The sequence below is a fragment of the Somniosus microcephalus genome, chromosome 16, assembly GCF_052327205.1.
Source record: "Somniosus microcephalus isolate GS21.2 chromosome 16, FLI_Smic_1.0, whole genome shotgun sequence".
In the NCBI taxonomy this organism is placed as follows: Eukaryota; Metazoa; Chordata; class Chondrichthyes; order Squaliformes; family Somniosidae; genus Somniosus; species Somniosus microcephalus.
In genome coordinates, this window is record NC_141002.1 from 8,514,866 (window position 1) to 8,586,954 (window position 72,089).

The following is a 72,089-nucleotide window of genomic DNA, read 5'->3' on the forward strand; positions in this document are numbered from 1 at the left end:
GGAGAGGGAGAGCGGGGGGAGGGAGAGCGGGGGAGAGGGAGAGCGGGGGGAGGGAGAGCGGGGGGAGGGAGAGCAGGGGGGGAGAGCGGGGGGGAGGGAGAGCGGGGGGGAGAGGGAGAGCGGGGGGAGAGGGAGAGCGGGGGGAGGGAGAGCGGGGGGGAGAGGGAGAGCGGGGGGAGAGGGAGAGCGGGGGGAGGGAGAGCGGGGGGAGGGAGAGCGAGGGAGAGCGGGGGGGGAGAGCGGTGGGGGGGCGGAGAGCGAGGGGAGGGAGAGCAGGGCGGGGATGGAGTGTGAAGGTGTGGATGGAGAGCGGGCTCGGATCACTCAGTCAAACACTTGAAATTTTATTAATGGTTAAATGAACCATAATATACTCACAGCAAATCATCGAGATAATATCGGCCGTGGAAGTTGCACACATTACTCCTGTACCCTCGAGATGTCTTCCTTTTTCGTCTCCCAACTCAGTGCAATGTTTTTGCTTTTAAGCTTAGCTAAACATCCATTACATCACCTCCTCTATAACCCTTACCCACTCTCAATCCCCATTCAGGTATCTTACGGTCTTGAGTTGTACAGAAAAACATCAGGGGTTTAGGGTCAGCATGATACAAAAGGAACCATGCCACCAAAACGACGATAACGGGCAGCATCATGGGATGGGGAGGAGTGTTCGATTTCAACAGGGATGCCTGATTATCATTTTACTTCCAGGATTCATGTCTCCACTGCATGTGAGCAGGCGTAATGTGGAACCGCATGACGTAATTTCCCCTTGACTAAGCAACAACAACAACTTGCATTTCTATCGAACATTTAATGTAGTAAAACATCCCAAGGCATCTCACAGGAGCAATTATCAGACAAAATTTGACACCAAGTCACATAAGGAGATATTGGGACAGGTGACCAAAAACTTAGGAGTGTCAATGGAGGAGAGAGAGATAGAGAGGCAGAGAGGTTTAGAGAGGAAAGTCCAGAGCTTCGGGACCAGGCAGCTGAAGGCACGGTCACCAATGGTGGAGCAATTAAAATTGGGGATGCTCAAGAGGCCAGATCTTGGAGGGTTGTAGGGCTGGTGGAGGCGACAGAGGTGGGGAGGGGCGAGGCCATGGAAAGCCCACGGAGCTGGAAGAGGAGGCTCTGGCATTAAGCGGCATCTCTGCCTCTTTCAAAGAACCAGCACAGGTACGATGGACCAAATGGCCTTCTTCTGTGCTGTATCATTCTATGATTCTAGGAGGTTAGTAGCTTGTATTATCGTGGGTTGGAAGGATAACGATAGCCCAGCAGGTGAGCAGCTCCTTCACCATGAGGTTCTGGATCCAGTGCTGCAAACATTTCAATGACCTGACCAGGAAAGGTGAGCAAAGTTACAGATACACCTACATTCTGTAGCGCAACCCCTCTCACTGTCTTGTCAATCGTACTCCATTCACATCACTCCTCACACCCACTTCACTTTCATCAGCACCCATTGGTCCGTTTCAATGCACATCCTCCCATCCGCACTCCCCTCACATCCTCACCTCCCCTCACATCCTCACCTCCCTCTTCCTCCATCCACCACTGCCACTCACTCCAATCCTCATGTAATCTGATATCACCTCAGTCAACTCCCCAATTCTCAGCACAAGTCCTGAAATGGCACCGTCAACACATTCCTCAAATGCATTCCAGTGCCACTCATGATGCATCTGCCTGATAGTCACCCTCACCGAATACACTGCATTCATCAGATGCACACATGCCTCAGAGCCACTCATAGGTCTGTCGTGGCCCCTTGCAGGAGAAGAGAGCACAGAATGCCAGGGAGAGGGCAAGGATCAGAGGTGAATGCTTTCCCAATCGTAGAACTTTACCCGGCGGAGGAGGAGGCTCTAGAAATAAGCAGCATCTCTAAATCCCTCAGCATCAGAGATGGCAAGATTGGTTGTTCTTTGGAGTAGGGTGACAACATTAATCTCTCAGACCCAGGTTTCCTACAAGACAAAGTCATCTTGAAATGACTTCAGCACTTTATCAAATGTGATCGTTTTAAGCATGTGCATTTCAACATTTGTAAAGTTCCATGACTAAATCTTATCTCTCTTCTCTCCTCCAGGGCTATCACGCGAAGAACAGCAGCCCCTGCCCGGTAAGGATGAAGACTCCTCAGATGAGCCCATCCCTGCTCAGGGCACACCATCACAGAAGACTAAGGGAATCTGGGGATTGGGCGGGAAAGTGGACTTGAGGTCGGAGATCAGCCATGATCTTACTGAATGGCAGAGCAGGCTCGAGGGGCCGTATGGCCTACTCCTGCTCCTATTTCTTATTTTCTTAGGTGTTGCAGCACAGCACAGATACTAGGGCCTGTAAGAAAGTTAGGTGGTATGTCACCTGGTGATTGGCAGCCTTGCAAACTATGGCCAATTTCTACCAGCTTCCACATGTGGCAGAAAGATTAGATGTGGGCTTACAAGGCGTCGCTGATCTCCTCCAGGCTGCTCTCCTACAGAGACCTGAGATCCAAACATAAAAGGAGGCAGCCATGCTGGACAAACTCGACCAATCAACAGAATTACAGGGGGATCACATCTTGTTTAGTTGCATTTGTACGGGGTTCAACTTCTTAGGCAAGCTCGTGGGCCACTGGCAGAGAGGGAGGATGGTGAGGAAGAGACAGGAAAGTACGCACTCTTCTCAAAGTGTTTGCACGCTTCACCCGTTGCCACCCTCCCCTCAACCAGTACCCGACATGCTGCCTCCTCTCCCACTGGCCCAGTCTGCTCCTCTGTCATCGTTACTTTTTATTTTAGTCGCAACCTTTACCTTTGTCTGTTCTATGTCTGTTATCTGTTGTTTTCCTTAGCAGTAGACAAAAGTCTGTGGTTTGTAGTTAACTTACAGGCTGGGTTTTCCATTAGCCAAAGAGTCAAAAATTCATGGCATTTAAATGACCCCAAAACAATCCTGTATCCTACAAGCGGCTTGTTCCTCCTCCACCTCTAGCCCTCACTGCTGCACTATGTTGTGCAGAACACAGCACACCACAATTATCCTGGAGACCCTCACTGGTGAGTACTGAAGGGCGACTCTCGAACTGTCCAGGCACCTGAAGCGCAACTTGAGCATGCTGATGGCTTGCTCGATGACACATGTGGTTGTCATATGGCTGAAGTTATACTGCTCTTGGTGTTAATCAGTGGGGTTCCTCAGAAGTGTCATCAGCCAGGTTTGAAGGGGGTATCCTTTGTCACCAAGCAGCCACTCTTTAAGGTTTGTTCCAGGTCAGAACATGTTTGGGATCTTGGACTGCCGCAGTATGAAAACGTCATGGCAGCTCCCAGGAAATCTGGTGCAGACTCGCATGAACCTTTTTTTGTGGTTGCACACCTTCTGAACATTGATCAAATAGAATCCCTTGAAGTTGACGTATGCTCCTGGTTGATCAAGGAGTGTTCAGATTGTCATGTGTCTGCACCTGTGGGAAGCCAGCCAGTTGGCTGAAGCCAGAGGGAGTAGACTTCTGGGCACGGAGGACAGGAAATCCCATTGGAGGGTGGTGCAGGTTGTCTGGCAAGATGTGGCAGAGGCAGTCATTGCTACCTCCACCATCCCAAGAATTGCCACACAGATTCCATGGCCTCAAGGGTGGCCAAGGTAATTCCAGGCAATGGTGCCAATCCACATCATAGGACCTTCACCCACCTCCTTTCCTCAAGTACTCTTTCTCTCTCAGCATCTGGGTTGCAGGGGAACTCCCTTTGCTGTTCCTGTGAACACCCAAGCACCTTCTTTACACAAAACCAGTCTGGCCACTCACTGCCTCCCACAAGAGCTATTGTTAGTCTTCAAGGATGCTTCCTTTAAAGAGGCAATGCACCTGCACCTCTCACCACCATGGGATGTATGCTCTCATATGGGGGAAAGAGTCCATGCTACACTAACATTGTCGTCTCTCTCTCTCCAAAGGAAAAGTTGGCCTACAACCAGCAATGATGGAGGAGCAGCAGCATTGAAATCCCTGAGAGCACATGAAGAGGAGGTGCTGCACATCATGGGCGGACAGAAGCGAGAACCTATGGGAGAGGCCCAGGCTGGTGGCGAGGTGGCAACTGAAGGGTGGTGAAAGCTGAGAAATGCACTCATCATACATAATAGAAAGGAGGATTTGCATTTCTATAGCGCCTTTTACGACCTCGGGACATCTCAAAGCGTTTTACAGTCAATTAAGTACTTTTGAAGTAGGAAATGCAGCAGCCCAATTTGCACACAGCAATGTCCCACAAACATCAGTGAGATAATGACCACGTAATCTGTTTTTGGTGTGGTTGAGGGATAAATATTGGCCTGGACACCTCTGCTCTTTGTTGAATAATGGTCATGGGATCTTTTATGTCTAACTGATTGGGCAGATGGGGCCTCGGTTTAATGTCTCATCCAAAAGACGGCACCTCTGACAGTGCAGCGCTCCCTCAGTACTAGCACTGAAGTGTCAGCCTGGATTTTGTGCTCAAGTCTCTGGAGTGGGACCTGAGCCCATGGTCTTCTGACTCAGAAGCCAGAGTGCTACCACTGAGTCCTGGCTGATTCTCTCAAAGTATTGCAACGGCCTTACACTCGGCAACTGTTTCTTCAAGGGGGAATGTTATTGTATACACAGCCAAACAAGCTCTTCCGTGTTTCATATTATAGCAGGTGCTTTGCAGGATGAGGCTTGCCATGACAATAACCACCCAGGCACTTCCACTGGGGAATTAGCTGCCAGACCCACAGCCTCCACTGGTGCCACATCCTCACCAACTCTGTCATGGCATCTTACTTGTGTAAGCAGCAGCACACAGGCACCCACTCAGAAGGATGTACTTAGTCAGAAAGGTTGTCACTGGGTAATGCACTGATCACTAGTGAGAATGAGGACCTGGGATTGGAAGAGGGAGAGTGCCATTCCTCCACTAGCCCCTGCCCCTAATCTACTTACTCCTATGAAGCGCACCTCGAGTGGGATGAGATTGAGTGGTGGGTGGCTGGGAATGTTCCCCTGGAGCCTCAAGAAACTGAAGGTGACTCTTGTCTTAGCGGGACCAGCTGCAGGCAGACTTTCTATTGCAGGGGTAAGGGGAGAGATTAGGAGGGTGGCAAAATGACTGCCCTTGTCCGAGGAGCCTCGGGATCCAGTCGCAAGGGACCAGTCTTCAAAAGAGCTATGAATAGGGAGCATCGAACTCACGTGCAGGCAGTGGAGGTGGTCTCCGCACACATGGTTGAAATATCGGAGTGCAGGAATGGTCAAATTCCTATCTGGAGATTGAGTTCGACACAGGCAATCAATCAAAAAGGTTTTTAATGTCAAACTAACGAGTTTAAACAGATTGATGCAAGAGAACTATGAACACAGGTCTTAACAGGTCGGAGGCTCCACGAGGACTGCCTGGGCCGTCCCGTGAATGGCGTCATGACGTCATCACGTTTTCCCACGTTTGGGTGATCACATGATTAGCGGCATGACGTCATCGCGTTTGCCCGCACTCTTAAAGGGACCGCGCACTGTACATGCAAACAGTATATACAATGGTACAGATTTAGTCTGTAGCTAACACATCGTTAAAGGGAATTATGTACAGTTGTTCAGAGTCCCTCAGTGGCTCTGCCACATGCGCCCCCCCCCCAGAATTGTCTTTAACGGAAAAAGTCAAACGGTGAGGGGGTCTGACAAGCCGGTCAGAACGACTCCTGTATTCCCGAAGCGGAAGCTGTTGGACGGCGGGCGGTCTGGCGGGTGGTTGCACTTGTTCTGGCGTGACGACGATGGGCGGCCGACCTCGTCTCGGTGGCTGTGCGGTCTCGACGGGACGGTCAAGGTCCAGGTGTGCTGGCTTCAAACAGTCAACCGAAATGTGGTCCGGTTTAACACCGACATCCACCTTGAAGGTTTTGTCTCCTGCCTCTAACACGTGGAAAGGACCAGTGTATGGGGCCTTGAGCGGATCCCGGTGAGCATCGTGGCGGATGAACATGTAGTCGGCTTGTTTCAGCTCTGCTGGAACGTGAGAGCCCTGAAACCCGTGATGCGATGTGGGAACCGGCGCGAAACATCTGGCTGCTTCCTGGTGACTGATAAGCTGGCGTGAGGTGGACCATGGCTCCGTTGGTGTTGGCAGGAAATCCCCTGGCACTCGCAGCGGCTGACCATAAACGAGCTCTGCCGCGGAAGAGTGAAAATCTTCCTTGGGGGCCATGCGAAGGCCCAACATGACCCACGGCAGCTTGTCTGCCCATCCAGCGTCTTGGAGGCTGGCCCTCAGTGCGGCCTTAAGCGATCGGTTAAAACATTCGCACAGACCGTTCGCTTGTGGGTGGTAGGCTGTGGTGCGGTGTAACTTGACACCGAGTCGTTGAGCCACCGCAGTTCAGAGTTTGGAGGAAAACTGCAGTCCCCGGTCCGAAGAGATGTCAGCAGGCACTCCAAAACGGGCGACCCATGAAGAGATGAACGCCCTGGCCACGTCCGCCGAAGTAGTAGATGACAGGGGAACCGCCTCCGGCCATCTGGTGGTGCGATCTACTATGGTCTGGATGTGCGAAAACCATGGGAAGGTGGAAGTGGTCCTACCAGGTCCACATTAACGTGGTCAAACCGTCGCTCAGGAACTGCAAAGGTGGCCAATGGAGCCTTGATGTGGCGCTGTACCTTGGCCTTTTGGCAGACCATGCAGGTGTTGGCCCAGTCGCGGACATCTTTATGCATGCCCCACCAAACGAACTTAGATGACATTAGCTTCTGAGAAGCCTTCATTCCTGGGTGTGACAACCCATGTATGGCGTCAAACACCTTGCGGCGCCAGGCGACCGGCACAACAGGGCGAGGGTCCCGAACGGAGACGTCACACAGCAACGTGGTACCAGCTGCTGGAATGGAACCTGACGTCGGCCAACTGGAGGCTAGTGGTGTTGGTGCGGTAAGCCTGCACTTCAGGGTCTGAGACTTCGTCTGCTGCCATGAGGGCGTAGTCAATGCTCAGCTGGACCGCATGCATGGTCGCGCGGGAGGCAATCTGCCACCAGGTTGTCTTTACCGGCCATGTGCTGAATATCTGTGGTAAATTCGGAGATGTATGTCAGCTGACGTTGTCGAGATGACCACGGTTCGGCGGTCTTGGCCATGGCAAAAGTCAGTGGCTTATGATCGACGAAAGCGGTGAAAGGACGTCCTTCCAACAAGAACCGGAAATGGCGGATGGCCAGAAAAAGAGCTAGTAACTCCGTCGAAAGTACTGTACGCCCGCTCGTTACGCCGCAGTTGACAGCTGAAGAATGCCAACGGCTGCCACGTCCCGTTCACCCACTGCTCCTGAATGGCGCCAATTGCGTAATCTGACGCGTCGGTGGTGAGGGCAATGGTGGCTCCTGGTAGCGGCTGCGCCAGCATGGTCACGTTGGCTAAGGCGCTCTTGGTGTCGGTGAATGCCCGGTCCATGTCAACCATCCAGCCCACCGGATCCTTGCCAGACTTGCCCTTGAGGGCCTCATACAGGGGCTGCATGAGCAGTGCTGCCTTAGGCACGAAACGGTGGTAAAAGTTTACCATCCTGAGGAACTCCTGCAGGGCCTTTATGTTCTGCGGGCATGGAAAGGATATCACTGCCTCTACCTTCGCTTGCAAAGGAACCGCTCCCTCTGAGGTAATGCGATGTCCCAGGAAATCAATTTGGTGCAGACCAAACTGACACTTGGCTGGGTTGATAATCAGGCCATGTTGGCTGAGGCGTCGAAAGAGGGTGCGGAGGTGAGAGATGTGTTCCTCCTTTTTAGGACTGGCGATGAGGATATCGTCTAAGTAGACGAAAAGAAACTTGAGGTCCCGCAGCACGGAGTCCATGAGGCGCTCGAAAGCCTGGGCGGCGTTCTTCAACCCAAACGGCATCCTTAAAAATTCGAAGAGACCGAAAGGGGTGATGACTGCGGTCTTCTGGACGTCTTGCGGGTGCACCGGGACCTGGTGGTAGCCTCGGACAAGGTCAACCTTGGAAAACACGGTGTTTCCTGCCAAATGGGCAGAGAAATCCTGGATGTGGGGGATCGGGTATCGATCAGGAGTGGTGGCGTCATTTAGGTGCTGATAGTCACCGCAGGGCCGCCATCCGCCGCCAGGATTCGGTACGATGTGAAGAGGCGAAGACCAGGGACTATTTGACCTGCGAATAATCCCTAAGCGTTCCATTGTCGCAAACTCCGCCTTCGCGACCGCAAGCTTGCCAGGTTCGAGGCACCGGGCCCGCGCATGGACCGGGGGGCCGGCAGTGGTGATGTGGTGTTCCACACCATGCTTCGTGGCCGTGGAGGAGAACGTGGGCCTGGTCAGGTCTGGAAATTCGCCTAGCATGCGAGCGAACTCATTCGGAGTCGGGAAAGCGCAGGAGACGGTGCGCGACATGGTGTTACTACGGTGGCAAGGGATAGAGTGAAACGTGGCCGCTTTGATCAGCCGCCGGTTCCTTACATCGACCAGGAGGCCGTTGGCATGCAGCAAATTACCCAGCTTTCAGGAGAACAGCGACCACGACACCACACAACCCTGCCACGGCAACCTCTGCAAGACATGCCAGATCATCAGCACAGATACCATCATCACACGTGAGGACACCACCCACCAGGTACATGGTACATACTCATGTGACTCGGCCAACGTTGTCTACCTCATACGTTGCAGGAAAGGATGCCCCGGAGCATGGTACATCGGTGAGACCATGCAGACACTGCGACAACGGATGAACAGACACCGCGCAACAATCGCTTGGCAGGAGTGTTCCCTCCCAGTCGGGGAACACTTCAGCAGTCAAGGACATTCAGCCTCCGATCTTCGGGTAAGCATTCTCCAAGGCAGCCTTCGAGACACACAACGCAAAATCGTCGAGCAGAAACTGATAGCCAAGTTCCGCACTCATGAGAACGGCCTCAACCGCGATCTTGGGTTCATGTCACGCTACATGTAACCCCACCTGACATAGGGTCACCCAGACTCGAGTCGTCGTTGGCTTGTTCTCTCTACACAGATGCAGCCGGACCTGCTCTGATTTCCAGCAAAAAAAAAAATGTCTTTTTGTCTGTTTTTTGTTTTTCATACAGACCCCAGCATCTGCAACATTTGACCCCTTGTGACCCCACCTCATTGTTCTTTGATGTAATGTTTTCCTGACTGACCTGTTTGGACACCATTCACACCTTTGATTGCTGTGATTATCTCTCTGCCGAGGTGTGATAAATGTCAGTTAGAAAGATTACCTGTAATCATCTGGCTTTATTCTCTGACAATATAAGCTGTGTCTTTATGCATCTGTCCACTTCACCTGATGAAGGAGCAGCGCTCCGAAAGCTGGTGATTTCAAATAAAACTGTTGGACTATAACCTGGTGTTGTGTGACTTCTTACATTTGTCCACCCCAGTCCAACTCCGGCATCTCCACACGGTGGATTGTCACATCATGGCAGCTTCCTGGGTACCTGGCATTCATATGCAGGATAAGGTGACTGGTATCACACACTAGCTGCATTTTAATCGAATTAAAGCCTTTTAGACTCATAAAATTAGGCGAGCTATATGAGACTGTAAGTGGCGCATGCATTCCATCCGTTGCTCCTTGCACCGATGGAAACCCTGCCAGTCTATAGAACTGATAACTCTCTGTCTGCTTTTATTGGGAAGGATATGAATTGCACAGCCCTCCTGAATAGGGCATCAGTGACCTTCTTGATGCAATGGTGAGCAGCTGCTTGACTAACGTGGGAAAGGTCACCTGATGCTGTCTGGAAAGATCAGTGGTGGCCTTGACTGGTACAGACAATGCTAATCTACTGGTGGAAGTAGGCAGCAGGTCTTCAGCCAAATATGGCCAATTACCTCTGAGAAGAGACACAATCTTTGGGAGCATGGAGTCAGGAAAGTCTCGGTTTGTAAAGCCTGGTGAGTGGGTATGAGCATGTTGGAAACAAATACCTTCTGTGATGCCTCACTCTGAGAGCCTCCAGTCTAGACTCTTTCATGCCCTTATCGTTCGACTGGTTTTTCAGCTTTGTTGGTTGCTGCTAGTTGCTGTTGTTTCTCTGATGCCTTTGACACGGTTGACCACTCCATCTTTCTCCAACGCCTCTCCACCGTCGTCCAGTTGGGTGAGACTGCACTCGCCTGGTTCCATTCTTATCCATCTAATCGTAACCAGAGAATCACCTGCAATGGCTTCTCTTCCCGCTCCCGCATCGTTACTTCTGGTGTCCCCCAAGGATCTATCCTTGGCCCCCTCCTATTTCTCATCTACATGTTGCCCCTCGGCGACATCATCCGAAAACACAGCGTCAGTTTCCACATGTACGCTGACGACACCGAGCTCTACCTCACAACCTCTTCTCTCAACCCCTCCACGGTGTCTACATTGTCAGATTGCTTGTCCGACATCCAGTTCTGGATGAGCAAAAAATTTCGCCAATTAAATATTGGGAAGACCGAAGCCATTGTTTTCGGTCCCCGCCACGAACTCCGTTCGCAACCTTGGTGTCATATTTGACCCTGAAATGAGCTTCCGACCACATATCCGCAGCATAACAAAGACCGCCTACTTCCACCTCCGTAACACCGCCCGTCTCCGCCCTTGCCTCAGCTCATCCGCTGCGGAAACCCTCATCCATGCCTTTGTTACCTCTAGACTTGACTATTCAACGCACTCCTGGCTGGCCTCCCACATTCCACCCTACGTAAACTTGGGCAGCCGAGTTTTGGATCACCTCATGTCCTAACTCGCACCAAGTCCTGTTCGCCCATCTCCCCTATGCTCGCTGACCTACATTGGCTCCCGGTTAAGCAGCACCTCGATTTCAAAATTCTCATCCTTGTTTTCAAATCCTCCCATGGCCTCGCCCCTTCCTATCTCTGTAATCTCCTTCAGCCCCACAACCCCGCCCCCCTGCCCCCCGAGATATCTGCGCTCCTCTAATTCTGCCCTCTTGAGCATCCCTGATTATAATCGCTCAACCTTTGGTGGCCGAGCCTTCTGTTGCCTAGGCCCTAAGCTCTGGAATTCCCTGCCTAAACCTGTCTGCCTCGCTACCTCTCTTTCCTCCTTTAAGACGCTCCTTAAAACTTACCTCTTTGACCAAGCTTTTGGTGATCTGCCCTAATTTATCCTTATGTGGATCGTTGTCAAATTTTTTGTCTTATAATACTCCTGTGCAGCATCGTGGGACATTTTACTACGTTAAAGGCGCTATATAAATACAAGTTGTTGTTGAGTTATGAGGAAAGATTTAAGAAATTTGTGCTTTTCTGGCGGCATCTGAGATAGTTTTTTTTAATTCATTCACGGGATGTGGGCGTCGCTGGCAAGGCCGGCATTTATTGCCCATCCCTAATTGCCCTTGAGAAGGTGGTGGTGAGCCTCCTTCTTGATCTGCTGCACTGTGTGGTGAATGTACTCCCTGTGCTGTTAGGGAGGGAGTTCCAGGATTTTGACCCAGCGATGATGGAGGAACAGCGATATATTTCCAAGTCAGGATGGTGTGTGACTTGGAGGGAACTTGCAGGTGGTGGTGTTCCCATGCGCCTGCTGCCCTTGTCCTTCTAGGTGGTAGAGGTTGCGGGTTTGGGAGGTGCTGTTGAAGAAACCTTGGCGATTACTAGGATTGCTGAGGCATCGCCTTGGGGGAGTGGCAGTGGCTCCATGGAGCACAAATAGTAGCATAGTGGTAATTTTACTGGACTAGTAATCCAGAGGCCTGGACTAATGATCCAGAGACGTGAGTTCAAATCCCACTGCGGTAAATGGGGAATTTAAATTCAGTTAATAAATTAACCTGAAATAAAAAGCTAGTATCAGTAACGGTGACCATGTAACTACCGGATTAGCGTAAAAACCCAGCTGTTTAACTAATGTCCTTTAGGGAAGGAAATCTGCCGTCCTTACTCGGTCTGGCCTATTTATGACTTCAGACGCACAGCGAAGTGGTTGACTCTTAACTGGCCTCTGAAATGGCAAGCCACTCAGTTAAAGGCAATTAGGGATGGGCAATAAATGCTGGCCATGCCAGCGACGCCCACATCCCGTGAATGAATACATTTTAAAAAAAAGATCCCGCTGTCCTCTCTCAGAATGACAGTATTCATACTCCCACCACTGCCACTCCGCCAGTGCCCTTGATGTTGCCTGTCAGCCAGCCCAGACTGCTGCCACCCATGCCGAGGTGGTGCAGCCCGCAGCCGAGCCTACTAGGCCCAGAGCTGCTCGAGGTCGTCCTCCAAGGCCATCTGCAATCTCCCCCGCTGAAAGCCAGCAGCCTTCGACCAGCCATGCTGCAGCCACTGGGGTAGCACTTCGTAGGAGCGCGAGGACAGGCAAAGACACACAGAAGACAGCCACGAAAGGAATGCACAAGGGTGATTAGTTGACTTTGCTATGTAATATTGGACTGATTGATCTATAAATGTGGTTTGGAATTTTTTTTGTGGTGGCTTTCATTTCAGCATTGTGGCAAAGAGGACACTTGATGTTCCGTGACATAGGGATGGTAAGGTGGGGAAGTGTTGGGTATCGGGGCTCTGGGGTTTCATTCAGGGGAACCAGAGTCTGATGATGCACTCATGGACAGCCCGTCCAGAATGTGGATGTGCAGGTTGCCTCCTCCTCCTAAGGTGGTCGTGGAACCCATGGTGGCAAGAGCTGCACCCTCATGATGGCCAAGTTCAGGCACCCGCTCCAGCGAGTACTGGAGGCCTCCTCCCGAGCAGTCAACAGAGCGGAACTGTTTGTTCAGGACCCCAATGGTCTCCTCGATGATGTTCCTCGTAGCAACATGGCTTTCATTATATGAGTGCTGGCTCCGTGTGATGGGGTTGCGGAGGGGAGTCATCAGCCACGTGTAGAGCAGATAGCAGTTGTCACTGAGCAGCCACCCTCGGGTTCAACGTGGTGGCTGGAAGATTGCTGGCACAGCGGACTGGCACAGGATTAAGGCATCATGACTGCTGCCAGGATACCGGGCATTCACCAGCATAATGTGCTGGGCCTGGTCGCGCACCAACTGCACATTAAGTGAGTGGAACCCTTTACGGTTATGGAACATCTCATCATTGACAGGCGACGCCCGCAAAGCCACATGTGTGCAGTTGATGGCACCCTGCACTATGGGGAAGCCCGAGATCCTGTCAAAGCCACATGCGCGCTCCTGCTTCTCTCTGTTTAGAGAGAAGACAATGAAGTCCCCTCTCCTCGTATACAGAGCCCTCTGCGAGATGTTTGTTATGTCGCCTGTTCCAACCTGGAAGGATCCGCTGGTGAAAAATTGAGGGCCACGTCCACCTTGAGGGCCACTGGCAGTGCCGTCGTCGCTCTGCTCTGAGGCTGCAGGTCTGGTTCCAAGAGGTGGCAGAGTTTTGTGACCACCTCCTTGGTGAAGCGGAGCCACCGAACACACTGCTCCTAGCTTAGGTGCAGGTAGGAGAAATGCTCCCAGAAGACCCTAGCTGAGCGCCCTCCTCCCAATGCTCCTCCTCCCTCTGCGAGCAGCTTGTCGAGGTCCCTCTTGCAGCTGATCACACACACAGCTGTGTGTTTAGGAGACGACGTTGAATGGAGCGGCGACGTTGAAAGTGGCAGGTTGTGCGTTGCACGATTTGCCTACTCTGCATACTGCCAGTGATGCACGTACCTCCCGCACTATCACCCTTATCAAGATGGCAAACAGGGCAGCCAAAACTACCGGCGCTGCGGGGGTGAATTTCGCTGCCAGAATTTGAAACCGAGTCACATAAGATATTGGGACAGGTGACCAAAAACCTGGTCAAAAAGGTAGGTTTTAAGGTGCGCTAATGGAGGAGAGAGAGGCGGAGAGGTTTAGGGAGGGAATTCCAGAGCTTAGGGCCCAGGCAGTTGAAGGCACGGCCGCCAATGGTGGAGCGATTAAAATTGGGGATGCTCAAGAGGTCAGAATTGGTGGAGCGCAAAGATCTCAGAGCGTTATAGGACTGGAAGAGGCTACAGGTGTAGGGAGGGGCGAGGCCATGGAAGGCCCACGGAGCTGGAGGAGGCTCTAGAATTAAGCAGCATCTCTGCCTCTTTCAAAGAACCAGCACAGGTACAATGGGCCAAATAGTCTCCTTCTGTGCTGTATCATTCTATGGGCTAGATTTTCAGTTGCTTGCGCCAGCAGTTAGCGCCTTAAGAGAAGTGATTTTTGGGCGCTATGCGTGTAGCGCCTGGGCGCAGCGCAGTTTGCGCCCCGCCCCAAATTAAGTTGCCTGTTAGCGCCGGCGCAAAGTTTAGCGGCCGCCCGGATGCGCGCGCAGACAATGACGTCACATCCTCGTGCAACGCCCTTTGGCCGCCCCGAATCCAAACTTCAGTCGGACCGCCCCATTGTGCGGCTGGCGTCCAGAGCGTTTGTAAAAGGGAACGCAACACACCCTGGGGTGCGCAAATTAAAGGGTCCTCCTCCTCCTCCTCCTCGTTTTCCCCCCCAGACTCTGCCTTTGAAAAAAACACATGCACCCTTCCCCCTTTAAGAGCTCACTGGCACAAGAGTGTCTGCCGTGCGCTGCGCCTGAGCTCGGGTGTTGCGCTCTGCACCGCCGGCTTAGCGCCTAAAGATAGTAGTGGAACGCCTCTTTTAGCGCTCCACCAACCTCTTAGGGCGAAGCCACTGAATTTCCGGCAACGGGGCGCTACTTTGGGGTGGGCACTAAGGTTAGCGCCCCAAAACTGTCTATACTGAAAATCTAGCCCCATGAATCTAAGAGGTTTGTAGCTTGTATTATAGTGGGTTGGAAGAATAACATTTATTCAGATGACTGGAAACAGAGCAAAGGCTGCGCCCAGGTTCAGCGAATCATTCTGGATGTTCTGCTGGGTGCAGTAAGGGCCAGGAGAGAGGTCCTGTGTCCCTGATATTAACCACATAATCTTTTTTTGTTATGTTGATTGAGGGATAAAAGTTGGCCAAGACACAGGGGAGAACTCCCATGATCTTTGTCGAATAATGGTCATGGGATCTTTTATGTCCACCAAAACATAGAAGATAGGAGCAGGAGTAGGCCATTCGGCCCCTCGAGCCTGCTCCGCCATTCAATGAGATCATGGCTGATCATCCAAATTCAGTACCCTGTCCCTGCTTTCTCCCCATATCCCTTGACCCCTTTAGTCTTAAGAAATATATCTAACTCCTTCTTGAATATATTTAATGAATGGCCTCAACTGCCTTGTGTGGTAGAGAATTCCACAGGTTCACCACTCTCTGGGTGAAGAAATTCCTCCTCATCTCTGTCCTAAATGGCTTACCCCTTATCCTTAGACTGTGACCCCTGGTTCTGGACTCCCCAGCCATCCGAAACATCCTTCCTGCATCTACTCTGTCTAGTCCTGTTAGAATTTTATAAGTTTCAATGAGATCCCCTCTCATTCTTCTAAACTCCAGCGAGTATAAGCCCAATCTCTCCTCATACGTCATTCCTGCCATCCCAGGTATCAGTCTGGTGAATCTTCGCTGCACTCCCTCCATGACAAGAACATCCTTCCTCAGATAAGGCAACCAAAACTGCACACGATACTCAAGGTGTGGTCTCACCAAGGCCCTGTACAACTGCAGCAAGACATCCTTGCTCCTGTACTCGAACCCTCTCGCTACGAAGGCCAACATACCATTTGCCTTCTTAAACGCCTGCTGCACCTGCATGCTTACCTTCAGCGACTGGTGCACAAGGACACCCAGGTCTCGTTGCACTTCCCCTTCTCCCTATCTATTGCCATTCAGATAATAATCTGCCTTCCTGTTTTTGCCACCAAAGTGGATAACCTCGCATTTATCCACATCTGCCATGCTTCTGCCCAATCACCCAATCTGTCCAAATTATACTGGAGTTTCTCGGCATCCTCCTCACAGCACATATGCCCACCCAGCTTTGTGTCATCTGCAAACTTGGAGATATTACATATAGTTCCCTCATCTAGGTCATTTATGTATATTGTGAATAGCTGGGGTCCTAGGACCGATCCCTGCAGTACCCCACCAGTCACTGCCTGCCACTCGGAAAAAGAGCTATTTATTCCAACTCTTTGCTTCCTGTCTGCCAACCAGTTCTCTATCCAAGTCAGTACCTTGCCCCCAATCCCATGTGCCTTAACTTTACACGTTAATCTCTTATGCGGGACCTTATCGAAAGCCTTCTGAAAGTCCAAATACACCACATCCACTGGTTCTCCCTTATCTATTCTACCAGTTACATCCTCAAAAAATTCCAGTAGATTAGTCAAGCATGATTTACCTTTTGTAAATCCATGTTGACTTTGACCGATCCTGTCACTGTTTTCCAAGTGCTCTGCTATTACATCTTTTATAATGGACTCTAGCATTTTCCCCACTACCGATGTCAGGCTTACCGGTCTGTAATTCCCCGTTTTCTCTCTACCACCTTTTTTGAATAGTGGGGTAACATTAGCCACCCTCCAATCCATGGGAACTGTTCCAGATTCTATAGAATTTTGGAAGATGATCAGCAATGCATCTACTATTTCTAGGGCCACTTCCTTAAGTACCCTAGGATGTAAATTATCAGGTCCTGGGGATTTATCGGCCTTCAATCCCGTCAATTTCCCTAACACCATTTCCCTACAAATACTGATTTCTTTCAGTTCCTCCCTGTCATTAGACCCTATCGTCCCCGACATCTCTGGGAGGTTATTTGTGTCCTCCTTTGTGAAGACAGAACCAAAGTATGTATTTAATTGGGCTGCAATTTCTTTGTCCCCCATTATAAATTCCCCTGATTTTGACTGCAAGGGACCTACGCTTGACTTCACCAATCTTTTTCTCTTCACATATCTGTAAAAGCTTTTACAGCCACTTGAGGGGGCAGACGGGGCCTCGGTTTAACGTCTCATCTGAAAGACAGTAACCCCGACAGTGCAGCACTCCCTTAGTATAGCACTGGAGTGTCAGCCTAGATTTTGTGCTCAAGTCTCTGGAGTAGGACTTGAATCCACGAGTCAGAGATGAGAGCACTATCACGGAGCCATGGCTGACACACTATTAATCCATTCTCTGTATTTTATGAGGGTCAATTTCCACAGGGGCTTTCCCAGTTACCCACCACAACTTCGGCGGAGCGCCGTGGAAATCTCCTTTATGCCATTTGTCTGTAGTGGGAGAATTCCCGCGGAAACTCACGAAAACGGGCGCAAAAGGACTCGAAGCTGTACCATAGCATCATGGACCTTATTATAGTGGATTTTTTTCATGTCTATAATTGAAACTCTCAGCTGAAGTCTTTCAATCCAGCAGAGACACAGATTGCTGCTGTACTGTTGGCTCACTCTGAAACTCCCGTTTCCAAGAACAGTTGGACGGGGAATGAGTATATTGTTCATCTTCTTCCCTTCCAGTTTTCTCCCCTCCTCTTCTGAAGCCAGTGACTCTTTCCAGGGATAGAGTTCCACAAAAACCAGCAGCCCTCTGGTACATAGTTGTGACAGAAATCTACTGATTTGCTGAAATTGCATTTTTAACTTGTACGAGTCCTATTACTGGAAACAGCACTCATGGGGATTAATTATGGTCTTCTGGGAGCTAGGTGTTTGCATTGCACAGAAAATAAACATTACGTTATCACAGGCGAAGGTCAATTAATGTACATCGGGAGAGTGGTCGCTGTAAAACGGGTATTTTCATGTTAATGCCCGTTGAGCGCAGGGACAAAGATGATGAACCATCTGCTGTGGAGAGGCACAAGAGTGTTAATTATTCCGTATTAAGAGAAGACGAGTTGTACTTTTTGAACAAAGGAAGTCTAATCATCATTGTTGATCTGTGTTCACTAGCTGGGAAATAAAAGCAGCTAAAGGATTCGCATCTGTCCTCATCTCCAGTGTTTCCTCCATCTGCATTTGAAAAGTGAGGATGCACGCAAAAAACACGATATCCCGGTTGATATGGCAATGGGACACATCGCTTCATTCGCTTGGTTACACTATCATCTTGATGTTGGGCAGTGCAAGTTAACTCTACAGCAGCGGAAGCGGCAGACCTGCGAGGGAGCAGCGGCTGTGGGTGAAAATAAAGGTCGGTGATTTTCAGGCGCAGTCGAGCAGCGGGAGCGGCGGCAGAATGCGAGAGTGACGTCACAGTACAGAAAGTGACACCGGCGCAGGGGGAGCAGCTGATTAGGTGAGTACAGCCAGGTGCGTATTTATACTATTCTATAGTTTGACAGTTAAGGTTAATAGTTTATAAAGTTTAAAAGGTCTTAATTTTGTGACTTATAGTTGCTAAGGTCTCTGTTGTGTAGCGGGGAGTGCTAGGAAACAAAGGCCCTTGAGTATATCATTTAATTGTAGTGTAATTAGTGGTATTGATTTGATTTAATTTAATTTGAATTAATTAAAGGGTAAGTCATGGCAGGACAGCTCGGCCCCGTGGCATGCTCCTCCTGCACTACATGGGAAATCAGGGACACTTCCTGTGTCCCTGACAACCATGTTTGCGAGAATTGTATCCAGCTGCAGCTCCTGGCCGACCGCATTGCGGTGCTGGAGTTGCGAATGGATACATACTGGAGCATTTGCGATGCTGAGGACGTCGTGGATATCATGTTTAATCAGTTGGTCACACCGCAGGTAAAGGCTGCACAGGTAGGAAGGGAATGGGTGACCGCCAGGCAGAGTAGTAGGCGCAGGCCGGTAGTGCAGGGGTCCCCTGTGGCCATCCCCCTCTCAAACAGATATACCGCTTTGGATATTGTTGAGGGAGGTGGCTTATCGGGGGAAGGCAGCAGCAGCCAACTTCCTGGCACCGTGGGTGGTTCTGCTGCAAAGGACGGGAGGAAAAAGAGTGGGAGAGCTATAGTAATAGGGGATTCTATTGTAAGGGGAATAGATAGGCGTTTCTGCGGCCGCAAACGAGACTCCAGGATGGTATGTTGCCTCCCTAGTGCAAGGGTCAAGGATGTCTCTGAGTGACTGCAGGGCATTCTGGGGGGGGGGGAGGGTGAACAGCCGGTTGTCGTGGTGCATATAGGTACCAACGATATAGGTAAAAACCGGGATGAGGCCCTAAAAGATGAATATAGGGAGTTAGGAGGTAAATTAAAAAATAGGACCTCAAAGGTAGTAATCTCAGGATTGCTACCAGTGCAATGTGCTAGTCAGAGTAGAAATAGAAGGATATTTCAGATGAATATGTGGCTAGAGGAATGGTGCAAGTGGGAGGGATTCAAATTCCTGGGACATTGGAACCGGTTCTGGGGGAGGTGGGACCAGTATAAACTGGACAGTTTGCTCCTGGGCAGGACCGGGACCGATATCCTTGGGGGAGCATTTGCTAGTGCTGTTGGGGAGGATTTAAACTAAAATGGCAGGGGGTTGGGAGCCTGTGCAGGGAGACAGAGGAAAGAGAAACAAGGATAGAAGCAAAAGACAGGAAGGAGAAAAGCAAAAGTGGCAGTCAGAGAAATCAAGGGTTTAAATCAAACATGGCCACAGTAAATAATAATTCTAAAAGGTCTAAGTGTGTTAAAAAAACAAGCCTGAAGGCTTTGTGTCTTAATGCGAGGAGCATTCGTAATAAGGTGGATGAATTAGCTGTGCAAATAGATGTAAACAGATATGATATGATTGGGATTACGGAAACATGGCTCCAGGGTGATCAAGGCTGGGAACTCAACATCCAGGGGAATTCAATATCCAGGAAAGACAGGCAAAAAGGAAAAGGAGGTGGGGTAGCATTGCTGGTTAAAGAGATTAACACAATAGTAAGGAAACATAGAAACATAGAAGATAGGAGCAGGAGTAGGCCATTCGGCCCTTCGAGCCTACTCCACCATTCAATGAGATCATGGCTGATCATCCAAATTCAGTACCCTGTCCCTGCCTTCTCCCCATATCCCTTGATCCCTTTAGCCTTAAGAATTATATCCAACTCTTTCTTGAATATATTTAATGAACTGGCCTCCACCGCCCTCTGTGGCAGAGAATTCCACAGGTTCACCACACTCGGGGTGAAGAAATTCCTCCTCATTTCAGTCCTAAATGGCTTACCCCTTATCCTTAGGCTGTGAGCCCTGGTTCTGGACTCCCCGACCATCAGAAACATCCTTCCTGCATCTAGTCTGTCCAGGCCTGACAGAATTTTATAGGTTTCGATGAGATCCCCTCTCAATCTTCGAAACTCCAGTGAGTATAAGCCCAATCGACACAATCTCTCCTCATACGTCATTCCTGCCATCCTGATGATGTGGAATCTGTATGGGCAGAGCTGAGAAATACCAAGGGACAGAAAACGTTAGTGGGAGTTGTATACAGACCCCCAAACAGTAATGCTAAGGTTGGGGGTGGCATTAAATGGGAAATTAGAGATGTGTGCAATAAGGGCATAGCAGTTATCATGGGTGACTTTAATCTACATATAGATTGGGCTAACCAAATTAGTAACAATACTATGGAGGAGGAATTCCTAGAGTGTATACGGGATGGTTTCCTAGACCAATATGTCGAGGAACCAACTAGAGATCAGGCCATCTTAGACTGGGTATTATGTAATGAGAAAGGATTAATTAGCAATCTTGTTGTGCGAGACCCCTTGGGGCGGAGCGATCATAATATGTTCGAATTCTTCATTAAGATGGAGAGTGAAGTATTTGACTCAGAGACTAGGGTCCTGAATTTAAATAAAGGAAACTACGATGGTATGAGGCGCGAGTTGGGTAGGATGGATTGGGAAACGTTACTTAAAGGGTTGATGGTGGATAGGCAATGGCAAACATTTAAAGATTGCATGGATGAACTATAGAATTTGTTCATCCCTGCTTGGCATAAAAATAAAACAAAAACGGTGACTCAACCGTAGCTAACAAGGGAAATTAGGGATAGCATAAGATCCAAGGAGAGGACATATAAATTGGCCAGAAAAAGCAGCAAACCTGAGGATTGGAGCAGTTTAGGATTCAGCAAAGGAGGACAAAGGGATTAATTAAGAGGGGGAAAATAAGAGTATGAGAGTAAGCGTGCAGGGAACATAAAAACGGACTTGTAAAAGCTTCTATAGATATGTGAAGAGAAAAAGATTGGTGAAGTGAAGCGTAGGTCCCTTGCAGTCAGAATCAGGGGAATTTATAATGGGGAACAAAGAAATGGCAGACCAATTAAATACATACTTTGGTTCTGTCTTCACAAAGGAGGACACAAATAACCTCCCAGAGATGTCAGGGAACATAGGGTCTAATGAGAGGGAGGAACTGAATGAAATCAGTATTTGTAGGGAAATGGTGTTAGGGAAATTGATGGGATTGAAGGCCGATAAATCCCCAGGGCCTGATAATCTACATTAGAGGGTACTTAAGGAAGTGGCCCCAGAAATAGTAGATGCATTGCTGGTCATCTTCCAAAATTCTATAGACTCTGGAACAGTTCCCATGGATTGGAGGGTAGCTAATGTTACCCCACTATTCAAAATAGGTGGTAGAGAGAAAATGGGGAATTATAGACCGGTAAGCCCGACATCGGTAGTGGGGAAAATGCTAGAGTCCATTATAAAAGATGTAATAGCAGAGCACTTGGAAAACAGTGACAGGATCGGACATGGATTTACAAAAGGTAAATCATGCTTGACTAATCTACTGAAATTTTTTGAGGATGTAACTGGTAGAATAGATAAGGGAGAACCAGTGGATGTGGTGTATTTGGACTTTCAGAAGGCTTTCGATAAGGTCCCACATAAGAGATTAGCGTGTAAAGTTAAAGGACAAGGGATTGGGGGCAAGGTACTGACTTGGATAGAGAACTGGTTGCTTCCTGTCTGCCAAAGAGTTGGAATAAACGGGTCTTTTTCCGAGTGGCAGGCAGTGACTAGAGGGGTACCGCAGGGATCGGTGCTAGGACCCCAGCTATTCACAATATATATTAATGATCTAGACGAGGGAACTAGATGTAATATCTCCAAATTTGCAGACGACACAAAGCTGGGTGGGCGTGTGTGCTGTGAGGAGGATGCCGAGAAACTCCAGTATGATTTGGACAGGTTGGGTGATTGGGCAGATGCATGGCAGATGCAGTATAATGTGGATAAATGCGAGGTTATCCACTTTGGTGGCAAAAACAGGAAGGCAGATTATTATCTGAATGGCAATAGATTGGGAGAAGGGGAAGTGCAAAGAGACCTGGGTGCCCTTGTGCACCAGTCGCTGAAAGCAAGCATGCAGGTGCAGCAGGCGGTTAAGAAGGCAAATGGTATGTTGGCCTTCGTAGCAACAGGATTCAAGTACAGGAGCAAGAATGTCTTGCTGCAGTTCTACAGGGCCTTGGTGAGACCACACCTTGAGTATTGTGTGCAGTTTTGGTCGCCTTATCTGAGGAAGGATGAGAAAAAGCGTTCACCCGAAACGGCGACTCTAATTTCTCTCCACGGATGTTGCCTGGCCTGCTGAATTTTTCCAGCATTTTCTGGTGTTATTTCGGATTTCCAGCATCTGCAGTATTTTGCTATCGTACTGAGGAAGGATGTTCTTGCCATGGAGGGAGTGCAGCGAAGATTCACCAGACTGATACCTGGGATGGCAGGAATGATGTATGAGGAGAGATTGGGTCGATTGGGCTTGTACTCGCTGGAGTTTAGAAGAATGAGAGGGGATCTCATTGAAACTTATAAAATTCTAACAGGACTAGACAGACTAGATGCAGGGAGGATGTTCCCGATGGTGGGGCATTCCAGAACCAGGGGTCACTAAAGATAAGGGGTAAGCCATTTAGGACAGAGATGAGGAGGAATTTCTTCACCCATAGCGTGGTGAACCTGTGGAATTCTCTACCACAGAAGGCAGTTGAGGCCAATTCATTAAATATATTCAAGAAGGAGTTAGATATATTTCTTAAGGCTAAAGGGATCAAGGGATATGGGGAGAAAGCAGGGACAGGGTACTGAATTTGGATGATCAGCCATGATCTCATTAAATGGCGGAGCAGGCTCGAGGGGCCGAATGGCCTACTCCTGCTCCTATCTTCTATGTTTCTATGTAATGAGTATGGAGCCCACTTACCAGAGTGACTAAAGCCTCTAAACCAAAGAAGGTATCCAAGGGAAGATCCTAAACTTGCAACAGCATCCTGTGGGACTGTGGCTCACCGTCTCTGCGCAACCTCCTCAAACTCAATACTGCTTTCCACATCAATCGCCACTTCTTCCTGCTCCACCATTGGCTTCTGTGGTCAGCTCCCATGGGCACTCCAGTCTCTGGAGTAAATTGGATTTGGGTTAGCTGCCAGAAAGGCATATTCACTCTCAGGATGCGGGCATCGTTGGCCAAGCCAGGATTTATTGCCCATCCCTAGTTGCCCTGAGAAGGTGGTGGTGGGTCTTCCTGTTGGAACACTGGTCGTGGATTGATACAACAGAGTGGTTTGCTAGGTCACTTTAGAGGGCAGTTAAGAGTCAAATGCTTTGGTGTGGGACTGGAGTCACAAATAGCCCAGACCGGGTAAGAATGGCAGGTTTCCTTCCATAAAGGGCATTAGTGAACCAGTTGACTTTTTAACAACAATCCGACAGCTTCATGGTCACTTTTACTGATACCAGCTTTTCATTTCCAGGTTTGTTTTTATACTGAATTTGAATTCAAACTGGCATGGTGAGATTTGCACTCACATTCCCGGATTATTAGTCCAGGCCTTTGGGTTACTGGCCCAGTAACATAACCACTATATTTCCGTACCCCTCTGGAACAGATGGTCAAAACATGGTATGAAGTAGCTAAATGGAATTGGACAAGTGTTTGGGGCCACAATGCGAGCTAACAGTGGTTCTGAGGAATCAGGGGCTCCAGGAGCTTGTGCGATTGCTTAAGGGAGTTGGAGAGAAATTTCCTAGAGGTTTTCCTGAATTGGCCGCAGGTTTTATTTTGCCAGGCCCATAGGATAATGTGGTTGGGAGGATAGTACATGAGGTTGCAGTTGAGTGGATGAGGGAAGTCTGATGATCATTTCTTCCATCCTTCTTTTCATATATATGGAGTTAGATCACAGATCCGCCGTGATCTCATTGAATGGCGGAACAGGCACGAGGGGCTAAATGGCCCACTTATGTTCCCATGTTCCTATATATAATTGCTCCAAGTGATCAATCCAGCTCCTTGATGATGTCAGTCACAGAGTCCGAGTCTCACGCAACGAGGAAAAGCTGGGACAAGAATTTGATTCAACCAAGAGGTGAAGCAAGGCATCTATCACCCAGTTACAAAGCAGATTTCCTGAAGGCATAATTTAATATTCAAAATAAAGATGTGGACAATAAATGGACAGACGGTGCTCACCAACCATCTGGTGCAGCACCCCAGCCTTTCAGACCAGAGGGTCTGGCTTCTAGTCTCAGTCAGGGCCTGACTGCCAGTCCCTGGCAGGGCCCAGTTAGTTGCCCTCACCTGGGGCAACAGCTGAGACACTGGAGTTGGCCTTGACCTCAAAAGCCTAGATTGGGTGGGGTGAGGGGGAAGAAAACTAACCAGTGTTCCTGAACACAGTGACCCCTGCTGGAAGGAGTAAGGACAGGATTGGGGCTGGCTGGGCTCCCTTCCATGCTTGAATAAGCCAACACTCAGTCTAGGCTCACAGACAAAGAATGCCCCCTTGAGCAAGGTACTGAAGAGCTGCTGGTACCTGCAGAGCCATACCCCAGAAAGAGCCACACCTTCAAGAGAGAAGAAATATAAAGGGAAGGGGGACTGACAATCCTTTTGTTATATGTGCTTTCAGGGACTTATGTGGCTCCCCCATCTCGTCAGATTTTACCCCAGCTTGTTCAGATAACTATTTTACAACCAACGGATCTTTAATTTCCCAGCTAACAAACTGAAAGACATCAGACAGCCTGATGTATTTCAGCATTTATTGCAATAGCAGGGTCACCTGCTGGACTTGTACTGTGCCCCAGCGATCGGTTAAGGCCACAGTATTGTATCACACTGACAGAGTCCACCGGTCAATTACACGCTCACCTCTGGCCAGTGGGTACAAACTGCCATCAATCCCAGGCCGCTTGTACAGTCGGAACCATTCGAGATAGTTAAACACACCAATTCAACCCAACTAATGGTGACAAGCTGCCTGGTGCTCTACCAGTTCAAAAGGGAAAAAAAGCACAGCCCACAATTCTTGAGCATATCAAACCCATCACTCTCTCTCTCTTGCAATGGTGAATGAGGACAGTGGCCTGAATCGCTCCCCTGGGGAAGGCAGAGACAAGAATGGGTAGCGGGAGAAAGAGGGAAGGCAAGATTTGGGCTGCCTCCCACAGCTACTCAACAGAGACTGGGACGGGAGAATCAGACCAGCATTGCCACAGTCCTGGTACACAGTTAGTCCATTCTCCCTCAGAATATGTTTAATAAATAGGAAGTCACACAACACCAGGTTATAGTCCAACAGCTGTATTTGAAATCACAAGCTTTCGGAGCGCTGCTCCTTTGTCAGGTGAAGTGAAGAGAAGCATACAGGCACAGCATATATAGTCAGAGAACACTGCCAGATGATTACAGGTAATCTTTCTAACTGCCCTTTATCACACCTCAGCAGAGAGATAATCACAGCAATCAAAGGTGTGAATGGTGTCCAAACAGGTCAGTCAGGAAAACATTACATCAAAGAACAATGAGGTGGGGTCACAAGGGGTCAAATGTTGCAGATGCTGGGGTCTGTATGAAAAACAAAAAAAGACAAAAAACATTGCTGGAAATCACAGCAGGTCCGGCCGCATCTGTGCAGAAAGAACAAGCCAACGACGACTCGAGTCTGGATGACTCTACGTCAGGTGGGGTTACATGTAGCGTGACATGAACCCAAGATCCCGGTTGAGGCCATCCTCATGAGTGCGGAACTTGGCTATCAGTTTCTGCTCAACAATTTTGCGTTGTCGTGTGTCTCGAAGGCCGCCTTGGAGAATGCTTACCCGAAGATCGGAGGCTTAATGTCCTTGACTGCTGGTGTTCCCCGACTGGGAGGGAACACTCCTGCCTGGCGATTGTTGTGCGGTGTCCGTTCATCTGCTGTCGCAGTGTCTGCATGGTCTCGCCAATGTACCATACTCCGGGGCATCCTTTCCTGCAACGTATGAGGTAGACAACGTTGGCCGAGTCACATGAGTATGTACCATGTACCTGGTGGGTGGTGTCCTCACGTGTGATGATGGTATCTGTGTTGATGATCTGGCATGTCTTGCAGAGGTTGCCGTGGCAGGGTTGTGTGCTGGCGTGGTCGCTGTTCTCGCCCCAATCAAACTCCCCACCTGCCACTGTCCACGGAGCGGGTCGCGGCCAGCCGTCTGGGCGCTTCCGACCAGAAGCGAGAGCCCCTTGGGGCTCACCTCCCCGCCTCACCAGCTAAGTGAAAAAACGATAAGAGTAGTGGTATTTCACCGGCGGCCGAGACCTCCCACTTATTCTACACCTCTCATGTCTCTTCACAGTGCCAGCCTAGAGTCAAGCTCAACAGGGTCTTCTTTCCCCGCTGATTCTGCCAAGCCCATTCCCTTGGCTGTGGGTTCGCTAGATAGTAGGTAGGGACAGTGGAAATCGCGTTCATCCATTCATGCACATCACTAATTAGATGACGAGGCATTTGGCTATTTTGTTACTCATTTAATGGGACTCGTCCCACGAGTGTGTCTATTTTGAGTCTTAACGTGGCTCGTCCACGGGGTCTCGTCCAGCGAATACACACAGAAATCACACAGTACAGATAGAGGCCATTTCGGCCCATCGAGCCTGCACCGACATATATCCCACCCGATCCCCGTAACCCCTACACCAACACATATCCCACCCTATCCCTGTAACCCCACGTATTTAATCCCCCTAACACTAAGGGTCAATTTTTATCATGGGCCATGGGAGGGCCGGGTACTCGGGTGTTAGGGGGGACTGGGTAGTTTCTATGATCTATAGGACAGTTACAGACGGCTTCCTGAATTACCAAGCATGGAGTTCACCACCGAAAGAGATACGTAGCTGAGTTACCGTGTCGTCGGTTAGTTCTCAGAGCCATACACTCTTAGAGTTATTCCCAGAATCATCATCTGATGGTTGTGCTTTATTACTAACAATATTTACAATCATAACGATTAAACAACAGTTTCAATTACTCATCTTTAACGATGATAACACTAGCACATGTAAGAACTATATACATAGAGATGTTATGTTTAATTTACTTTTACACAGACAGTACACCAGCGATTACCGATCGTTGAAGATCTGTAATATTTCCAGTGTTAAGGCTATTGTTAATCTAGAGAGTTGCTTTGAGAAGGCATTGAACCTCTCAATGTTAAGGTATTTCATAAGTGTATTGTTCAGTTCTAGCCATTTCCCTCTGGCTCCCATTACGAACCTGAAGAATTTGATTGATGTTCCCTTGGTCATCTCTGCGATCAGCGGTTCCAGGTGTTTGTATTTTCCGGCCTTCTCCAACGCCTTGTTGTTGCCCTCGAACCGTACCGTCACATCGACCACTGCCACCTCCTGCCCTTTGGTGAATATGATGTCGGGCTTCCAGTCTCCCATCCTGGGTTGTGAATCTGGGCTAGATGTGCATCGTCCACCCGTATTTGGACACCAGTTCTTTCAGCTTGTCCTGGATCTTGCTGTGACGTTTGATTCTCGCATTTTTGACCGCGGGGCATCTTCCTGATATGTGAGCTAAAGACTCGCACGCCACCGAGCATCGTCTACATGTTTTCACCGCATTGTTGTGGCCGTATGAGAGGGTGTACCTTGTGGGATATAGGTTGCACCTCAACGGTAGTCCCATTATCTATTGCGATTGTTTGCGGATGTAAACTGTATTTATCCAAGAGTTTGGTGATCTGTCGTCTCTGTAATAGTGGATTCCGGAGCCTTGGCACCGGAGTTCTGCCCATTTGGCGAATTCCCACTTCCTCCAGTCCGCGTATCTATTGGCTGGTTTGTTGGTCTTTTTAATTCCACATATTGCTCTCACCCTCTCTTCTAATGTGGGCTCCAGCAGTCTGGGCATTTCTGTATCTTGGTTCGCCTCCTCTGGTATACTTGGCAGTCTGGGCTGATCACTGCTTTGGATGGCTTGGGGTGGATTTCAAGTTCCTGAGCCTCATAATGTTCTCTTGGTTATTTTTACCGCGGTACTGGAAAGATGCTTTTATGATCGCATTGTCAGATCTTTCGAGGGATTCGAGTTTTCTTATGATTGCTGATGGAATTTGTATTTCCAGTTTGGGCAGCCCAAGGCCTCCGTCTCTGTTTCTTGTGTATAGAATACCATCCGTGGTTTTGGCTGAGAGATGGAGTATCTCCTTTGCAGCTTTTTTAATTATTTGGTCCAGATTGATAAGTGTGTTCTGTGATGCTTCAGTTAGCGTGAGGTGGTAGTAAATCCGTGGAATCATACGCGTTTTCAGGATTTCGAGCTCCTGTGTTGGTTTTAGTTCAACCTTCCTTAGGCTCTCTATCCATGTGTTGAGTTTTGCGGACCATTTATCCTCTGACTCCTGCCCATGGGTCTATTCGAGCTCCCAGATATTTCTCTATGCCTCCTGGGGGAATGCAGCTCACCGGGCTTCCATTGATGTTCCAATTATCCTTGCGGTTATATAGGAACGTCTACCTCGAACAACTGAAGTGGAATCCAGCTGTCTTCTTTATGTTAATACTGAGACCCGTGTTCTTACAGAATGTCTGCAGGATCTTCAGGTTTGCCGCCATTCCCGAGTGGGAGTCGCTGAGGATTGCGATATCATCCGCAAATGCAAGTGATGAGCAGTTGATTGCTCTGTTATTGTATTTCATCTCTACCCCCCTCTTTGCTCTTTCTAGGGAGCAGATGAGAGGGTCCATCGTAATATTGAACAGTAAGGGCGATAGCGGGTCGCCTTGTTTGACTCCCCTTTTGATGTGGATAGGGTCTGTGTTGGTTCTATCACCGTCATATTGTCAGTATAGAGGCTCTCCACTAAGTGAATGAACCTTCTCGGTACTCCCATCCTTTTAAGTCCAGTTGATAGCAAAGGCCTTTGACTCGGTCGGCCACAAAATGCTAAGTCCACGAAGACAATAGCCAGCTCTTTTCTGTTACTCTTTGCCCCTTTGATTATGTTTTGGAGGATGACGGGTAAGCATGTCGCTAGCCTTCCAGTGCCTCGCCTTACTGGTCGTTCACCAGGAGGGAGTCAGGACAGTGAGTGCTGCTGGGCTATTTGAGCGCAGGCAGGCATCACAGTGGGGCCCACCCACACCAATGTTCCCGCTAATTTATTTTTGGCTGCACGGCCCATTCAAATTACCATGCACGCGCAGTTTTTGTCATTACAATGCCGTTGAACCGGCTGCACAGGACCCACGCAGCTTAAAGGGAACATTGCCCGACACGGTTTGCTGGTTAGCAATCAGGGGTGTGACCTCTGCCAGATTTGTGCCTCCCCCCCCTCCCCCTGCTAATCCAAAAGTGTCCCAACCAACTGTAGCACCTCGACTGAGGGCGAGCTAACTCAGCACAGATCAGGGACTGAAGCTGGCAACTTCCACTCTCTATGGTTTAACACTACACCCAACCTGACCGCCAGGGCCCAGGGGGAGACCGAGTAACTTGGCTTGACTTGCTCCCTGACACTCGGGGCTCGATCAGGAACTTTGCTGCACTGAGAACTGCAGACACAACACCCCACATAGCGCAATGAGAAAGGAAAAATAAAGGAAACGGGGGGGGGGGGAAAGACAAATTCAATTCTACATTTTTTATAAAAATAAAAATACCCAAAAAGGGGCAGTGCAGATGAGGGCGAGGCAGCCAGATGTGGTTGACCATCCAGAGGGTCAGCCTGTAGCCCGACCAGACGCGTCTCTATTTCTTCTTCATGGCTCGCTTCCCTTCTCCTTTCTTTGGCTTCCCTTTGCCTCGCAACTTTTTGAGCCGCCTCATTTCCTCTTTGAAATCTTCGTGCTCGTCTCTGCGGAGGCAAAAGGAGTGAGACAGTCACAGCCGGTCCGGCCAGGCAGCAGGACTCCATTCTGATACCGCGACACGGCCCCGTGCTGCTGACCTCTCTGGTCAGAACACTGGACTCCATCCCCAGTCGCTGTGGATTGAGTACCGCCCGCCTTGTGTTATCGTGTTTTTATACCACTGGCCTTTTCAATTTTAGAAAGTTCCTACCCCACAATTTCCTCCCGAAAGCACAGACCCCCGACTCTGTTCTGGTTCCACAGTGAGCCAGCCAGAGATCTTTGGCACCTCGTGCATACGCCCCCCTCTGTTGACCAAGAGTTCCATCAGACTATTTGACCATGGCTGGCATCACAGCCGAGCCCGATCCCGTTCTCACCAAATCTCCACGTCTGTGCACCTCCAGCAGGGAACACGAGACAGTTCTCAGTCAGAGGAATGCAGCAGCGTGCTCGGGAGGACAGGTCATTTTGGTTCATAGGAACAGGAGTGGGCCATTCAGCCCCTCGAGCCTGTTCTGCCATTCAATTAGATCACAGGAGGTCGTTATCTGATCTTCATCTACCCGCCTTGGTTCTGTAACCCTTAATACCCTTGTCTAACAAAAATCTATCAATCTCAGTTTTGAAATTTTCAATTGACCTCCAGCCTCAACAGCTTTTTGGGGGGGAGAGTTCCAGATTTCTAATACCCTTTGTGTGAAGAAGTGCTTCCCGACATCACCCCTGAACGGCCCAGCTCTAATTTGAAGGTTATGCCCCTTGTTCTGGACTCTCCCACCAGAGGAAGTACTTTCTCTCTCTATCTACCCGATCAACTCCTTTGATCATCTTAAACACCTGAAAGCTCTCCACCACTGGGGGTTTTTCTCACCTCATGTCTGGGTCTGTTGTGACTGATTAAGAACATAAGAAGTAGGAGCAGGAGTAGGCCATACGGCCCCTCGGGCCTGCTCCGCCATTCAATAGGATCATGGCTGATCCGAACCTAGACTCACGTCCACTTCCCTGCCCGCTCCCCGTAACCCCTAATTCCCTTATCAGCTAGGAAACTGTCTATCTCCGTTTTAAATTTATTTAATGTCGCAGCTTCCACAGCTCTCTGAGGTAGCAAATTCCATAGATTTACTGCCCTGAGTGAAGAAGTTTCTCCTCATCTCAGTTTTGAAAGGGCAGCCCCTTATTCTAAGATTATGCCCCCTAGTTCTAGTCTCACCCATCAGTGGAAACATCCTCTCCGCATCCACCCGATCAAGCCCCCTCACAATCTTATTTCGATAAGATCGCCTCTCATTCTTCTGAATTCCAATGAGTAGCGTCCCAACCTACTCAACCTTTCCTCATAAGTCAACCCCTCATCTCCAGAATCAACCGAGTGAACTGACTGATTGATAGAGACTGTTTGTCAACAACTCCATTATTGCACCATGCGACTACCAGGATGGTAGAAGGCAAACTAGATGGACCTTGGTCTTTTATCGACTAGCGATTCCTATGTTCCTACATTCATTTTTTCTGCTCCCTAGCCCAGGTCGATTGCAATGCCCCAACTGCTACATGGGAACATAGGAACTGGAGTAGACCATTTAGCCCCTCGAGCCTGTTCTGCCATTCAATGAGATCGTGGCTGATTTGTGGCCTAACTCCATGTACCCACCTTTGCCCCATATCCCGTAATATCTTTGGTTAACAGAAATCTATCAATCTCGGATTTAAAATTAACAATTGACCCAGCATCAATTGCCGTTTGCGGAAGAGAATTCCAAACTTCTACCACCCTTTGTGTGTAGGAGTGTTTCCCAACTTCACTCCTGAAAGGTCTGGCTCTAATTTTTAGACTATGCCCCCTCGTCCTAGGCTCCCCAACCAGCGGCAATCGTTTCCCTCTATCGAACCTATCTGTTCCCCTTAATATCTTGAAAACTGGCTAAAATCAGGTAGCTCATCCCAACACGGGGATCGAATCTAGAACCCTCCAGTCCAAATAGCTCAGCAGTACACCAGCCAGTACATTTACCTACAAAGACACAAGCTGCATTGTCTGTATGCTCAATGTGTACCATATTTTTATTGCCTCGCTGTTCAGTGTAAACAAAATAAAGCGTGGCCATTCCAGTCACTCCCATTGATAATAAATTTGCATATAATTATCCAGTGCCAAGTGTGCTGGGCAGGAAGAGTGATAGACAGGAAGACTCCTGTGGCACTGCTCATGGCACAGGTTGCTTTAGAAGGACAGCAACATTGCATAATGTAAAATACAAAGCATTATTCTATTGCTAAAGTATAGGTGGGTGTCCATTTTAAGCTTCCTTTGATTCACAGAAGTGGAGAAGGAGGCGAAGTCCTGCCATGCTCGGCAAAGAGCCAGTTTTGCTATCAACCTGGGGGTTGGGGGGGGGGGGGGGGGGAAGGAATACTAAAAGGGGGGGGGATATTAAAGTGGTGGGAGGAGGAATACTAAAGCGTGGCAGGTACAGATTCGCACTGGGAATCACAGCCTGCCTGTCGAGTGCCTTCGCTGAAGCCTTAGGCTGCTCAGAAAGGCACCAACCTCCGACAGAAACCACTGCAAGTGGCATTTCAGACACACAAAATACTACTGTATAGGTAGGTTTAATCCTTGTCTAGTAAAAGTTATTTTTATGTCTTTATCTTATTCCAGTACTGAGCACTCAGTTTAGTGGAAGAAGCTGAGTGAAATGAGAATGGGCAAACTCACTGCTGCTCCTTGTGCCCACCTGAAAATCAATTCAAATCACTCCGCCAGGAGACATGGCAAACACTAACATTCATCAAATCTGAAATGAAGCACAATACGGCTGACACAAACACCGCGTCCTTTTCCACAACGATTAAATAATGTTGGCAATTGTGCTTAGTGCTACCTGCCATTCAGAAGCACCATCACTCAATCTCAAATGATGATACTCCATGCAATAGCATAATACTCTTATTCCAGTGCTGGTGAATTTTGAGCTGACTGAGATGGGCAGGGGGAGTGGGGCCGTACTGGGGAACACAACACTTGGCATTCCAGGCACCTAGTGTCAGTATCGAGCACTCCCAAGGTCAGGCATCCTATGTTTAGAAAGCACAGCAAAGTTCCTTCTGCTGTGACCCAACAATGTGCCTTAGCCCCAGATTCAGAAGACTGCCCATTCTACACCATTCCCCACACCGACCACCCTCAGAGACTGCCAGCTTAGGAGCAGTTTCGTGCTATGGGCCCATGCCTGTTACGAACTGGACTGCGACTGCCCAATCTCATTTTATGTAGGGTCCTTACAACCAGCAGAGAATAGAGTAAATGAGGAGAAACTCTTTCGACTGGCAGGATGGTCAGTAACCAGACGACTCACATTTAAGATAATTGACAAAATAACCAGAGGTGAGGAGAATTTTTATTAACGCAGCGAGTTATTGTGATCTGGAATGCACAGCCTGAAAGGGCGGTGGAAGCAGTGTTGTATCCTTGTTTTCAAATCCCTCCATGGCCTCGCCTCTCCCTATCTCTGTAATCTCCTCCAACCCTACAAGCCTGTGAGATCTCTGCACTCCTCTAATTCTGGCCTCTTGAGCAACCCCGATTTGAATCGCTCCACCGTTGGCTGCCGTGCCTACAGATGCCAAGGCCCTTATATCTGGAATTCCCTCCCTAAACCTCTCTGCCTCTCTTTCCTCCTTCAAGATGCCCCTTAAAACCGACCTCTTTGACCCAGCTTTTGGTCACCTGCCCTAATATCTCCTTATGTGGCTCGGTGTCAGATTTTGTCTGCTAACGCTCCTGTGAAGCAGCTTGGGAAGTTTTACTACGTTAAAGGCGCTATATAAATACAAGTTGCTGTTGTTATGATTCTATGATAATAGAACTATCCCATCAGCACAGGCTGGGTATCAAACCAAATCCCAAGGTGGAAGGACAGTATACTAAACCACTGTATCAGCTACTGCCCCTTCCTGATCCAAACACAGTTCAGTACCCATACTAGTGCTTCCGCTATGTCTTCCTTTTCCCTCAACCGAGGATTCCCCTCGACTGTGTCCGTTCTATTTCCTGCACTTCTGCTCTCACCCCCTGCCCCTCCCTCCCAGAACCACGATAGGGTTCCCCTTGTCCTCACCCTTCACCCCACCAGCATCCACATTCAACGGATCATCCTCCGCCATTTCCGCCACCTCCAGCGTGATCCCACCACCAAACACATCTTCCCCTCCCCTCCCAGCATTCCGAAGGGACTGCTCCCTCCACAACACCCTGGGCCACTCCTCAATCGCCCCCAACAGCCCCTTCCCCTCCCCACGGTACCTTCCTGTGCAAGCGCAGGAGATGCAACCCCTGCCCTTTTACTTCCTCCCTTCCCACTGTCCAGGACCCCAAACACACCTTCCAGGTGAAACAGCAATTTACTTGTACTTCTTGCAAATAGTATACTGTATTCACCGCTCACGATGCGGTCTCCTGCACATTTGGGAGACGAAACGCAGATTGGGTGATCGCTTAGCGGAACACCTTCGTTCAGTCCATGAGGGTGACCCTGAGCTTCCGGTCGCTTGTCACTTTAATTCTCCGCTCCACTCCCACTCAGACCTCTCTGTCCTCGGCCTCTTTCACTGTTCCAATGAAGCTCAACGTAAGCTCGATGAACAGCACCTCATCTTTCTATTAGGCATTTTACAGCCTTCTGGACTTAACATTGAGTTCAACAATTTCAGACCATAACCTCTGCCCCTATTTTTTCAGGCGACAGCTGTTGATGACAACATTTAACCACCTCTGCCTTCCACCCAATCACAGACCGTCCCCTTTGTTCTTTCCTCCCCCCTTCCCTCTTTCCCTGCCCCTGCAGCTGCTTAAAATCTGTTTCATCTCTAACTTTTTCCAGTTCTGATGAAGGGTCACCGACCTGAAACATTAACTCTGTTTCTCTCTCCACGGACGCTGTCTGACCTGCTGAGTGTTTCCAGCATTCTCTGTTGTTATTGTAGTTCAGTATTAAACTGTGTGTCAGCTGCTCGGCTGTGCTCCATCAGGCATCTGCTGCAAGATACAAATCGCGTGCGTCCTGAATCGCGGCCCCCTCCCCCCCCCCCCCCCGCGAACAGGCGGAGCTAATCAAGAAAGCTATGTGGCGACGGGACAAGAGAGAAACGAGCACCATTACCTGTACAAACCCAGGAATCGCACCTTCTTCATCAGGGTGTAGTACTGGTTGTGCTGTGGGTACCAGTCATACACCTCTTTCCGTAGTGCTAGTGGCTGCTCGCTGAACAGCTTCACCACCTTCATCGAGCGGTCATCAGTGGGCCGAGCAACCTCCTGAAAGATCTGTGCACTGAGACGTGCCATGCGCCGCGCGTAATTGGACAGCGTCGCCATCACAGCTTCTCGAGTGTAAAAGCAGTCAGCCCCTGCAAGGGAAACAGCAGTACAATGTGGCAGTGTCGGCAGCAAGCTTTAGTATTAACGAATACCAATGGTCCGAAAACAAACACTAAATTTTAATGCTGTGCTACGCTCCATTCTCAAAAGGCACCTTTTACCACTCCGTGACACACCTGTACCCATCAGTACTATACCCCAGTGTTATACAGTGACAGACCTGTACCCACCAGTACTGTACCTGTGTTATATAGTGACAGACCTGTCCCCACCAGTGCTGTACCTGTGTTATACAGTGACAGACCTGTCCCCACCAGTGCTGTACCTGTGTTATACAGTGACAGACCTGTACCCACCAGTACTGTACCTGTGTTATACAGTGACAGACCTGTCCCCACCAGTGCTGTACCTGTGTTATACAGTGACAGACCTGTACCCACCAGTACTGTACCTGTGTTATACAGTGACAGACCTGTACCCACCAGTACTGTACCCCACTGTTATACAGTGACAGACCTGTACCCACCAGTGCTGTACCGTGTTATACAGTGACAGACCTGTACCCACCAGTACTGTACCCCAGTGTTATACAGCGACAGACCTGTACCCACCAGTACTGTACCTGTGTTATACAGTGACAGACCTGTCACCACCAGTGCTGTACCCCAGTGTTATACAGTGACAGACCTGTACCCACCAGTACTGTATCCCGGTATTATACAGTGACAGACCTGGACCCACCAGTGCTGTACCCCAGTGTTATACAGTGACAGACTTGTACCCACCAGTACTATACCCCAGCGTTATACAGTGACAGACGTGTACACCAGTACTGTACCGCAATGTTATAGTGACAGACCTGTAGCCACCAGTACTGTGCCCGTGTTATACAGTGACAGACCTGCACCCACCAGTACTGTACCTGTGTTATACAGTGACAGACCTGCACCCACCAGTACTGTACCCCAGTGTTATACAGTGACAGACCTGCACCCACCAGTACTGTACCTGTGTTATACAGTGACAGACCTGCACCCACCAGTACTGTACCCCAGTGTTATACTGTGACAGACCTGTACCCACTAGTGCTGTACCCCAGTGTTATACAGTGACAGACTTGTAGCCACCAGTACTGTACCCCACTGTTATATAGTGACAGATCTGTACCCACCAGTACTGTACCCCAGTGTTATACAGTGACAGACCTGTTCCCACCAGTGCTGTACCCCAGTGTTATACACTGACAGACCTGTACCCACCAGCACTGTACCCCAGTGTTATACAGTGACAGACCTGTACCCACCAGTACTGTACCCCAGTGTTATACAGTGACAGACCTGTACCCACCAGTACTGTACCCCAGTGTTACACAATGACAGACTTGTACCCACCGGTACTGTACCCATGTTAGTGATAGACCTGTACCCGCCAGTACTGTACCCGTTATAGTGACCGACCTGTGCCCACCAATACTGTACCCCCGTGTTATAGTGACAGATCTGTACCCACCAGTACTGTACCCGTGTTATACAGTGACAGACCTGTACCCACCAGCACTGTACCCCAGTGTTATAGTGAGAAACCTGTACCCACCAATACTGTACCCGTTATACAGTGAGACCTGTACCCACCAGTACTGTATGCATTATACAGTGACAGACCTGTACCGACCAGTATTGTACCCCAGTGTTATACAGTGACAGACCTGTACCCACCAGTACTGTACCCTAGCGTTATACAGTTACAGACCTCTACTCACCAGAACTGTACCCCAGTGTTATACAGTGACAGACCTCTAACCACCAGTACTATACCCCAGTGTTATACAGTGACAGACCTGTACCCACCAGTACTGTACCCTAGCGTTATACAGTTACAGACCTCTACTCACCAGAACTGTACCCCAGTGTTATACAGTGACAGACCTCTAACCACCAGTACTTTACCCCAGTGTTATACAGTGACAGGCCTGTACCCACCAGTACTGTACTATAGTTATACAGTGACAGACCTCTAACCACCAGTACTTTACCCCAGTGTTATAGTAAGACCAGTACCCACCAGTACTGTAACCCAGAGTTATACAGTGACAGACCTGTGCCCACCAGTACTGTACCCGTGTTATACAGTGACAGACCTGTACCCACCAGTACTGTACCCCAGTGTTATACAGCGACAGACCTGTACCCACCAGTACTGTAACCCAGTGTTATAGTGACAGACCTGTACCCACCAGTACTGTAACCCAGTGTTATACAGTGACAGACCTGTACCCACCAGTACTGTAACCCAGTGTTATACAGCGACAGACCTGTACCCACCAGTACTGTAACCCAGTGTTATACAGTGACAGACCTGTACCCACCAGTACTGTACTAGTTATACAGTGACAGACCTGTACCCACCAGTACTGTACCCGTGTTATACAGTGACAGACCTATACCCACCAGTACTGTACCCCAGTGTTATACAGTGACAGACCTGTACCCACCAGTACTGTAACCCAGTGTTATACAGCGACAGACCTGTACCCACCAGTACTGTACTAGTTATACAGTGACAGACCTGTACCCACCAGTGCTGTACCCCAGTGTTATACAGTAACAGACCTATACCCACCAAAACTGTACACAGTTTTCCAGTGATAGACCTCTACCCACCAGTATTATAGCCGTGTTACACAGTGACAGAGCTATACCCACTTTCTCACCTTTCTCTGTGTGCTTCTTGCTCCTTCCGCCAGCAGCTTCCGCCGGAAGTCGGTCCTCCCGCCTCACAGGCTCGGCCGGCCCGGGCCGCGCTTCGATGAGCCGGGCCGCGGGCCGCGAGTAGCGGCTTCCCGGAGTCAGGCGGATTCCCATAACTCGGTGAAGGACAGGGAAGCAGCGGGTCGTCCGGCCTGGGGCAGTGAGCTGCCGAAGCGGCTCACAGCAGCAGCAGCAGCAGCAGCCCATCGTCACTGCAACACTAAACACTGACCTTGCAGGATTTTTATTCCCTGCCCCTTCAGCTCCCCAATGCAGTCAGTGTGCAGTAAAGTCCATTTGCACACCAATGTCTGGCTGTGTTAGCTCACAATCTGGTTCTCCAGCTTAAGGTCAGGGTGCCAAACTCTGCTGGGAGTTGCAGCCCTCCTGACAGCCGCTTGTAGCAAAGGCAAAGCAGTCATAATAAAGAAAGACTTGCATTTATATAGCGCCTTTCACAACCACCGGACAGCCAATGAAGTACCGAAGTGTAGTCACTGTTGTAATGTGCGAAACGCAGCAGCCAATTTGCACACAGCAAGCTTCCACAAACAGCAATGTGATAATGACCAGATAACCTGTTTTTGTTACGTTGATTCAGGGATAAATATTGGCCAGGACACCAGGGACAACTCCTCTGCTCTTCAAAATAGTGCCATGGGATCTTTTACGTCCACCTGACAGAGCAGACAGGGCCTCGGTTTAATGTCTCATCCAAAAGACAGTACCTCCGAAAGTGCCGCACTCCCTCAGCACTGCATTGGAGTGTCAGCCTAGATTTGTGTGCTCAAGTCCCAGGAGTGGGACTTCAACCCACAACCTTTTTGCTTCAGAGGCGAGTGTGCTGCCAACTGAGCCACAGCTGACACTGTAATGGGAGATTTTATTTTTCAGACAGACTGGGAGGCGCAAAACAGCACAAGTCATCCAGGAAATGAATTTCTAGAGAGTATCCAGTTTTCTGAAACAATGGGGTTGATATTTACCCGCCAGGATGGTCGCGGTGGATTAGGGGATAAAAGTTTTAAATTATGGGACATGAACCCAACCTGCCGCGTACACACCGGTCGGAGGTGGGTTGAGTGGCGTGCCTCTGTTCCGTTTTGGAGCAGCAGGACATTTCAATATCGTAGTTAAGTCCAGCTCCCACAGTGCAGTTATGTAAACGGTTGCCGGCAGGGTTTCCCAGGGCTCGGGAAACCAGCCGTTAAATGGAGACGGGAGCAGTCGGCTTTCCTTTCCTGGCTCCCATGTTAGCTGATGTTGTTAACAGTTCTCTCCTCAGGTATTGTCCCCTGCCCCTTCAAATCTTCCGGCATCGTCCCCTCCTTAAAAAAAAAACCTTGACCCCTCTGTCCTTGCAAACTACCGCCCCATCTCCAACCTTCTTTTCCTCTCCAAAGTCCTTGAACGTGTTGTCACCTCCCAAATCCATGCCCATCGTCACCATCTTCCAGCTGGGTGGGACTGCACTCACCTGGTTCCAATCTTATCTATCTAATCATAGCCAGAGAATCACCTGCAATGGCTTCTCTTCCCGCTCCCGCACCGTTACCTCTGGAGTCCCCAAAGAATCTATCCTTGGCCCCCTTCTATTTCTCATCTACATGCTGCCCCTCGGCGACATCATCCGAAAACACAATGTCAGTTTCCACCTGTACGCAGACGACACCCAGCTCTACCTCACCACCACTTCTCTCGACCCCTCCACGGTGTCTAAATTGTCACACTGCTTGTCCAACATCCAGTTCTCGATGAACAGCAATTTCCTCCAACTGAATATTGGGAAGACCGAAGCCATTGTCGTCGGTCCCTGCCACAAACTCCGTTCCCTAGCCGCCAACTCCATCCCTCTCCCTAGCATCTGTCTGAGGCTGACCCCAAGATGAGCTTCCAACCACACACCACGCCATCACTAAGAACGCTTATTTCCACCTCCGGAACATCGCTTGACTCCGCCCCTGCCTCAGCTCATCCGCTGCTGAAATCCTCATCCATGACTTTGTTACCTCCAGACTTGACTATTCCAACGCACTCCTGGCTGGCCTCCCACATTCCACCCTACATAAACTTGAGGTCATCCAAAACTTTGCTGCCCGTGTCCTAACTCGCACCAAGTCCCGTTCATCCATCTCCCCTGTGCTCGTTGACCTGCACTGGCTCCAGGTTAAGCAACGCCTTGATTTTAAAATTCTCATCCTTGTTTTCAAATCTCTCCATCGCCTCACCCCTCCCTATCTCTGCAATCTCCTCCGGCCCCACAACCCTCCGAGATATCTGCGCTCCTCTAATTCTGAATTCTTGAGCATCCCTGATTTTAATCGCTCCACCATTGGCAGCCGTGCCTTCAACTGCCTGGGACCTAAGCTCGAATTCACTTCCTAAACTTCTCCGCCTCTCCTTCCTCCTTTAAGACGCTCCTTAAAACCTACCTCCATCTTTCCTAATATCTCCTTATGTGGCTCCGTTTCAAATGTTGTCTGATAACATTCTTGTGAAGGGCCTTGGGACATTTTACTGTGTTAAAGGCACTATATAAATACAAGTTGATTGGCCTTGTTAAGCCCGCCCTGTGGGCTTACTGGCCAATTAACAGGAAGCGGGTCTGATGACGCCATTTGATGACACGTCATCTGCCCGTTTCCTTAAAGGGACCATGCACAATTTTATTTTGATGGTTGATCTGTCAGTAGCATTGAGGTGCTGCAAACACTGTCAATCACTGCACAAAGGTGAACACTTGCACCCAGGCTCTCCAATGACTCCCTCCATATGCTTATGGAGGGAGTCACAGCACACAGGGAGGCTCTCCTCCCTTCCAAGGGCGGAAGAGACCTCCCCAGGACACCAACTTACCTTGAACCTCCACCCAACCCTCTGTATCTACTTTATCACTACCCCATCTCACTAGCCACCCCTCACGCTCACCCTCATCCTGCTGCAAGCATACCAACTAACAATACACAAAGGTAGGCACTTGAGAGGTTTAGCCGATGTCCATGTGAAGTTTCTGGTAATGTGTTGTCATACAATGTAATATCTTTTTCCAAAAGTGCCCCTTATTGGACAGATCTGAACGCACCTTGAGAAGTGTCTTACTGAGTTCCAGTGATTATTCAGTCATAACTCCCCCGCCCCGCTATAGTGGTGTGTGTGCATGGAATGGCTTGGACATTAAAGGGATGCTTCATGGTGCTGGTGTGGGATGGTGTCAACCTAGCACATCAAGTGTAGAAAATCTGGCCATGGTGATGCCTCCCGGCCAGCAATTTTTGTCAGGGCCTGATGCCCTGTGTCCAGTGCAGCATCAGGTGGGTGAGGAGAAGGTTGGCGCTCCTGGTGTTGTTGCTGCTGTTGTGGTGGGTTGTGGAGCTGCCGCGGTTGCTCTTCCTCCGAATCTGATGACCAGGATGAGAGGATGTAAATGGTTCCCATCCCGTTGCTATAGATTCCAGTTGAGGCAAGAAGCTTGCAAGCGCACACTCAAAGTGGCCTGAAATGATTCCAATCAGGCAACACTGCAGATGTGTGTCAGCTTGAACAGTCAAGGTCAGTAGATTTGCAAAATCTTATCCCAAACCTCCAACAACAAAGATGTTGCATTGGAATGTCAGCCATGTTACAGGAGCGCTTTTAAAGTGCTGCACCAATGACTACAAATCATGTCCTCCAGCAACTGTTCCTGTGTTGTCAAACATCGTAAAGTGTTTTGCAAGACTATTTTCAGATTTGTACTCTTTTTAAAAAAATTATAATGTATTGATTTAAAAAAAAATAAAAGCAAAGACACAGCAGTCCATCAGCATAAGAGAAAAGTGAGGTTAACATTTCAGATAAAGGTGCCTTATTAGAACTGGAAATGAAGAAAAGTCCTTTTATAGGACTGACCACAGCAGAGAGAGAAGGAGAGAATCACAGATGGGGGTCAAACAAGCTTACTGCTGGTGGGAAAAGAGCAGCTAAATGAGTTTTATTGCCTGGACAAGTCTCCCTTCCTTTTCCAGCTGTCCACAGGGTTACCAACTCTGGTTGAATGCTTTCCTGTAGGTTTAATCAAATGATTTCCCGCCCAGTCAAACAGCCTTTGTTCCCTGATCTCCAATATTGTTAGAACCAATAAACTAAAGTATTCAAGGAAAATGAAATAAAATACCTTCCCAGGTACTTCACGGGTCCAAACCAGGTGTTTGCATGGGGATGTGTGGTATGACCCCACCAATACAGTGACTTTAGAGTGGGATGGGAAAAGTCAGGAGATTACCGCAGGAGTAGTCCCCGGCCCCCCTCAACCAGTGATCCTGGGAAGGGATCCTCCAGAATTTGAAGCACTCGTTGAAAACGAGGTTCAGAATAGGCCCGTGACGGACACGGATGCTAATGAGGAGTTTGCTCAAAATTTCCCCTTTGTGGACCCTGACCTATTTCAGGGAATTGGGGAAAAACAAAAATCTAACGGAGAGTGGAGGTGGGATAAGGCTCAAGGAGCTAGAGAACGGGTCCCCACCATTTTAGTAGGAGATCAACTCGAGACCCCGTCCCCTCAAAGAGCACCTCTGTCAGTCACAGAGGGAGAATGTTCCTGAGAGGAACTTCTCAGGAGAACGGAAGGCTCCCTAGAGGAGCTTCACGTGAGTATGACAGATTACAAACGGGAACAGGCTAATGACCTGGCTTTTCAGAATGTGAAAACTGAAGTGGTATCGGTTAATGGACACTCGGTAGAAGTAAGTTAAAAAGAGTTGGGCCTTGCTATATAATTGAGAATGATTTGTTGTGCAGGGTGACCAGTGAGCACGGTATAGGTTCCAAAACCCTTTTGATGACATGGTATTAGATCTGGCCCATAAATACTTGTTGAGGTAGAAAAACCCCAGGAGTAAATCTTACAATGATTTTTTGGCCAAGGATTTATAAAGAAGTTCTATTATATTGTAATTCCTGTCTAGAATGTCAGTTGGCATGACCTAAACCTCATCTCCACGCTCCGTTGGTTCCCCCGACCCATAACCAATGTACCATTTGGAAGAATTGCTATAGACCTGGTGTGGCCTTTGGAAAGGTATGTCAAGGGAAAACAGTATATTCTAGTGATAGTTGATTATACAACCTGGTATCCAGAGACTATTCACTTACGGGACATGGCATCAAAAAACATTGTAGGGATTCTTTAGGTCTTCACAAAGGAGGACCCAAATAACCGACCAGAGATGTCGGGGAACATAGGGTCTGATGAAAGGGAGGAACTGAAAGAAATCAGTATTTGTAGGGAAATGGTGTTAGGGAAATTGACAGTATTGAAGGCCGATAAATCCCCAGGGCCTGATAATCTACATCCTAGGGTACTTAAGGAAGTGGCCCTAGAAATAGTAGATGTATTGCTGATCATCTTCCAACATTCGATGAAATCTGGAACAGTACCCATGGATTGGAGGATAGCTAATGTTACCCCACTATTCAAAGAAGGTGGTAGAGAGAATACGGGGAATTACAGACCGGTAAGCCTGACATCGGTAGTGGTGAAAATGATAGAGTCCATTATAAAAGATGTAATAGCAGAGCACTTGTAAAACAGTGACAGGATCGGACAAAGTCAACATGGATTTACAAAAGGTAAATCGTGCTTGACTAATCTACTGGAATTTTTTGAGGATGTAACTGGTAAAATAGATAAGGGAGAACCAGTGGATGTGGTGTATTTGGACTTTCAAAAGGCTTTCGATAAGGTCCCGCATAAGAGATTAGCATGTAAAGTTAAGGCACATGGGATTGGGGGCAAGGTATTGACTTGGATAGAGAACTGGTTGGCAGACAGAAAGCAAAGAGTTGGAATAAACGGGTCTTTTTCTGAGTGGCAGGCAGTGACTAGTGGGGTACCGCAGGGATTGGTCCTTGGACCCCAGCTATTCACAATATATATTAATGATGATCTAGACAAGGGAACTAGATGTAATAACTCCAAGTTTGCAGATGACACAAAGCTGGGTGGGCATGTGTCCTGTGAGGAGGATGTCGAGAAAATCCAGGATGATTTGGACAGGTTGGGTGATTGGGCAGAAGCATGGCAGATGCAATATAACGTGGATAAATGTGAGGTTATCCACTTTGGTGTCAAAAATAGGAAGGCAGATTATTATCTGAATGGCAATAGATTGGGAGAAGGGGAGGTGCAATGAGACCTGGGTGTCCTTGTGCACCAGTCGCTGAAGGTAAGCATGCAGGTGCAGCAGGCGTTTAAGAAGGCAAATGGTATGTTGGCCTTCGTAGCGAGAGGGTTTGAGTACAGGAACTAGGATGTCTTGCTGCAGTTGTACAGGGCCTTGGTGAGACCACATCTTGAGTATTGTGTGCAGTTTTGGTCGCCTTATCTGAGGAAGGATGTTCTTGCCATGGAGGGAGTTCAGCAAAGATTCAACAGGCTGATACCTGGGATGGCAGGAATGACGTATGAGGTGAGATTGGGTCGATTGAGCTTATACTCGCTGGAGTTTAGAAGAATGAGAGGGGATCTCATTGAAACTTCTAAAATTCTGACAGGACTGGACAGACTAGATGCAGGAAGGATGTTCCCGATGGTCGGGGAGTCCAGAACCAGGGGGTTACAGTCGAAGGATAAGGGGTAAGCCATTTAGGACAGAAATGAGGAGGAATTTCTTCACCCAGAGAGTGGTGAACCTGTGGAATTCTCTACCAGAAGGCAGCAGAGGCCAATTCATTCATTAAATATATTCAAGAAGGAGTTGGATATATTTCTTAAGGCTAAAGGGATCAGGGGAGAAAGCAGGGACAGAGTACTAAGTTTGGATGATCAGCCATGATCGCATTGAATGGCGGAGCAGGATCGAGGGGTCCAATGGCCTACTCCTGCTCCTATCTTCTATGTTTCTATGTTTCTAACAGATCACGGGACTCTGTTTACATCCAAACTCATGGGAGACATTGGTATATCATCCTCAGAACAATGGGTTGGTAGAGCGCTTCAATAAAACTTTGAAAAGTAAGCTTCGGAAAGTAGTAGACAGTGTTATGTCCGTGTATCTTAATGTTGTGTCCTTCAATAATCAGACAACAGACTGCAGGGAACGATTCAACAGGTGTTTACTGAATGAGGGTTACTCTAGAACTAACTGTACAGATCACTACTCAGGGTTTATATACAGGTGTGGTCACTGCCGGTACTACAGTATACAGGAGCTGTAAAAAGTAGTTCTCTCCCTTAAGGTAAATATACATTACATACATTACAATTCCTCCCCTTTTAGATTAACAGTACCATAATACTCATTTAACAATTAACATTTTTAATATGCAATGTTATATGAAAATAGTCCATTCATATATTCAGTCTCTGGGGAGGCTTCCTGATTCTTTCTGGATAACGCCTTTCCCGAGTGTCTTGCTCTTGGTGCGGAGGCGATTCTAGCACCCTGTTGTCAGTTGATTCATCAGCTTCCAATGCTATTGTTTCTGAGGTAGATGCGACCTGTACGTCGGGATCCTCACCAGGTACGTATGGCCGAGACATGGGGTTGACTCGTTCCTGTGACTCTAGGATCTGGTCAGCATGGCGTCTCACAATGTTCTCCCCAACATCCACTGTGTACATTAGTGGCCCCTGCCATGTGCATATCGTTCCTGGTTGCCATTTCTCTGTTCGGTAGTCGCGGGCCAAGACTGGTTGCCCTACATTGAAGCTCCTTGGCGGCTTCTCATTGATGTGCTGGAATTGCTTACTCACAACATCTCTTCGTACATTTGGTCTGAGCAAATCCAGACGAGATCTCAACCTTCAGTTAAAGGACATCATGGCCGGGGCCTGGTTGGTGACTGCATGTGTCGCATTTCTGTAGGCTAACAGGAAATTGTCCACCTTATGCTGCAGTGGAATGTCGTCATCGCACATGGCCTTTACTGCTTTTTTAAAGGTTTGTACGAACCTCTTAGCCAATCCATTTGTGGCTGGATGATACGGGGTGGATGTGTAATGCCTTACCCCATTCCTTTTCATAAATCTTCGAAACTCTTCGGACACAAACTGTGGTCCGTTATCAGAGCAAATCTGCTCTGGCAAGCCGTTCCTGGCAAAAATGGTCCGTAGGACTGCAATAGTTTTCTCCGTGGTGGTGGAGGACATTTTGATCACCTCAGGCCATTTCGAGTGCGCATCCACGGCTATTAAAAACATTGAGTCCATGAATGGACCAGCAAAATCAATATGCACCCGTTGCCATGGAGATGAGGGCCACTCCCATGGGTGTAGAGGGGCATGTGGTGGTGCATTTTGGACCTTCTGGCATCCTGAGCAGCTCTTTGTCAGGTCCTCGATTTGCTGATCGATCCCCGGCCACCACACATAAGCCCTAGCAAGGCTTTTCATTTTCACCCCTCCCAGATGACCTTCGTGAAGCTCATTGAGCACTCTCTCCCTTAACTTGGGGGGAATTACCACTCGGGATCCACACATCAAGGTCCCCTGGCATACTGACAGCTGTTCTCTTCTGGATGAGAATGCTGACAACAGTGAGTCGCCATGTGCTGGCCATCCCTTCACCGTCAAATCATACACCCGAGACAGTGTCGGGTCATTTCGGGTCTCCTTCTCTATACCAGCGTTAGTTACTGGCAAGCATTCAATTATAGTCGAATGAAATATTTCGACAGGATCCACTGCTGGTGCTTCCTCCGCAGTAGGCAGTGGCAGGCGTGATAGCCCATCAGCGTTTCCATGCTGTTTCGTGCCCTTATACTCAATTTCATATTGGTGCGCCCCTAGAAAAAGAGACCATCTTTGTAGCCGTTGCGCAGTCATCACCGGAACGCCCTTCTTTGGATTAAAGATGGAGACAAGTGGTTGGTGGTCAGTCAGCAAGGTGAACTTCTGCCCGTGCAGATAGTGATTGAACTTTTTCACTCCCCATACTAGGCTGAGGGCCTCCCTGTCAATCTGGGCGTAGTTACGCTCGGCTGAGGTTAGTGACCGAGACGCAAAGGCTACTGGCCTCTCCGAGCCGTCCGGGAATTCGTGCGACAGCACCGCTCCAATGCCATAGGGTGATGCATCACACGCCAACCGAATTGGTAGTGCTGGGTTGAAATGAGCCAACACCTCTTTTGATGTGATCAATGCTTTGCTCTTCTGGAAAGCTCGTTTACATTTGTCACTCCACTTCCATGGTACCCCTGTTTGCAGTAGGGTGTTCAGTGGGTGTAGTACGGTAGACAAATTCGGCAAGAACTTATGGTAGTAGTTCACCAGCCCGAGGAACGACCTCAGTTGTGACACATTTTCCGGTGCTGGAGCCTTGACTACTGCCTCAATCTTTTCAGGGGACTTATGTAACCCCTCTTTATCAATAACGTGGCCACAATACGAGATCTGCTTCTGGAAAAACTCGCATTTGTGGCGATTAGCTCGGAGCCCATATTCCTTCAATCTAGTGAGCACCTGCTCCAGGTTGGCGAGGTGATCACTGTCATTTTCGCCCGTGACCAGGATGTCGTCCAAATAACACTGGGTCCCTGGAATCCCTTGCAGGACTTGTTCCATTGCCCTTTGCCAAATAGCCGGAGCTGATGCTACCCCGAACACCAGCCGGTTGTATTGGTAGAGACCTTTATGAGTGTTGATCGTGAGGTACTGTTTCGAGGCTTCTTCTACCTCCATTTGCAGGTACGCCTGGGCCAGATCAATCTTAGTGAAGCGTTTCCCTCCAGATAGCGAGTCGAAAATATCTTCAATCCGCGGAAGCGGATATTGTACAGTGTGAAGGACTGGGTTCACTGTCACCTTAAAGTCCCCACAGATGCGAACCTTCTTTGGTTCCCCAGGCGTATTACTCAACGACCTCTTCATTACAGGAACGATGGGTGTCGCCCACTCGCTCCAGTCCACTTTGGACAGTACTCCTGAACGTTCCAAACCTTCCAGCTCTGCTTCGACGGCTGGGCGGATCGCATAAGGTACCGGTCTGGCCTTAAAAAACTTTGGGCTTGCATTTTCCTCTATTTTGATCATCGCTGTTATGCCTTTTAGTGTTCCGAGTCCCTGCTGGAACACTTCTTGTGCATCAGTTAGCATTTTTGACAGTCGTCCAGGTGTGACATCGTCATCCTTTTTGGCATCTACAGTCAGTGCTTGTATGGAATGCCAATCTAGCTGTATCTTCCGGATCCATTCACGTCCTAGTAGTGGTGGTCCTCCATCTGGCAATACATATAGGTCCATTTTTGGTGTTTCCTTGCCGTTATATATAACGTTCACCCTTATTTTTCCTTTGGGGTAGACTTTTTGCCCCGTGTACATCTTCAAGACAATCTTTGTATCTCTCAAGGGTATATGTGAGAATAGCCGCTTGTAGTCCCTTTGGTTTATGACTGTTAGGGCTGATCCTGTGTCCAATTCCATTTTCACTTGGACTCCTGCTATCTTGAGCGTGACCCAGATAGTTTGGTGATCCTCCGTTTTGATCACATTATGTAGTTTCAGACAACCCAGCTCCTTGCTTCCAGAGTCTGTATCACTCTTCTGTTCGTCTGAACTACTCTCCGTCACCTTATGTACCTTCTTGTACTTCTCCTGTGGAGATTTCTTGCTGCTGGTTTTCTTTCCTGACCTGCAGACTCTTGCTATGTGTCCTACTTTTCCACACTGTCTGCACACTTTGTCCTTGAACCAGCAATCATTATGGTCGTGTGTTGTTCTGCCGCAGCGATAGCACTTCACTGTTCCATATGACATTTCATTTGTGCCATATTCTTGCGGTCTCCGTTGTATCTCTGCAGCGCCCCGTGCTGCTGCTTCGTGTGATACTGCAATGCTGAAAGCCTTGTCCAGCATAAGATCCTTTTCTGATAGAAGCCGTTTCTGAGTTCCTTCACTTTGAAGCCCACACACAAACTTGTCCCTTAAAGCATCTGCTAGTCCCGTTCCAAACTGGCAGTGTTTCGATAGCTTGCGCAGTTCTGTTAAATACTCAGCATTACTTTCATCTTTATGCTGGTTCCTTTTGTGAAACTTAAATCTTTCTGCTATCAGCAGCGGTGTGGGGTTTAAGTGGTCCTGTAGGATTGACACTATGTTTTCAAAATCCTTTTCTACTGGCTTCTCTGGGGTTACTAGGTTTCGTAGTAAGCCATACGTTTTTGTACCCATTGAATTCAACAATACCAGCACTTTCTTGTCATCTGGCACTTCATTCGCCTTGCAGTATACTTCTATGCGTTCGACATATGTCATCCAATCTTCGACTTCATTGTCGAACGCTGTGATACTGCCACTCTTCGGCATTTTTGGGTGTGGTTAGACTGGCTTAAAATGGCATCTCCCGCGCTTTCCTTTCTTCCCCGCTGCGGTTTAAAATGGTGTCTCCCGCGCTGCTGCCAACACCGCTCTCGGCGGTCCTCGTGGCAAATGGCGACGCCCTGTGGGTTTCGTGCGCTGCTCCTGCGCTGCTGCCAACACCACTCTCTGCGGTCCTCGTGGCAATGGCAGCGCCTCGCGTTTTCCTGCGCGCCTCTCTCCCCCGTTGACACTGCTCGGCCCTTGACCACCGGCTGCGCTCTGCTCTCTCTCATCTCTCTCCCCGTTGACGCCGCTCGGTCCTGAACATCGGCTGCGCCCTGTGTGCTCTGCCCTCTCTCTCTCCCCCGTCGACGCTGCTCAGCCTTTTTCTGTGCCGCTCGGTTGGGCTCTAGCCCGCCGTTGTCCGGGAAGGGTCTGCGCAGTACCTGTTGCCAGCCCGTTTCGCTGGACCACCGTGACTGGAAAGCCAAGCCTGGCTCTCGACAGCCTCCCCTGCGATGCTCAAATCTCTGCTGGATGACTGGGCGGTTGCCCGTGGTCGACGCCCGTGCTTCTGGACTCGACCTTCTTCCACTGTTCTCCAGGAGCGAATCCCTGGGAGATGATGCAGAGTTGCAGGTAGGTTCGAATCTGCGTCGTCGCCAATGTTATGTCCGTGTATCTTAATGTTGTGTCCTTCAATAATCAGACAACAGACTGCAGGGAACGATTCAACAGGTGTTTACTGAATGAGGGTTACTCTAGAACTAACTGTACAGATCACTACTCAGGGTTTATATACAGGTGTGGTCACTGCCGGTACTACAGTATACAGGAGCTGTAAAAAGTAGTTCTCTCCCTTAAGGTATATATACATTACATACATTACAGATGGGGATGGCAAGAACTAGAATGCCTCATTACCATATTTAATGTTTGCAATTTGAGAAGTTCCACAGGCGGAGTTTTCACCTTTGGAGCTTCTCTATGGGAGATAACCCTTCTACGGATTTCTAGATATTATTAGGGAGGAATGGGAAGAACAGAATAGCCTTTCGTGGAATGTGGTGGAACACATCCTGAAAATGAGGGAGAGGGTGCAGTCACACCTATAGTCAGGGAACACCTGAAAAAGGCCCAAGAAAAGCAGCAATATAAATGGGTCTTTTTCGGGGTGGCAGGCGGTGACTAGTGGGGTACCGCAGGGATCAGTGCTTGGATCCCAGCTATTCACAATATATATCAATGATTTGGATGAGGGAACCAAATATAATATTTCCAAGTTTGCTGACGACATGAAACTAGGTGGAGTTGTGAAGAGGATGCAAAGAGGCTTCAAGGCGATTTAGATAAGTTGAGTTAGTGGGCAAATACATGGCAGATGCAGTATAACGTGGATAAATGTGAAGTTATCCACTTCGGTAGGAAAAACAGAAAGGCAGAGTATTTTTTAAATGGTGATAGATTGGGAAATGTTGATGTACAGAGGGACTTGGGTGTCCTTGTACACCAGTCACTGAAAGCAAACATGTAGGTGCAGCAAGCAGTTAGGAAGACAAATGGTATGTTGGCCTTCATTGCAAGAGGATTTGAGTACAGGAGCAAGGATGTCTTACTACAGTTATACAGGGCCTTGGTGAGACCACACCTGGAGTACTGTGTGCAGTTTTGGTCTCCTTACCTAAGAAAGGATGTACTTGCCATAGAGGGAGTGCAACAAAGGTTCACCAGAATGATTCCTGGTATGGCAGGACTGTCGTATGAGGAGAGATTGGGTCAACTAGGCCTGTATTCACTAGAGCTTAGAAGAATGAGAGGGGATCTCATTGAAACGTATAAAATTCTGACAGGGCTGGACAGACTGGATGCAGGGAGGATGTTTCCCCTGGCTGGGGGGTCTAGAGCGAGGGGTCACAGTCTCAGGATACGGGGTAGGACATTTAAGACTGAGATGAGGAGAAATTTCTTCACTCAGAGGGTGGTGAACCTGTGGAATTCTCTACCACAGAAGGCTGTGGAGGCCAAGTCACTGAATATATTTAAGAAGGAGATAGATAGATTTCTAGACACAAAAGGCATCAAGGGGTATGGGGAAAGAGCGGGAATATGGTATTGAGATAGAGGATCAGCCATGATCATATTGAATGGCGGAGCAGGCTCGAAGAGCCGAATGGCCTACTCCTGCTCCTATGTTTCTATGTCTACTACAGTAAGTAGGCCAGGGTGAGACGGTTCCATCAGGGCGACTGAGTTTTGCTTCTGGTTCCCACACCCGGGAGCAAACTAGTAGCTCAATGGCAGGGTCCATATGAGAATGTGGAGCCATCAGGGCCTGTAAACTACAAAGTTAGTCAGCCTGGGAGAAGATGGAAGGAGTAGATCTATCATATTAATCTGCTAAAACCATGTGCCCAAGCCAGAGCCTCTTTTGGAAACTAAAACCTGAGAATCCGGGGAAGTTCACCTGGCTGAGGAACTGACGGCACAGCAGCGACTAAAACTGCTCAAATTAGTTGAAATAAATAGGGATTTTTTAATGTCTTGACCCGGGAAAACTCATGTTATTAAACATGATATCGTAACGCCTCTGGGGATCACGGTGTCGGTGAAATCATACCGAATCCCCAAGGCGAAGAGGCAAGAGGCCTCCCAAGAGGGCAGGACAGTGCTGGAGTAGCAGTGATAGAAGAGTGTCACAGTGAAGGGTTACGGTACCAAAACCCGATGGGTCCTGGAGATTCTGTAATGATTTTAGAAAATTAAACAAAGTGTCTAAGTTTCATGCGCACCCTGTGCCTAATTCAACGTCTGGGAAATGGCAACTTCTTGTCCTCCCTCGACCTTATGAAAGAGAATGGGCAGATAGCGTTAACGGATTCTGCCAAAGAAAGAACAGTCATTGTAACAACTGAAGGTCTATACCAGTACGAAATGATGCCATTTGGGCTGTACAGGGCTTCTGCCACCTTTCAGCGGCTAATAGATTGGATTTTCAGGCCTCGTCTGTAAGGGGTTTTCCTCGAGAGATTTCCCTGAGGTTTCTCTCTCTAGAGGCCTCTCTCTCTTGCACAGTAAAATCTTGAGTGGGTCGACCCACTCGCCCCTTAGATTCTATACTCTGGACTTAGGGGCAGGAACTACAATGTAGAGAAAACTCTTGTAGACCAAGTTTGATGAAACAAAATGAAATTTTATTGCATAAGGAAAATTATCAAATCAAATGCAAGCCGATAAGAGAGTACATGGGAGGGAAAAACACAAACAAATCATAACGACACAGTACTAACTAAGGCAAATACAGGCATCTTATATTCTACAAAGATCATCATGAAATAAGGAAACACACGGAACATCGAGGGACAACAACTCATGTTAATTGTACCCTTAAATCCACCCCCTTATTAAACCTATCTAGATCTGATTGTGAAGGGCCAGAAACATGCTCACCAATCCCACTAGGAAGTGCAAGGTTTTGAACCAGTCTGTGTTTGATCCTTTCAGGCTTTCCGTCTCCATGTGGATCGTGGAGCCCCTGCGAGCTGCGCCACACCTCTCTCCTCCTGAGGTGGGGGTCGGGGGCGGCTGGACACCGGCGGGCCTGGATGTCGGCGGGGTCGAGGATCGTTGGCTCGACCCTGGTCAGAGGAGCCTTGGGCTGGCTCCCATCGCTTCTTCAGTTTGTTTTTATCTCTTCTCCTTCCAACCGGGGTGGCTGGAAGGTTTCTTCTCTTGGGGTTTTATTTTTTTGTTTCTTCTCCCAAGTTGGGTCGATGGCCTCTCATTCCGGCAACGGCCCGGGGATGGTCGATGATCTCCCGATGTGTTTCCCCGGGGCGGGACGCCGGCTTCGAGACAGCCTTCTTGATGTTGGCTTGGTTCTTCTTCCTCCTCCGAGTGCCTGCTTCTTCTTCTGAGTGTCCGGATTCAAGTTCTCGTGTCCCCAACTGCCGAAAAGTCTTCCAGATATACCTTTCTTCCAGAAACTCCCGTCTCCTGCCCAAAATCAGGTTAGTCTTTGTTTAACTTTTGGCGGGCTGGGAGCACAGCGGGGTAGTTATTATATTTTTTAATGTTTTAAACGGCCGGTAAAGGCCCATCTCTGGTCTGGAATGACCTTCATTGTTTTTAATGTCCTGCTGATCTCGTTATCTAGTCCTGGGTGCTGTTCTCATGAATATGAAGTTGTCCCCTTTTGTCTGGGTCAACATTTAGATGGCCTCTGTCTCCAGGCCGATCTTGACTGGATCTGCATCTAATCCATATGTATACGTGTGGGTCTGGTTTCGTTCTCTCAGAAACGGCTTCCAGAACTTACTGTGGGTTGAATCCACAAAGCTGTCTGTGGTTGCGCAGGAACCATTTTAAAGTGTCACAATAAGCTGGTCACATGGTATGGTGGCCATTTTGTATGCCCCTTTTTCTGGGCTTCTTTTAAAACAGTCTTTAAAATCATGGCCTCTTCTGCCATTTGACCCTTATTAATACAAAGTCCAATTTTGCGAATCCTACATGTGGTTAGTGCGCCGCTGCATACCTAGATGATACCATAATCTACAGCGGCGACTGGGAGTCCCATCAACAAAAATTAGAAGCGGGTCTAGATAGCTTAAGAAAGGCAGGTTTGATGGCCAACCCAGGGAAATGCCATTTGGGTGTGTCGGAGGCGCGTTACTTGGGGTATGTAGTTGGGGTCAGATTAGTTAAACTGCAACTTGACAAAGTAGAGGCTATTAGGAAATGGCCCAGACCCATGGCAAAAAAAGAGTAAGAACTTTCCTGGGCATCCTCGGATATTATTGGCGATTTATCCCAGACTTAGCCATCGGGGCCGCCCCTTTGACAGACCTAATCAAATCTTGCGAGCCAAATATAGATCTATATAGATGAGGGGACTGAGTGTAATGTATCCAAGTTTGCTGACGATATAAAGTTAGGTGCGAAAGTAAGCTGTGAGGAGGACTCAAAAAGGCTGCAACGGGATATAGGCAGGTTAAGTGAGTGCGTAAGAACATGGCAGATGGAATATAATGTGGAGAAATGTGAAGTTATCCACCTTGGTTGGAAAAAGAGAAAAGCAGAATATTTTTTAAATGGTGAGAGATTTGGGAAATGTTGGTATTCAGAGGGACCTGGGTGTCCTTGTACATGATGTAACATTTGCATGTTGAATTGTCTTTGGCCCGCAGGCATAAGAACATAAGAAGTAGGAGCAGGAGCAGGAGTAGGCCATACGGCCCCTCGGGCCTGCTCCGCCATTCAATAGGATCATGGCTGATCCGAATCTTGACTCACGTCCACTTCCCTGCCCTCGCCCCGTAACCCCTAATTCCCTTATCTGCTAGGAAACTGTCTATCTCCATTTTAAATTTATTTAATGTTGCAGCTTCCACAGCTCTCTGGGGTAGCAAATTCCATAGATTTACTACCCTCTGAGTGAAGAAGTTTCTCCTCATCTCAGTTTTGAAAGGGCAGCCCCTTATTCTAAGATTATGCCCCCTAGTTCTAGTCTCACCCATCAGTGGAAACATCCTCCCCGCATCCACCCGATCAAGCCCCCTCACAATCTTATATGTTTCGATAAGATCGCCTCTCATTCTTCTGAACTCCAATGAGTAGAGTCCCAACCTGCTCAACCTTTCCTCATACGTCAACCCCCTCATCTCTGGAATCAACCGAGTGAACCTTCTCTGAACCGCCTCGAGAGCAAGTATATCTTTTCTTAAATATGGAAACCAAAACTGCACGCAGTATTCCAGGTGTGGCCTCACCAATACCCTGTATAACTGCAGCAAGACTTCCCTGTTTTTATACTCCATCCCCCTTGCAATAAAAGCCAAAATTCCATTGGCCTTCCTGATCACCTGCTGCACCTGCATACTAACTTTTTGTGTTTCATGCACCAGGACCCCCAGATCCCTTTGTACTGTAGCACTTTGCAGTTTCTCTCCATTTAGATAATAATTTGCTCTTTGATTTTTTCTGCCAAAGTGCATAACCTCACACTTTCCAACATTATATTGCATCTGCCAAATCTCTGCCCACTCACTTAGCCTGTCTATGTCCTTTTGCAGGTTTTTTATGTCATCCTCACTCATTGCTTTCCCTCCCATCTTTGTATCGTCGGCAAACTTGGATATGTTGCACTCGGTCCCTTCCTCCAAATCGTTCATATGGATTGTAAAGAGTTGGGGTCCCAGCACTGATCCCTGCGGAACACCACTAGTTACTGATTACTAGCCCGAGAATGAACCATTTATCCCAACTCTTTGTTTTCTGTTAGATAGCCAATCTTCCACCCATGCCAGTATATTACCCCCAATCCCGTGATTTCTTATCTTGATCAGTAATCTTTTGTGTGGAACCTTGTCAAATTCTTTTTGGAAGTCCAAATACACTACATCCACTGGTTCCCCTCTATCCACCCTGTATGTTACATCCTCAAAGAATTTGAGCAAATTTGTCAAACATGACGTCCCCTTCATAAAACCATGCTGACTCTGTCCTATTAAATTATGTTTATCCAAATGCTCTGTTACTGTTTCCTTAATAATGGACTCCAACATTTTGCCAACCACAGATGTTAGGCTAACTGGTCTATAGTTTCCAGCTTTTTGTCTACTTCCCTTCTTAAATAAGGGTGTTACATTAGCAATTTTCCAATCTGCCGGGACCTTTCCTGAGTCCAGGGAGTTCTGGAAAATAATCACCAATGCATCCACAATCCCTACCGCCACTTCTCTCAAGACCCTAGGATGTAGGCCATCAGGTCCGGGGGATTTATCCACCTTAAGTCCCATTATTTTTCTGAGTACCATCTCCTTAGTGATTTTAATTGTCTTTAGCTCCTCCCCCCCCCATTGCCCCCTGTTTGTCCAGTGTTGGGATATTTTTAGTGTCCTCTACTGTAAAGACTGATACAAAATATTTGTTCAGCGTCTTTGCCATCTCCATGTTCCCCACCACTAGTTTCCCGGTCCCATCCTCTAAGGGACCAACGTTCACTTTAGCCACCCTTTTTCTTTTTATATAGCTGTAGAAACTCTTGCTATCTGTTTTTATATTTTTTGCTAGCTTACTTTCATAATCTATCTTCCCTTTCTTAATTAATCTTTTAGTTATTGTTTGCTGGCTTTTAAATGCTTCCCAATCTTCTATCCTCCCACTAGATTTGGCTACTTTATATGCCCTTGTTTTCAGTCGGATACTATCCTTTATTACTTTACTAAGCCACGGATGGCTGTCTTTTCTTTTACTCCCCTTTTTCCTCAGTGGAATATATTTATCTTGAAAGATGTGAAATATCTCCTTGAATGTAGACCACTGCTCTTGTACCGTCTTACACTTTAATCTGTTTTCCCAGTCCACTTTAGTCAATTCTACTCTCATACCCTCATAGTCTCCTTTATTTAAGCTCAGTATGCTGGTTTGAGATCCAACTCTCTCACCCTCAAACTGAATTTGGAATTCAACCATATTATGGTCACTCATTCCAAGGGGATCCTTTACTAGGACATTTTTTATTAATCCTGTTTCATTACACAGCACCAGATCTAAGATTGCCTGTCCCCTGGTTGGTTCAGTTACATACTGCTCAAGGAACCCGTCCCTAATACACTCTATGAACTCTTCCTCAAGGCTGCCATGCCCAATTTGATTAGTCCAGTCAATATGAAAGTTAAAATCCCCCATGATTATAGCTGTTCCCTTATTACAAGCCCCAACTATTTCCTGATTTATACTCCGACCAACAGAGTTGCAACTGTTAGGAGGCCTATAGACTATGCCCACTAGTGACTTTTCCCCCTTCTTATTCCTTATCTCCACCCAAACTATTTCACTATCCTGATCCTTTGACCCAATATCATTTCTGACTATTGCAGTGATTCCATCCTTGATTAACATAGCAACCCCACCTCCCTTTCCTTCCTGTCTGTCCTTCCTAATTGTCAAATACCCTTGTATGTTTAGTTCCCAGTCCTGATTATCTTGCAGCCATGTTTCTGTAATGGCCACCAGATCATACCCATGTGAAGTTATTTGTACCGTCAACTCGTCAATTTTGTTACGAATGCTGCGTGCATTCAGATAAAGAACTTTCAAATATGTTTTCTGACAATTTATTCCTGCTTTTACCCCTTTTACTACTTTTACCTTTATCATTATACATTCTGTCCCTTCCTGACACGCTCTGGTTTTTAATTCCCCCACTGCTACCTTGCTCTATTGCCTTCTCCGCTGTCATTTTTATTTTTCGCTCTCTTAAAACCTCCCCCCCACTAATTAGTTTAAAGCCCTCTCTACAGCCCTAGTTATTCGATTCACCAGGACTCTAGTCCCAGCACTGGCCAAGTGAAGTCCGTCCCAACGGAACAGCTCTCTCCTGTCCCAGTACTGATGCCAGTGTCCCAGGAAGCAAAACCCATTTCTCCCACACCAGGCTTTGAGCCATGCATTTAACTGTCTAATTTTATTTACCCTAGCCAAATTTGTACGTGGCTCAGGTAGTAATCCAGAGATTATTACCCTTGTGGTTCTGCTTTCTAATTTGGCCCCTAGCTGCTCAAACTCCCTCAGCAGAACCTCCTTCCTTGTCCTATCTATGTTGTTGGTACCAACATGGACCACGACAACTGGATCCTCCCCCTCCCACTCCAAGTTTCTCTCCAGCCCAGAGGAGATGTCCTTAACCCTGGCACCGGGCAGGCAACACAGCCTTCGGGACTCTCGCTCTCGGCTGCAAAGAACTCTATCTATCCCCCTAACGATACTATCCCCTACCACTACAACATTTCTTTTATCTCCCCCCACTTTAATGGCCCCCCGCTCCATGGTGCTGTGGCCGGTTTGCTCATCCTCCCCGCAGTCCCCATTCCCATCCTCACAGGGAGTAAGAGCCTCAAACCTGTTGGACAAGAGCAAGGGCTGCGGCTCCTCCAACACTACCTCCTGGATCCCCGTACCTGCCTCACTTCCAGTCACACCATCCTGACCCTGGCCACGGACTACATCTGAATTAATTAATCTAATTGGTGTGACTACCTCCTGATACACAGAGTCCAGGTAACTCTCCCCCTCCCTGATGTGTCTCAGTGTTTGAAGCTCGGACTCCAGCTCTTCAACACGGAGCCGGAATTCCTCGAGCAGCCAACACTTACTGCAAATGTCATCACTGTGAGCATCAATGGTGTCCACCAGCTCCCACATGTTGCAGCAGCAACACATCACCTGATCTCCCATTCTATGTAATTAATTACATTTATTAATATTATTCTTAAATACCCTCTGCACCGATTCTAGATGATGAATATCGCACCTTAGAAACTATAAACCACAGAGTTTAAGCGTCAAAAGAGAGAAATACTCACCAACCAATCACTTACCCGCTTTCTAGTGACATCACACTTGGATTACTTTTTACCTCTCTCCTTCCCTCTGAGGTCCGAGACTGGAGACTGGTCCGCCTTACCTGGGTCTCTGAAGCTTTTTCAAGCTTCGCGCTCACGCCTCCCGCCGACACCCGCGGTCTGAGGCCTTACCTGGGTCTCTGAAGCTTTTTCAAGCTTCCCACTCGCGCCTCCCGCCGACACCCGCGGTCTGAGGCCTTACCTGGGTCTCTGAAGCTTTTTCAAGCTTCCCGCTCGCGCCTCCCGCTGACACCCGTGGTCTGAGGCCTTACCTGGGTCTCTGAAGCTTTTTCAAGCTTCCCGCTCGCGCCTCCCGCCGACACCCGCGGTCTGAGGCCTTACCTGGGTCTCTGAAGCTTTTTCAAGCTTCGCGCTCACGCCTCCCGCTGACACCCGCGGTCTGAGGCCTTACCTGGGTCTCTGAAGCTTTTTAAAGCTTCCCGCTCGCGCCTCCCGCCGACACCCGCGGTCTGAGGCCTTACCTGGGTCTCTGAAGCTTTTTCAAGCTTCGCGCTCACGCCTCCCGCCGACACCCGCGGTCTGAGGCCTTACCTGGGTCTCTGAAGCTTTTTCAAGCTTCGCGCTCACGCCTCCCGCCGACACCTGCGGTCTGAGGCCTTACCTGGGTCTCTGAAGCTTTTTCAAGCTTCGCGCTCACGCCTCCCGCCGACACCCGCGGTCTGAGGCCTTACCTGGGTCTCTGAAGCTTTTTAAAGCTTCCCGCTCGCGCCTCCCGCCGACACCCGCGGTCTGAGGCCTTACCTGGGTCTCTGAAGCTTTTTCAAGCTTCGCGCTCACGCCTCCCGCCGACACCCATGGTCTGAGGCCTTACCTGGGTCTCTGAAGCTTTTTAAAGCTTCCCGTTCGCACCTCCCGCCGACACCCACGGTCTGAGGCCTTACCTGGGTCTCTGAAGCTTTTTCAAGCTTCCTGCTCGCGCCTCCCGCCGACACCCGCGGTCTGAGGCCTTACCTGGGTCTCTGGAGCTTTTTCAAGCTTCCCGCTCGCGCCTCCCGCCGACACCCGCGGTCTGAGGCCTTACCTGGGTCTCTGGAGCTTTTTCAAGCTTCCCGCTCGTGCCTCCCGCCGACACCCGACATCTGTAAGGAATACCTATTATATTCACATGTGATCACATGCTGAGTTGTCATTTGCCTGCCGGCATCTGTAAGGACTGCTATCGTTTTGGAGGACCCAGGGTCTTGTCTCCATCTTGTCCACATGGTGCTGCTATGAGTAACATCACAGACCTGATGCTTCATTAAAATAGTTTCAACTGTAATACTCCGTTGTCCTGCAATTTATTATGTTTTGTACAATGTGTGCAAAACAAGACATGGTGTCAGAACAGGGATTTGAAATGGACATTGTTGGAGCTCCCTTGCCTCGAATGAATTGGGAATCTTTGAACTTACATAGAGAATGGTGCAAGTTCAAGCAACACGTGGAATTAATGTTCTCGGGTCTGTTGAAAAGAAAAGGAGAGGAAGAAAAATGCAGCTATCTACTCCTGTGGATCGAAGAAAAAGGGAGACATTTTTAACACATGGTCTCTCACCGCGGATGAAACAAAGGTACTGAAAAGTTATTTTGACCATTTTGAAGCATATGTGATGCCCAAGACAAATACGATATTCGCTAGGTACAAGTTTCAGGAGAAAGTACAAGGAGCTAATGAGTCGTTTGAACAGTTCGTGACTGAGTTAAAACTGCTGGTAAAAGTCTGTGAATATGCAGGTAAAGATGAGATGGTCAGAGACCGCATCATGTTTGGAATACATTCAGCTAAAGTGAGAGAGAAACTTTTGAATGTTGGGTCCGGGCTAACGCTGGACAAATCTATGGACATAGCTAGATCGCATGAGATAGCCCAAGCACAGTTGAAAACCATAACCGGTGCCACGAGCAGCTCAAGTGAACAGACAGTGCACGCAGTTAATAGATACACACCAAAGAACACTGCCCAGAGAGCGTGTTTCAGAACAGAAAGAACAGCGAGAGTTCTAAAAATGGGCGACACAGACATAAAATGCTTCAAAAACTGTGGATATTGTGGAAACAACTGGCATGGAGAAAAGGAGTACTGCCCTGCCAAAGGAAGACAATGTACTAAATGTGGTAAACGGAACCACTTTGCTAAAGTTTGCAAGACTGTTTTCTGAAAAGCAGTACACACAGTGAGTGACAGCCAAATGCCAGATAGAGAGCCAAATGCAGAGGAACTGTTTATTGATTCTGTGTCACAGAAAAAACAGATTTCAGAGACTGAGCAAGCTTATGCCGATATTGAGATAGGAAAACAGGGCAAAGAGCTTAAGTTCAAACTAGACACTGGATCTCAGGTTAATGTAATTCCTCTGAGTGAGTATCACAGCTTGAAGGATGAGTGTGAGCTACAGCCCACCTCATGCAGACTGACCGGCTATGGGGGTGAGCAGCTCATTGTAAAAGGCACATGCGTGATGAAATGCAAGTACAAAGAAAGTGACATGATGTTGGACTTTACATTGTTGACACTCGAGCACCTCCAGTGTTAGGTCTAAAGGCATGTTTAGACATGGACCTCGTCAAGCTAGTGCTATCATTGACAGCACCAGTTGAGAAGCAGACAGTCATGGAGGAGTTTGCTGATGTCTTCAAAGGAATCGGACTATTCCCAGGTAAATGCACTATTCCCCTTGACCCAGCAGCAACCCCTGTGGTTTGCCCACCGAGAAGGATACCCCTTGCTCTACGTAGTCACCTGAAGGAGGAGCTGCAGAGCATGGAGAATACAGAAATCATCGTCCGGGAAACAAAACCGACAGAGTGGGTCAACGCGTTAGTAGTGGTTGAGAAACCATGTACAGGCAAGCTCAGAGTCTGTCTCGACCCCAGAGATTTGAACAAGGCTATCAAATGCCCTCACTACCCTCTACCAACGCTAGATGACATCACACCCAAGCTAGTAGGAGCACGTTACTTCAGTGTAATCGACGCACGATCAGGATACTGGACTATCAAGCTCACGGAAGAGTCATCTAAGCTAACAACGTTCAACACACCATTTGGACGCTACCGATTTCTGCATTTACCATTTGGTCTTATCTCAGCTCAGGATGAATTTCAGCGGAAGATCGATGAAACCTATGAAGGCCTCGATGGAGTAGTCGCAATCGTAGATGACATCCTCACCTATGGCAGGAATAGAGAGGAACATGACAGGAATCTCCGTGCGATGCTACAAAGATCACAAGAGAAAGGTATCCGGCTCAACCCCGAGAAAAGCATAATCGGATCCACCGAGATCAGTTATTTCGGGCATCGCCTCTCAACTGATGCGATTAAGCCGGATCCAGAGAAAATCTCCGCCATCAAGAAGATTGAGCCGCCGAAGAACCACGCAGAGCTAGAGACAGTACTGGGCATGGTTAACTACTTAGCCAAGTTAGCCCCGAGCCTCTCCGAAATCAACGCACCCATGCGTCAGTTGCTCAAACAATCCAATGAGTTCCTGTGGGACAAACAACATGACACAACATTTCAGAAAATGAAAGACCTAATCACCAGAGAACCAGGACCAGTTCTTGCCTACTTCGACCCCAACAAAGAGCTCAGACTACAATTGGACGCATCAAAGCATGGACTAGGTGCAGTATTACTGCAAGAAGGAAAGCCCATCGGCTACACTTCCAGATCTCTCTCAGACAGTGAAATAAACTATGCTCAAATCGAGAAAGAGCTACATGCAATTCTGTTCGGATGTAAGCATTTCCACCAGTACATCTATGACCGACAAGTCATTGTGGAATCCGACCACAAGCCCCTCGAGTCAATCATGAGGAAACCACTAGCCGCAGCCCCACCAAGGCTACAGAGAATGATCCTTCAGCTACAGAATACAACTTCACAATCATTCACCGTCCAGGCAAAGACATTCCTGTCGCATACACACTCTCCAGAAAGTCTCTTAGCTACCAAGACAGCAGCCTCAGTGAAGGCATGGATGTGCAGGTGCACATGGTGTACAACAGCTTACCTGTGAGTGACTTAAAACTGAAGGAGATCCGAGCAGGAACAGAGAAAGATGCACAACACACACTGCTGAGCAAAGTCATACATGAAGGATGGCCTGAGGTAAGGAGGAAATGCCCTCAGAGCATATCTGAATTCTGGAACCACAGAGACGAACTGTCACAAATCAAAGGAATCGTCTTCAAAGGGGAGAAAATCATCATTCCTACCAGTCTCAGAGAAGAGATGTTGACAAAAATTCATGCTGGACATATAGGCATGGAAAAATGCAAACAAAGAGCACGTGACATTATGTTTTGGCCCGGAATGTGCAAACACATTGAGGACATTGTCGGAAAATGTTCCATTTGTCTAGAACGCCGCCCATCAAATGTCAAAGAGCCCATGATACCTCACCGTATCCCAGACAGGCCCTGGCAGGTCGCGGCAATGGATCTGTTCACATGGAACAACGAGGACTACATCGTGACTATTGATTACTACAGCAGATTTTTTGAATTGGACAAGCTTCACAGCACCACATCTGCAGCTGTGATCCACAAGCTAAAGGCAGTCTTTGCCAGGCATGGCATTGTAGAGACTTTAGTCTCAGACAATGGCCCCCAATACAAATCGAAAGAGTTCGAGTCATTTGCCAAGGCATGGGATTTCACACATGTCACATCAAGCCCACATTACCCTCAAAGTAATGGCCTTGCTGAAAAAACTGTCCAGATTGCAAAGGCACTCAAGGACAAAGCCAATGTGGACAAAAGAGACCCCTACATCAGTCTCCTTGAGTACCGCAACACTCCGGTTGACAACTTCAAGTCACCAGCACAGCTGTTGATGAGCCGCAGACTTCGCTCAATCGTTCCAAGCACCAACCAGCAGCTGCAGCCAGAGGTCGTCAGCTGCAAGCAAGTGCATGCAAAACGTGTACAGAGACAGCAACACCAAAAGAGATACTATGACAAGTCAGCTAGACTACTGCCGCCGCTGTACAATGGAGAATCCGTCAGAATCCAGGAGCATGACTACTGGAAGCCAGCAGTCGTCATCCAGCCAGCTGACACTGAGCGATCGTATCACGTCCGCACCCCAGAAGGACAGGTGTACCGCCACAATCGCAGGCACCTCCTGAACACCAAAGAACAACACCGTCATTCTGACGAGATTATCAGTGCAACAGAGTGTGATGAACAGAGCAATACACAAAACACATCATACTTACCTGAACCTAAACCTGAACCTGATTTGTTGACCGATTCAGGAGCATGCTCAGTTCCATACCACACAAGGTCGGGATGAGAGGTCAAGCCTAGAGTTATCCTTGACTTGTGAACTGTCAAAGGGTGTAGGCGGATCGCTGCCCTAAAAAAAACTGTACATCGTTATTGAAACATTGAGATGTTTTCAGTGCTAGTTAAATGTTGAGTTTACTTATATGTTGATGCTACTGAGAACATTATGTAGAAGAAAGGTTCAAAAGTAATGCATAACATTTTTCTTTTAAAAGAAAGGGGATGTAATATTTGCATGTTGAATTGTCATTGGCCCGCAGGCATCTGTAAGGAATACCTATTATATTCACGTGATCACATGCTAAGTTGTCATTGGCCTGCAGGCATCTGTAAGGACTGCTATTGTTTTGGAGGACCCAGGGTCCTGTCTCCATCTTGTCCACACAGTGCTGCTATGAGTAACATCACAGACCTGATGTTTCATTAAAATAGTTTAAACTGTAATACTCCGTTGTCCTGCAATTTATTATTTTTTGTACAAAGTGTGCAAAGCAAGACACATGAATCACAGAAAGTTAACATGCAGGTACAGCAAACAAATAGGAAAGCAAATGGTATGGTTGCCTTTATTACAAAGGGATTGGATATAAGTGTAAAGAAGTGTTACTACATCTATATAAGGCCTTGGTGAGACCACACCTGGAGTACCGTGTACAGTTTTGGTCTCCTTACCTAAGGAAGGATATACTTGCCATAGAGGGAGTGCAACGGAGGTTCACTAGACTGATTCCTGGAATAAGGAGAGTGACCTATGAGGAGTTATTGAATAGACTAGGCCTATATACCCAGAGTTTAGAAGAATGAGAGGTGATCTCATTGAAACATAAAATTCTTAAAATGCAGGGAGGATGTTTCTCCTGGCTGGGGAGTCTAGAACCAGGGGTCACAGTCTCAGAATAAGGGCTCGACCATTTAGGACTGAGAGGAGGAGAAATTTCTTCACTCAGAGGGTGGTGAATCTTTGGAATTCTCTATGTCAGAGGGCTGTGGAGGCTCAGTCGTTGAGTATATTCAAGACAGAGATCGATAGATTTTTGGATACTAAGGGAATCAAGGGATATGGGGATAGTGCATGAAGGTGGAGATGAGGTCGAAGATCAGCCATGATCGTACTGAATGGCGGAGCAGGCACGAATGGCCTGCCCCTGCTCCTATTTCTTACGTTCTTATGGAGGGGAATAGCATTTGGGGACCTCTGGGATGCCTTGTGCTCAGACCCTGTACTAAACATTCTGTATTTGTCCCGGGAGTTCATCTTCCAGACGGATGCGTTGCACGTTGGGCTAGGGGCAGTACTATCCCAGGTTATTGAAGGGGCACGCATTCCATAATGTACCTGAGTAAAAGGTTGCTATCTTGAGAACGCAACTATGCTGTAGTCAAGGAGTGTTCAGCGATCAAAAGGGCAGTGGAGACAATAAAATACTATTTATTAGGGAGAACCGTCTGACAGCTGTGTATAATGCCCCCTTTAAGTGGATGTGGGCAAATAAGGAAAAGAATGCCTGGGTTATACGTTGGTTTTTGTCCCTCAACCATATGCTTTGACGAAGGGTCATCGACCTGAAGCGTTAACTCTGTTTCTCTCTCTCTACAGATGCTGCCTGACCTGCTGAGTATTTCCAGCATTTTCTGTTTTTATATGCTTTTACAGTTGAGCATGAAGCCGGGTCAGCACATGGAAACGCGATACCCTCTTCCAAATGTTGTGCCTTCTGACAGAAATCGCTCGAGCCCCTGGCTCTTTGCAGATGGTAGGCGGGGGGAACTGTAACAGCGTGCGAGAGGAGGATATATGAGCCATCGGCTTTTGAGAGCTCTGTATCTGCAATGGTGTACAACTTTAAGAAGTTATCTAAAATGTGTCAGAATGACCAAGGCAAGGCGATATAGCTTTAAGAAATTGTTGACCTGAATTGCTTTTAATCAGGAATGACTCCCAGCCTGAAAGAATAAAAGGAAGGGAAATAGTTCAGTTGGGGAGAGGAGTTTGGAGAGGGAGGAAGTGAGAGTGAAAAGTAATCCCTGTTGCTGACTTGTTCATCGCTGCTCTTAAAGACACAACTGCCGTGGGTGAATAAACATTATGGAAATAATGGGGAATCAAGGGTCTAGAGAGAATGAGGAACTTAAAGAAATCAGTATAAGTAAAGACATAGTACTGGAGAAATTAATGGGACTGAGTGGCGACAAATCCCCTGGACCGGACGACCTGCATCCTAGGGTTTTAAAAGAGGTGGCTGCAGAGATAGTGGATGCACTGGTATTAATCTTCCAGAATTCCCTAGATTCTAGAACAGTCCCTAGGATTGGAAGGTAGCAAACATAACCCCGCTATTTAAGAAAGGAGGAAGAGAAAAAACAGGCAACTACAGAACAGTGCGAGTTAGGACACAGGCAGGAGAGTTTTGGATGACCTCAAGTTTACGGAGGGTAGAATGTGGGAGACCGGCCAGGAGTGCGTTAGAATAATCATGTATAGAGGTTTCAGCCGCAGGGGCAGTATCGAACAATGTTCTGGAGGTGGAAATAGGCGGTCTTAGTGATGGCGCGGATACACATTGTATTGAATGTTACACTGAAAAATATTAATAACCATATTATTGTATTTCTACAAACATACAAAAAAAACAGAAAAAGACCATCCAGCCTGTTCCAGCCCGACATGGTGTAATCTACCAGCACCATCTGCTCCCCCCTCTCTTTCCTCCCCCCCACCTTCCCCATTGTCACACAATCTCTTGGGAGAGGCGAAAAAACAGAAGCCAGTTTAAGGGAAAAACTCTGGGAGATTCCTCTCCGACCCTTGAAGGTGACCAAGCAAGCTCCACAGTGACCGTGACCGATATCACTGGTCCCAGCAAACCTTCTGTACCTCAGTGCCTTCCACGCACACAAATCTGTCCAGCTCCCTTTTGAATGCTTGCAACAAGCCCACACTCACTGCATGCGCAAACTATTCCAGAGACCGACAGCCGTCTGTGAAAAGAATCACTTCCAAGTTCTGAACCCAACTCGGCTTTTGTAACTTGTATGCTGCCTTTCGTCCTCTCCACCTATCTAACTCAAATAACCTGTCCCCTAGAGCAGGATCTAGTCCCTTCTTATTTTAAACATCTCATTGACAGGAAATGTGGCAGCCAATTTGTGCACAGCAAGGTCCCGCAAACAGCAATGAGATAATCTGTTTCTGTAATGTTGGTTGAGAGATAAATATTGGTCAGGAAACTGGGGCGAACACCCCTGCTCGTTTTAGAAATATTGGCCATCGGATCTTTTACGCCCACCTGAGATTGCAGACAAGGCCTCGGTTTAACATCTCATCTGAAAGACAGCACCTCTGATAGTGCAGCACTGGAATGTTAGTCTGGATTAGGTGCGAGTCAGCAAGTCTCTGGAGTGGGACTCGAACCCACAACTTGCTGACTCAGAGGCAAGAGTGTTCCCCACTGAGCCACAGTTGATACAGATGGTGTAGACATAACGCCTCAGGCATTGGTGAGCCTGCCTTTTGTGTCCTCTTATGGACATGCTTCCCTCAGCTAAATCAGAGAGCACTATGGAAACCCCCAAAGGCAGTCCCATCCTCAGCACTTTGCTGCACCCTCAGTTCCAGCAGCATACAATTACGGTGGGAAAGTATTGTGAAAAGAAGTGTTTCTATGCAGAAGTGGTACCCTCCGTGGCTACAGAAACAAATGCAAAGGACACTGACCTAACTTTAACAACCCAACGTTAGAGGCCAGGCCTGTGGATTTATCGTGCTCGTGGCAAATGTGAAACTAACCATTGGAAATTGATGAATTGTGGCGGAGCCACCAAAGGACTCAGATCGTTTGTACATAATTCCTTTAACAACATGTTAGCTACAGTCTGAGTCTGTATCTTTATTTATGCTGTTTAACTGTACAGAGTGTGGTTGCTTTAACAGCGCGGCTAAAACGTGATGACATCACGCTGTTCATCACGTGATCACATCACGCTGTTCATCACGTGATCCCCCACTGGCGGGAAAACGTGATGACGTCATGACGTCAGCCACAGGACTGCAGGGGCAGTCCTCGTGGAGCCTCCAGAGAGAGCAGACATATATTCGATGTTATCCTGCAGTTTCTTGTTAAAGCCTGTTTGTTTCATTAAAGTTCATTTTGTTTAATCGCCTGAGTAGAACTCAGTCTTTTGGTTAGGAACCCACGTTCCTACATTGGTGACCCCGACTTTTGTGAACAGTTTTTGCGGAAGATCTTCAGCATGGACACGAACGCCGTGACTCTGAAACTGCCACAGTTCTGGGAGCAACAACCAGCCGCGTGGTTTATCCAGGCTGAAGCCCAGTTCACCATCAGGAACATCGTCGCAGATCAGACCCGTTATTACTACGTGGTCTCCGCCCTCGATAGCGCAACTGCCTTGTGGATCGTCAGCCTCCTCGGTAGTCCTCCTACTGACAGCAAGTATGATACGTTAAAGGCACGGTTGCTACAGGTCTTCGGGCTCTCGAAGTCAGAACGCGCTCGCCAGCTCCTCACGATGCCCGGCCTCGGGGACTCCAAACCGTCCGAGCTCATGAGCCAAATGCTCACGCTCTTGGGTGCCGAACCAGAATGCTTCCTCTTCCGGGAGCTATTCCTCTGCCAACTGCCGGAGCAGCTGCAGGCTGCCCTAGCCAGGTCCGAGGTCACAGACTGCGCAGAGCTTGCTGCTGAAGCAGATAAGATTTTCACAGTAATCCAGCAGTGCTGCGCGGCCACGAGACGCCCACCCCCCACAGATGCGGCTTCAGCTCCTCCTGCAGCGGGGTGGTGCTCCTACCACGCCCGTTTTGGCGCGAAAGCTCGACGCTGCCACTCTCCCTGCAGTTTTTCGCACAAAAAAATAACAAAGCTCCTGCAGCGTTCCTGGTGAAGGAGGACCGGGTCTAACGGGCGCTCCGCGGTTGCGATGGCCGTCGGTTCTACGGGGAAACTTCTTTACATCACCGATTCTCTATCGGGTCGACGTTTCCTTTGTGACACCGGGGCGCAGTGTAGCATTCTGCCTGTGTCGAATCTCGATATGCAAGCTGGGAACCACGGTTTTTCCATCGTGGCGGCTAATGGCGCAGCAATTCGAACTTTCCGAAAGCGGCGGGTCCAAGTCTGTTTCGGCGGTCAGCGCTTCCATTGGGAATTCATTACGGCCACAGTCTCGCAGGCCATCCTAGGGGCAGATTTTCTGTGTGCCAACAGCCTCCTCGTCGATGTCCGGCACCGCCGGTTGATCAACGCAGCCACCTTCCACTCGATTCCATGCCACCACGGTACCACCATGGCGCGCTCTATCGCCTGCACTTTCCCTTCTCCGGATGACTTCACTCGGCTCCTCGGAGAGTTCCCGGAGCTGAGAAGGCCCACTTTCTCCTCCTCGGCCACGAAGCATGGTGTTGAACATCATATCACCACTACTGGCTCCCCGGTTTATGCACGGGCTAGAAGGCTCGAACCCGGCAAGCTCATGGCTGCAAAAGCGGAGTTCGACACAATGGAGCGGCTGGGGATTATTCGCCGGTCGAATAATCCCTGGTCTTTGCCTCTCCACATTGATCCGAAACCGGGCGGCGGCTGGCGGCCATGCGGTGACTACCGATGCCTGAACGATGCCACTTCTCCTGATCGGTACCCGATCCCGCATATTCAGGATTTCTTGGCCCATTTGGCGGGAAACTCTATCTTTTCTAAAGTTGACCTCATCCGGGGGTATCACCAGGTTCCCGTGCACCCGCAAGATGTCCCGAAAACCGCAGTCATCACCCCTTTCAGCCTCTTTGAGTTCCTGCGGATGCCGTTTGGCTTGAAGAACGCGGCACAGGCTTTCCAGCGCTTAATGGACTCCGTGCTCCGAGACCTAAACTTCATCTTCGTCTACCTTGATGACATTCTCATCGCCAGCGCTAGCAAGGAAGAGCACATCTCCCATTTGCGTACCCTTTTTACACGCCTCAGCCAGCACGGTTTAATCATCAACCCGGCCAAGTGCCAGTTCGGCCTGCAGCGGATCGATTTCTCGGGACACCGCATAACATCAGACAGCGCCGTCCCGTTACTGACGAAGGTGGAAGCTGTTACCTCTTTCCCGCGCCCGCCAACCGTCAAGGCCCTGCAACAGTTCCTGGGGATGGTCAACTTCTATCACCGATTCGTTCCTAAGGCGGCTCAGCTAATGCAGCCTTTGTACGGGGCCCTCAAGGGCAAGTCCATTAAGGATCCAATCAGCTGGACGGCCGAGATGGACCAGGCGTTCGTCAACACCAAGAGCGCTTTGGCCAATGCAACCATGCTGACGCACCCACTTCCAGGTGCCACCATCGCCCTTACCACAGACGCATCAAACTACGCCATCGGCGCAGTGCAGGAGCAGTGGGTGAACGGCACGTGGCAACCGCTGGCGTTTTTCAGCCGTCAACTACGGAAAAATTAAAAAAAATACAGCACCTTCGATTGGGAGTTACTGGCCCTTTTCCTAGCCATTCGCCATTTCCGGTTCTTATTAGAAGGACGTCCCGTCACGGCTTTTGTCGACCACAAGCCTCGAACGTTCGCCGTGGCCAAGACCGCCGAACCGTGGTCCGCTCATCAACAACGTCACCTGACGTTTATTTCTGAATTTCCCACGGACATTCAACATGTGTCTGGTAAAGACAACCTGGTGGCGGATTGCCTCTCCCGTGCGACGGTCCATGCGGTTCACCTTGGGATTGACTACGTCCTCATGGCTGCGGATCAGGCCTCGGACCCAGAGGTCCAATCATACAGGACTGTCCCCTCTAGTTTCCAAGTGACCGACGTCAGTTTCCAGGCCGCAGGCACCACGCTCCTTTGCGATGTCTCCATGGGCATTCCCCGACCTATCGTGCCAGTCGCATGGTGCCGGAAGGTGTTTGACACCATACACGGGTTGTCGCACCCTGGTATGAAGGCTTCACAACGGCTAATGTCGGCGAAGTTCGTCTGGAAGGGTATGCACCTCGATGTCCGTGACTGGGCCAACACCTGCGTGGTCTGCCAGAAGGCCAAGGTCCAGCGTCATGTTAAAGCTCCAGTGGCTACGTTCGCTGTTCCGGAGCGTTGTTTCGACCACGTGCATGTGGACCTTGTGTGGCCACTTCCGCCTTCTCATGGTTATACGCATCTCCTCACCATGGTGGACTGCACCACTAGGTGGCCAGAGGCAACTCCTTTGGTTTCCACCACTTCGGCAGACATCGCTAGAGCTTTCATCTCCTGTTGGGGTGCCCATTTCGGGGTACCGGTGGACATCTCTTCCGACCGTGGGCCACAATTTTCCTCGGAGCTCTGGAACGCTGTAGCTCAGGGGCTCGGCACCAAACTTCATCGCACCACTGCCTATCATCTACAGGCGAACGGCCTTTGCGAGTGATTCCACAGGTTGCTTAATGCCGCCCTTCGGGCCAGTCTTCAAGGTGCAGGATGGGTGGACAGACTCCCATGGGTCCTTTTGGGTCTTCGTACGGCGCCCAAAGAAGACCTGCAATTGTCCTCAGCCGAACTCATTTATAGCCAGCCTCTCCGAGTACCAGGGGATTTCCTCCCTTCTCCACAGAGCCATGGTCCGCCTCCCAGCAACTCGTCAGCCACCAGGAAGCGGCCAGATGCTTCGCTCTGGTGCCTACATCAAATCACGGCTTACAGAGCTCCCACGTGCCAGCGGAGCTGAAGAATGCCGAGTGCGTATTTATCCCCCACAACGCTCACCGGGATCCGCTCAAGCCCCCTTACACTGGTCCTTTCCGCGTCATCGAATCAGGAGACAAATCCTTTTCGGTCGACATCGGAGGAAAGCCGGATCACATTTCGGTGGACCGGTTCAAGCCGGCTCACCTGGACCTGGACCGCCCAGTCGTCGTCGCTCAGCCGCCGAAACGTGGCCGACCGCCCGCAGCCGCCGTGCCAGATCAACCACAGCCGCCTGCCAACTCGACCACACTCGCCGCGCCAGCTCAACCACAACCGCCC

The 72,089-nt window shown here is 48.7% G+C and overlaps 1 protein-coding gene across 2 annotated transcripts; it reads right to left on the minus strand.

Annotated features, from left to right (window-relative positions):
* Positions 1-25,406: 25,406 nt before the first annotated feature.
* Positions 25,407-38,156, minus strand: mrps33 (mitochondrial ribosomal protein S33). 2 transcript variants are annotated; one of them, XM_086008587.1, is made up of 3 exons: positions 38,062-38,156; positions 35,134-35,380; positions 25,407-29,973 (listed from the first exon to the last, which is right to left on the minus strand). In XM_086008587.1, exons 2-3 carry the CDS (start codon positions 35,346-35,348, stop codon positions 29,868-29,870), a joined length of 321 nt encoding a protein of 106 aa, XP_085864713.1. In that variant the 5' UTR covers positions 35,349-35,380; positions 38,062-38,156; the 3' UTR covers positions 25,407-29,867. The 2 variants fall into 2 exon arrangements, with proteins under 2 accessions (XP_085864713.1, XP_085864714.1); XM_086008588.1 differs by having other exon boundaries at positions 38,012-38,062.
* Between the last annotated feature and the right edge of the window lie 33,933 nt (positions 38,157-72,089).

Excerpts from the sequence above, each read along its gene's own strand:
- mrps33 (XM_086008587.1), bottom strand. The coding sequence starts at position 35,348 with ATGGCGACGCTGTCCAATTACGCGCGGCGCATGGCACGTCTCAGTGCA. Across the intron at positions 29,974-35,133 it reads CGATTCCTGGGTTTGTACAG|AGACGAGCACGAAGATTTCA; the intron begins GTAATGGTGCTC and ends TTGCCTCCGCAG.